At 41.3% G+C, this 64,716-nt stretch overlaps 1 protein-coding gene and 1 long non-coding RNA gene across 3 annotated transcripts; both read right to left on the bottom strand.

Moving 5' to 3' along the window:
- Positions 1 to 21,219: 21,219 nt before the first annotated feature.
- Positions 21,220 to 22,313, bottom strand: LOC131692245 (uncharacterized). Of its 2 annotated transcripts, none has more exons than XR_009305940.1 (5): positions 22,183 to 22,313; positions 22,002 to 22,123; positions 21,716 to 21,932; positions 21,558 to 21,646; positions 21,220 to 21,486 (listed from the first exon to the last, which is right to left on the bottom strand). It is a non-coding gene; the product is annotated as an uncharacterized LOC131692245 (long non-coding RNA). The 2 variants fall into 2 exon arrangements; XR_009305941.1 differs by having other exon boundaries at positions 21,558 to 21,610.
- Positions 22,314 to 54,491: 32,178 nt separating this feature from the next.
- Positions 54,492 to 59,648, bottom strand: LOC131687538 (uncharacterized). The gene is made up of 6 exons (XM_058971631.1): positions 59,562 to 59,648; positions 57,913 to 58,768; positions 56,545 to 57,241; positions 56,035 to 56,472; positions 55,860 to 55,992; positions 54,492 to 54,620 (listed from the first exon to the last, which is right to left on the bottom strand). The coding sequence occupies exons 1-6, from the start codon at positions 59,646 to 59,648 to the stop codon at positions 54,492 to 54,494; spliced, it is 2,340 nt and encodes a 779-aa protein (XP_058827614.1).
- Between the last annotated feature and the right edge of the window lie 5,068 nt (positions 59,649 to 64,716).

Raw genomic sequence — 64,716 nt, 5'->3', positions numbered from 1 at the left:
CCAATCTTTCCCGAGTTCTTGGGCAATTCGCAATCTCTTTAGGATTGAACGGTTCTGTCGCTCTACTTGGCCATTAATTATTTCATCAATAGGTGCCCCAACCCAAAAAATTGCAAAATGGCTAGTGCAAGAATTTCAAAATATGCCAAAGAAGTTTTCCAGCCGGTCCATCTCCAATACACAAGAAATCACTCTCAAACTTCAAAACTCAGGTGAAATCAAAGACGATGAGATTATGGTCTCCTTTGACGTAACCGCACTATTCCCAAGTGTCCCTGTAAAAGATTCAATTAACCTACTAGAGGATTGGTTATTACAACAAAATAACAACAGTCTATGGAAAAGCAAAGTAAGATCTTATATCCAACTTACTCGCCTTTGCATGGAAGAAAATTATTTCACATTCCGGGGTATCTTCTATAAACAAACTACGGGTGCTCCGATGGGTAACCCACTCTCTCCATTTCTTTGAGAAGTTTTTATGGCAAACTTAGAAGAATGTTTAAAAGAAAAAGGTGAGCTACCAGAACGCTGGTGGCGATACGTTGACGATATCTTCTGTATTATCAAACGTAAAAATTTATCCCGGATGTTGAAAACCATTAACAACATCCATAAAAACATCGATTTTACACATGAAGAAGAGAAAGATAACAATTTGCCCTTCTTGGATGTGCTTGTAAAAAGAGAGGGGGGGTCCTTGACTTTCGAAATATATAGGAAACCTACAAATACTGAGAGAATTATACCAAATACTTCAAACCATTCATATCAGCATAAAATGGCCGCTTTTCACCACATGGTCCATAGAATGCTTACTCTACCATTAGGGGAAGAAGCAAAAACTAAAGAAACTGAATTCATTTTCAAAACAGGTAAGCTCAACGGGTATCCAGAGCAAACCATCCAATCAATAATTAATAAAAAATCTAGAATACTCCATAAGCAAAACCTCACAACCTTAACTCCAACAACTGAAAATTTAAAAAGGATAGCAGTAGATTTTAATCAGAATACGGCTTATCCACTTAGGAAAAAATTAAAAAAGTTTGGTGTAGATCTAGTTTTCAGTAGTAAAAATTACCAGCTAAAATCAATACTTGGATCCACAAAGGATCCGATAGAAACACTGAACAAATCGGGGATATACAAAATATCATGTTCACATTGTGATAAACTTCATATTGGACAAACCAGGAGAACATTAGAAATTCGATTCAAAGAGCATATTGCGGAAATAGCAAAAGCTTCTAGAGAATCTGCTAAAGATTTACCATTCCACTTCAAATCCAAGGTAGCGAAACACGCTTTTTCAGAAAAACATAACTTAACTATAGAAAATAATTTAAATTCAGCGTCAAGTCTCTAATCCTTGGAAATTAGACGTAGCTGAAAGCCTGGAAATTTTCAAACATTCGTCTCCTTTCTTATTAAATCGAGACCAAGGTAACGGATATTCATGGCTCTTCGAAATTTTACCTACATGCAAAAAACGGTCAGCTTCATGCACCTAGGTACCCACCGACCACAGCCTACCCGTTTCCCTAGATAAAACGACTTTACAATCCCGTAATTTCCTATAGACAATGATACAAACACTGAAGAAGATTACAAGTAGTAATCGAAATACCGGTATCTGTTAAATAGTGAAGTGCAAGTGCATCTAACTATAAAAACATAGTGGAATTAAATGGAAGAAAATCTTTGAAACATTACGTACATTCCACTAAGACCTCCGTTCGCGTATATTAAATGAAAAGATGTTGACCTTCAGGCAGCGGTCCAAGAAAGTCAACTGCTATATCCTCCCAAGGTCCAGTAGGCAATTCTTTCCGCATCATTGGTTCTGGAGCATCAGGAACAGTCACTAGGGTACACCCAAGGCACTTTTTAACGTATGTTTCAACATTACTGTCGAGCTTGGGCCACCAAGCAGCAGATCGTAGATATGACTTCATCATTCTCATCCCTGGATGCCCATCATGTGCTATATCCAATACCCGCCGAGCAAAGTAGGTATCACTATACGGTCTCCACGAACAAGTACTCCTCCAACGTCGCACAGTTCTGAAGAAATAATTCGGTAAGCAACGGGTAATAAATTTGATGTATCATCCTTCAAATAACTGAGAATATCTTGAATTTCTGCATCGTCTCGCGTTTTATCAAGCAGGTCATCCCAGGAAATTGCAACCACCGCAGCATCTATAACGGAAATATGTTGCACCATAAGTTCTTCAACAAAATCAAACGGTTTGATTTCAGTACATGAAAGACGTGAAAGGGCATCGGCAGCGTTCTCGTCCCCACGAATGTGAACCACAGAATAGTCAAAGCACTGAAGCCTTAGAACCCACCTTTCGATCCTTGGGCAAGGGCGGGACCTAGGAATAAACAAATACAGCAGGGCTTTGCAATCTGTCACAAGTTGAAATTGTGTTCCAAAGAGGTAGAACTGGAACCTTTCAACAGCCCAATGAGAGCTTCTTTTTCTGTCTGACAATAACGTTTTTCAGTCACTGTCAAAGACTTCGATGCAAAGCAAATAATCCAACGTTGGCCATTGTTGTCGGTTTGTACAAGCATTGCCCCGAGGCCCGTTGGGCTAGCATCCGCAATCACTGTAGTCGTGTTGTTAATATCATAAAATCCGAGAATCTTTACTTCTGACATAACTTTATCGCTTGAAACGATTCATCACACCGTGAATCCCAAGAGAATTTCTCGCATTTCTTTGTATGTTCTCGAGGCGGTTCTTCCAGAGATGCTAAATTTGGAATGAATTTGTTGAGATAGTTTGCAAGCCCTAAAAAACTACGAACTTCACTCTCGTTGGAAGGTTGTCGAAAATTTTGAATTGCAGCTACTTTGTTACCGATAAGTCTGTTCGTACTTCCATTAATACATATAGTTCACATGATTTGGCGGACTTACCGGAAGCTCTCTCGTCGTCTCTTAGTTCGTACCTGAAACTACAATTGCCCTAACATACTTTTCTTAAACAAAATAACAACCAATTAGTTTTAATACATTTATTCTTCTCTCACTTCATTGTCTAGCTATCACGTGCACTTCCGTTGGGGCCACCTGCAACAACTGTTATAACGTGCGTGTCGAATCCGGTTATCCGGTACTGGAATCACACTAACAACTTCTAGTGACTTTTAGTGATCCGTACCCACAGCTCACTGTGATGCCTCTCGCTTCGATGGCGTTCGAACAAGAACTCCCGATCGTTCTCTTTTCGGGGATCACTTGAACCTCACACTATGCAGCGATCGGGTTTTATTCGGGATTCAGGTAGATGTGGATTTCTCGATGTCTCCTCTCTCTCTCCTGCGTTGCGATGAGATTCAGCTCCCTTAGTACTAAAACCTGTACGGTGGTGTGTTCGTTTTTGCTGTTGCCACAAGCGTGACGATTAGTGACGGTTTCTTTTCGGTCGCTCACTTTTCTCGCATCTTTTTGGGTCTTTGCCTCTTTTCGCTTTTTTATTGTTGTATTAAACCGATGAACCACCGTACATGTTACTCAATGTTAGTGCCCTGATCGCGTCAAACGCCTAAGCGGACCTGCGATCTTTCTGAATATTGCGTACCAGTATCAACTCTCCCCCACTCCCACTAAAATTGAATGATTATTAGTTAATGATTATTCAATTTGTCTTAATGCTACGCTGAAAATACAATTACATATTCTCTAAGTACGCGTTATATACCTCCCCTTTGATTAAAATTCATTACAAACATGTAGTTATTCAAAGTTAATAATTTCCTATTATGTATCAAATATCTATGTGAGTTACAAACCCTTTGATTTTGTTTAATAACATTTAATCTATATTAATACATATTTTTTCATGTTACAATTATTATTTCCAATCTATCTACTTTACCTAGAACCTATTAATCTCATCTACTGCACAATTGAGAGGCTGAGAGCAAGAGCGGGTTAAAAATTCACTGCGAGCAAAAGTGGTATACGTTTTATTAAGAGCAAAACCGGTTTAAGTAGCAGTCAGAGCAGAAATGGAATAAAAAAACCTTAGCGCAAAAATGGGTTAAAAAGATATACCATTCCAAAATGGCGACTTCCGGTTACCACAAAATAGTAAGAACCAGTATCAATTTGGGTGTCATTTGAAAGGGGGTGGTTAGCGGACACCGAAAATTAATGATTAGCGCCATTTTGAAATCCAAGATGGCGACTTCCGGTTACCACAATATAGCGAGAACCAGTATCAATATGAGTGTCATTTGAAAGGGGGTGGTCAGCAGACACCGAAAATTGACGATTACCGCCATTTTGAAATCCAAGATGGCGACTTCCGGTTGCCACAAAATAGTGAGAACCAGTATCAATATGGGTGTCATTTGTAAGGAGGTGGTCAGCAGGCCCCGTAAATTGACGATTATCGCCATTTTAAAATCCAAGATGGCGACTTCCTATAACCACAAAATAGTGAGAATCAGTATCAATATAGGTGTCATTTGAAATAGGGTGGCCAACAGACACCGAAAATTGACAATTACCGCCATTTTGAAATCCAAGATTTCAACTTCCGGTTACCACAAAATAGTAAGAACCACCATGGATGTCATTTGAAAGGGGGTGGTCAGCAGACACCGAAAATTGACGATTACCGCCATTTTGAAATCCAAGATGGCGACTTCCGGTTGCCACAAAATAGTGAGAACCAGTATCAATATGGGTGTCATTTGTAAGGAGGTGGTCAGCAGGCCCCGTAAATTGACGATTATCGCCATTTTAAAATCCAAGATGGCGACTTCCTATAACCACAAAATAGTGAGAATCAGTATCAATATAGGTGTCAGTTGAAAGAGGGTGGCCAACAGACACCGAAAATTGACAATTACCGCCATTTTGAAATCCAAGATTTCAACTTCCGGTTACCACAAAATAGTAAGAACCACCATGGATGTCATTTGAAAGGGGGTGGTCAGCAGATACCGAAAATTGACGATTACCGCCATTTTGAAATCCAAGATGGCGACCTCCGGTTATCGGAAAATAGTGAGAACCATCATTGGTAGGAATGTCATTTGGAAAGGACTGGTTAGTAGACATAGAAAATTGATAGGACCAGAGTTCAAATTAGTCGAAGCTCTTTTATGTGTACTGAAAATGAACCTGATATGACTCGCGATGAATAGAAAGAATATTCATTCAAAAAGCCATGTTATTCATTTAGTTGAGTATCGTACAATAATATTTATTTCACTTATTCTCCAAGTAAATGTTTTCAAATATTGCTAAAACATAAAATATTAATTATCATCGCTTATATTGTGCCAAGGCCTATTTTGATGCGATTTATTCGTTGTTGCACGTTCGCCTGGTACAATAATCGGAGATGAATGAAATTCTGCATTGAATAAATGAGAAGTTTGACGTTTTCAGTTTCGCCACTGAATATTGAAAATGAATGCGGCTGAATATGATCAATTTTCATTCAATGAATTTGAAAATTTGTAACTCTGCATAGGACGACATGATATGATATGAATAGATAATGTTTCTTGAACAAAGTGGGTTTAGGGCCAAGTTCTCGTTGGTGGTACCCTAGACTTGGCGATGAGCCCAGGTTCTCTTTTAAACTTGGAGTGTCCCATGCCAGAACTGCCGAAGATAACAAAATACCAAAAGATCTATGGAGGCCCTTCGTGATAAATCCCGCATATCTAGGTCTGCGATCTTCCAAACAGGATTACCCTCGGTGTTAAAGTGAACCGTTCAGCACTTTTTAATTTACAAACAAGGAGTGCCGAATGTGAACCTACAAAAGCTCGTGTTCGCGCGATCATCCGGAAGTCTCAAATCTCGGCCCTAGCAACATAGGTCAATGCGTTCAGTTGGACTAATAAAAAATAACGCTCATACCCACTGGACAACACGTTCTATGGCGCCACGACCGAAAACTAGTGATACCAGGGAACTCACTCGCTTCTGGCAACTGAACCGAATACTGAAAATTAAGTATCATTCACGGTCCACGCGATCATTCAAGAACACAGGCGAAAATGCAAATGGGCTCGCAGTTAAAAAATCGAATGTATACAAGCGAAGTTACACGCTAGCACCCGCGAGATACAAAAACCAACATTATACACATAGGTGGACATGTAATCACGTTCATCAACGATCAACTACGCCCATGATTTTAAAAACAGAAAAATGTCTCGATGATTTAGTGAACGCTGTCGCACTTTTTTTTTTCAATTCGTTTATTTGATAAGGCTGGTTTGCGTTAGCTTAAAGGTGCCAATTTTGTTTTGTTTTACATTTTAAATTACTTAAAACTAGGGGATTACATATTGATTTTTGAAATTAAACTAAGGCGCATTTATAGCTATACATATACACAAGGGGGTAATATAATTTTCGTAAGATTAGGGGGTCATTTAGTTTTTATGGCAATATGGTTTGACATTTTTAGCAATGAGATTATTGGAGCAAATAATGTTTAACTAAGGGGGAAAATTTTTACGACTATCTTAAAAGTAGAAATAATTAGAGGGCGCGATTAAATTTTGTAAAGATTCGGAGACATTAATTAGAGTTATTTTATGTGGTAGTAGAGTTGGGCATTTTCAACGAGATCATATAATATAATAGTTAAAACTAGAAAAGGCAAGAAGAGCTAAATGCTTCATGAAGATATTTGGGGGGGGGGGGGGGGGGGAGGGGTGTTACTTCTGTGGACAAACATGGCAGGGGGAGAACATTATTTCAGTTTCAGACTTCGGGAGATCAACGGATGGATTACAGAATCAGGGTGGCCTTCATCAGGAAGAATCATGTACTGGGACGCCGGGTGGTCGTTCTCAAGATGGCAGGGGTTTCTCCAGACGATTTCGTAGTGCGGCTCAGATGTTGATCGACTACATTTCGAGTTGTGCGTGTGATGTTCGTGCTTTAGGTCCCGTGTTTGTTGGCTCATTCGACAGGGATGTTTTGTGTCGCCTTGGAGTCGCATCAAACCATCGTGGGTATGGTACAGGTGGAAGAGAGCGTTTCTGAGAATGATAAGGAAAAAGGGGCAGTTAAAGTTGGATATTGATGGTTTTTATGAAGGTGTATATAAGGGACATATAGAGGACATCGCGACTTGCCAACACATCTCGAACCGGGACGTTGGGTGGTCTTCCTCGGGCCCGGAGGGTGTCCATAAGCCGAGACCTGGCGGAACTGTACTCGGTGCACGCCCAGACTATGTGCTCTATATCGTGATAACCGTCGCCACAAGCGCAGATACCACTATCCACGAGCCCAATACGTCGGAAATGTGCATCCAGCGTGTAATGGTTCGCCATGAGTCGGGACATAACACGAATGAAGTCACGACCCACATTCGTCGATACCTTAGGGACTATCGAATGTAGCCACCTTCCTAGCTCCCCATAGCTCCACGAGGTTTGCCAACTTTCGAGGGTTCTCTGATGAGTAATACTGAAAAATTCGTGGAAGCAAATTGGTCTTTCAAAAACGTCACCTTCAATGGCACCCACCTTAGCTAAGAAGTCCGCCTTCTCATTGCCCGGAATGGAGCAATGAGAAGGGACCCACACCAAGGTAATCTGGAAAGATTTGTCAGATAAAGCACTCAGTAGCTCCCGTATTTTCCCCAAAAAATACGAGGAATGCTTTCATGTTTCATCGAGCGAATAGCGTCAATAGAACTCAGACTATCCGAGACGATGAAGTAATGGTCTGCGGGTAATGTGTCAATGACTCCAAGGGTATACTGAATAGCAGCTAGTTCTGCGGCGTAAACTGAAGCAGGGTCACTGAGTTTGTAGGAGGCGGTGAACTTTTGATTGAAAATACCGAAGCCAGTGGACCCTTCGAGGTTTGATCCGTCAGTATAAAACATCTTAGAACAGTCGACTTCTCGGAATTTATTATAAAAAATATTTGGAACCACTTGTGGGCGTATGTGGTCCAGAATTCCAATAATCTCATCTTTCATGGATGTGGGGAGGAAAACAGTAGATTCAGAAGTATTTATGAAATTCACACGGTTGGGATTGTAAGAAGAAGGATTAATATTTTGCGCCATGTAGTCAAAGTACAGGGACATAAAACGGGTCTGAGAATTGAGCTCAACAAGCCTTTCGAAATTTTCAATCACCAACGGGTTCAAGATATCGCATCGAATGAGCAATCGATATGAGAGTTCCCAAAATCGATTTTTCAGCGGGAGAACGCTTGACAGGACTTCGAGACTCATCGTATGGGTCGACTGCATGCACCCTAAGGCGATACGCAAACAACGATACTGAATTCTTTCGAGTTTGATGAAATGTATGTTCGCGGCGGATCGAAAGCAGAAGCATCCGTATTCCAGTACCGACAGTATCGTTGTTTGATACAACCTAATTAGGTCTCCTGGGTGGGCACCCCACCATGTTCCGGTTATTGTACGAAGAAAGTTGATCCTTTGTTGGCATTTCTGTTTCAGATACCGAATATGGCATCCCCATGTACCTTTCGAGTCGAACCAGACCCCTAGATATTTTACTGTGAAGACCTGAGCTATAGTTTGACCCATTAATAGAAGCTGTAGTTGTGCTGGTTCACACTTCCTAGAAAATACAACTAGCTCAGTTTTCTCCGTGGAGAATTCGATACCCAGCTTGATAGCCCATGCAGACAAATTGTCCAAGGTATTCTGTAATGGTCCTTGTAGATCGACAGCTTTGGGTCCCGTAACAGACACCACGCCATCGTCTGCAAGTTGTCTTTACGTGCAGGAATTGTCAAGACATTCATCAATGTCGTTGACGTAGAAATTGTATAACAGGGGGCCCATGTAGCTAAATCGTGATGTCGATAAGTCACCATGCGAAAAATGCATGTGCTTTTCCGACAACAAGTTTAGTAAAAAGTTATTTAAAATTGGTGAAAGACCATGCTGGTGCAGCTTCTCTGAAAGAATGTTGATAGAAACTGAATCAAAAGCCCCCTTTATATCTAGGAACACTGATGCCATCTGCTCTTTACTAGCATAGGCCATTTGAATTTCGGTTGAGAGTAACGCAAGACAATCGTTCGTCCCTTTGCCTTTGCGAAAGCCAAATTGTGTATCTGACAGTAAGCCATTTGCTTCGACTCAATTGTCGAGGCGGGATATGATCATTTTCTCGAACAACTTCCGGATATCTTGTATCTTGCATTGCGATCGGTCGATACGAATTGTGGTCGGAGGCTGGTTTTCCTGGTTTTTGGATGGCGATGACCTTCACTTGCCTCCAATCGTGTGGGACAATGTTAGCCTCAAGAAACTTATTAAATAAGTTCAACAAGCGTCTCTTGGCAGAATCTGGCAGATTCTTCAACAAGTTGAATTTGATTCTGTCTGGCCCTGGAGCTTTATTGTTACACGACAAGAGAGCAAGTGAGAACTCCACCATCGAAAAAGGTGTTTCGTTCGCGTTATCGTGACGGGACGCGGCGCGGTAGATCTTCTGTGCCGGGGCGGAATCCGGACAAACCTTCTTGGCGAAATCGAATATCCAACGGTTTGAATATTCCACGCTCTCATTAGTACTGTTTCGATTTCGCATACGTCGGGCTGTTCTCCAAAGAGTGCTCATCGATGTTTCTCTCGTTAATCCGTCGACGAACCGGCGCCAATAACCGCGTTTTTTGGCTTTCATCAAACTCTTCATTCGCTTGTCTAACGTCGCGTACTGTCGAAAACTAGCGGGTAACCCGTCATTCCGGAAGGTCTTAAACGCGGCGGCCTTCTTAGCGTACACGTCTGGGCACTCTTTATCCCACCAGGGATTGGGAGAACGTTTTTGTATGTTCGCGCCGGGTACTGGCTTAGTCTGAGCTTGATTCGCGCTATCGAGAATCAAGCCAGCCAAAAAGCTGTACTCTTCCTCCGGAGGAAGTTCTTGAGTAGATTCGATGTTGTCGGATATCGCGGCAGCATAGCTCTTCCAATCGATATTTCGTGTGAGGTCATACGAAATATTGATTGTTTCCAATGGCCTTGAGCCGTTATTGATTGAGATTACGATCGGCTGATGGTCGCTACCGTGGGGATCAGGGATTACCTTCCACGCGCTTTCTAACTTTAGCGAGGTTGAGCAAAGGGATAAATCTAATGCGCTTGGGCGCGCTGGTGGGGGAGGAATCCGTGTCATTTCACCCGTGTTTAGAATTGTCATGTTCAAGTTGTCGCACATATTGTGAATTAAAGAGGAACGGTTATCATCATAAAGGCAACCCCACTCCGCACCGTGAGAGTTAAAATCGCCTAAAACTAGTCGCGGTGCAGGCAGGGATTCTATGATGTCATGTAGCCGGCGATGCCCAATCGCGGTGTTGGGGGGAATATATATGGAAGCTATGCAAAGATCTTTGCCTTTGGTTGTTACTTGACAAGCGACAACTTCAATACCTGTTATCGAGGGAAGGTTAATTCTGTAGAAGGAATAGCGCTTTTTGATCCCCAAAAGCACTCCTCCATAGGGGGTGTCTCGATCCAGGCGAATAATATTAAAGTCGTGGAAGTTGAGATCTATGTCGGAAGTTAACCAAGTTTCACATAATGCAAATGCATCGCAACTCAAATTATTTATTAAAATTTTGAAGGAATCGATTTTCGGGATGATACTTCTGCAATTCCACTGTAGAACAGTGATCAAATCCGTGACCTCGTTCGATGAGTTAGCCATCGAAGGATACAATCGCTGAAAGGAGGGGCCATTTAGCAGTCAACTGCTTCAAAAATGTTCTTACTGTAGGGAGAAAAGCTAACATAAGACTTTTAATAGGATCAGTTATATTCAAAGTTTTTATTATCCAGTCCACAATGTCCGAGAGTTTTATAATTCCAGTGCCGCGATTATTCTCGAACTGAAACAGAGGAACACTTGGGATTTTTGATGTTCCGGGAAGTGCTGGGAACTCCTTCTCTGAGTTTAATCCTCCGAGACCAGGAGCTAATTGCTTCGGTTTGGTTGCAACACTTCCAATAGATGTGACTTTCGGAGTCCCGTCAAGGGACACCTTCTGGCCTTTACAACGAACTTTAGGAGAGGAAATGTTCCTCCTCTTCCTATAACTTCTAGGCGCCCTAGTAGATATTCCCTCTTGTGGGTCATCAGCCTTGCCCTCGTTAGGAGGCAAGTGAGCATAGATGTTTGTTGAGGTTGGTGGTGTAGCTTTCTTTAGCATTTCTGCGAAAGAACGTTCGGATCGTCCCGCAAGGGAACGTTTTAGTTTATCCCCGCGTAGTTTGTACGCGGGACATACCGAGATATCATGCAGATTCTCTGCACAGTAAGGACACAATCATCTAGATGATTCTACCCGCATTTTCCACAGCGGGCCTTATTGCTACAATGGGTGGCTGTGTGACCCAATTGTTTACACTTTGTGCAATTCATGACCCGCGGCACAAACAGACGCACAGGCAGACGAACCTTGTGCAAGAGGACGTAATTTGGCAAAGCGGTACCAGCGAAGGTCAACCGATAAGAGTTTGATTGGGGGTACGTTTTAGAACCATCCCCCGCAACTACTACTGAGTGCAAACGCTTGCACTCGAGTATTTTCACTGGCTGAAGTATGCGGTCTCTAAAACGGCCAACCCCGTACTGCAGCAGATCCTCGCATGTCAAACTGTCATCGGTGACAACGCCTTCAGACTGTACTTTTACAGCTGGAATATACACGTGATAGTCCTTCGTAAAGTGCTCGCAGCAAGCAATATCGTTTGCCTGCTTTGAGTTAGTCAGCACGACCCTCAGCCTGTCTGAGCGGACCTTTTTTATTTCGGTCACAGCCGAGAACCGTTCCGTCAGGTCTTTTGAAATCTGTAATAGATTCGGCGATTTTGTTTTGGGCCGAAAGAAGACCACAAAGGGACCGGTCGAGAGCTCTGGATATTGTTTGGGTCGGGGGAGGGCCTTAGGAGTCGACTCGATCTCCATTTGGCCATCCGGGGAGGAAGCCATCGACACCGTCAACGCACGGGGTCAGCACCTGCGCAGACGGGAAAAAGCCGTAAATGTATCAAAAAGGTAGATTTCACTTATCTGTATACTCGTTTCCCACGACGCACCAGTCCAGCTTAAATAGCTGGTTATTGTTCAATCCTCGCTTTACGAACAAAAGGTTAAGGAATGTAGCCTAACGGTTGACACACGCACAAAAGAAAATAAAAGTCCAAACCTCGAAGAGGCAGAGAATGGCAAAATAACCTTGAACGCGGATTACTGCACTGTTCTTTTTTCCAACAGACCGAAAACAAAACACTTCTATCTCGATCGAGCGATGCGTAGAGACTGCTGTTGCACTTATAATCTTATCTACAACATGGTCTCAACGAACAAATAAACGCTTATTTCCACGCGATCGTAAAGTCCCTACGCCCGCATATTTGAGCCGTACACTCAATATCATAATCAGAAGCTCGGCCCGCTGCAACTGCTCTTTAGCTTCAGTAGGACAATTCTAAAAAAAACAAACCGGTGTCAAAGCCGAACTTATTTTTTCCTACACATACTGAGATTCCCTTCGTTTTTTCACTGCCCCCTTTGTTACTAAATACATAAAAAACAAAGCAATAAAGCCAAAGTACTATCTTGTCACGTCAAATTTTAAGGCCATGAAAATAAAAAAGCCCCATCTTCTTTCGATTCTACAAAAACAAATTGCAAAAATAGCGACTTTCGTTTTGATATCTAATCCTAATAATCCTAATCTCTTTTTATATTTGCACTCAGTAACTATCAGTAACACCAGCTCAACCTGCTGCTGGGGAGAATTGGTTCTAGTATTAAAATTATCAGTTTTACATTATACAGGTTGATTAAAGATAAGGTTTTTTAACATGAAATTTTCTCCTAATTAACGGGTGCTAACAACAAACTACGATACTATTGTTGTTCAGTGTTGTTGGCCATTTCATAATGGAACGACTTACAATGGCTCACCGTCCTCAAATTGTGCAATGGTATTACGAAAAGCAGTGCTTTGTGAGGAATGAGTTTCGTGCTCTCCTATCATACTATGATCGAAAAAAATCGGCCAACTGAGTTCACTTTTCGCCATACAATCGAAAAGTTCACGTTATTGGATGATGCGCGACCAAATCGACCACATGCAGCACGCAGAGAAGAAATCATAGCAGCAGTAGCCGAGAGTACGCGATGATCGCGAAGAATCGATTTGACACCTTTCTCAATACCTTGGCTTGTCGTATGCAACAATATGGCGTATTTTACGGAAGTCTTGGTAAAAAGCATATCAACAGACTGGGTACTGCGCAAACATGATCCAGTAGTCTTGACAAAATTTGGCTCCCATAAGACAGCACCACGTTCCACACAAGTAATAAAACATTGAAAAAATTGCGGGAGAAACGTTTAATTACCCTGGACCTGTCAGTTGATCGCCTAGATCGAGCGATATCACATCTATAGACTTTGTTCTATGGGGCTATGTGAAGTCAAAAGCCTGTGGATAAGCCTGCAACGATTGAAGCATTTGAAGTCAACATTACTCGAGTAATTAGCCAGATACCAGCTGCTCGAACTCGTATTTAAAAATTGAACCACCTCACACGCTGCTATGGTCAAAATTTATTAGAAATTATTTACAAACAATAAATGGCAAAGTATGTTCTTTCGAGCGAAAATAGATTCCCGATTTAATTAATTTTTTAATATTTTTTCCTAGTTGCACAAAAAAACTTCATGTTCATCCCTGCTGAACTTTCAAAATTATGAATCTATAACTGAACCACTACTGAACATGTCCTTAGGTCGTTACATGACCGAAATGTTTTTCCCCCGTCGACCGAACCTGAGTGTATGTGCTGAATATCCTTTTTCAAAGCAAAGTTCTAAACGTGTTTCAAATGAAGCAACAAATAGAAAAACATTGTAATGATACTGAAACATTTGTGCTTTGAAATTTCTACATAAAATATTATGCTACTGAACATGCCCTAAGGAATTTGAGAGGTATTAACGCTTCCAAACCAGTTATATAAATTAATGCTATTCAGTTCTTTCTTTCGGTCAGATGGCATTACTTTTTGCTTGACTACCAAAGATCGCTTCGGATTAGCTTCGCAACTTTTTGAAAACAAATCAAAACTGCAACTGCTCTAACATAACTCAATCTTCTCACCCACTAAAATTTCCAACTCACCCCCGCCGTTCAGTAGGCGCAAACTAAGTGGAGTCTATCCGTTCTTTAAAAATACCTACAGAAGCATGTTGTCAGATGCCTTAGTAATAAAAAACGCATGAGGTACATCCGAAATATGGAGCGCGTGTGCCAATAAAACATAAAAAGCGATATAGGCTTATCACCCTAGGTACATACAAAAATATTTTGACAGGAGACGTGGCTCTAACTTCTGTGGATATCTTTAAATCATTTGTTAAAAACTTTGATAAATCAGAAGCATAGATCCATTACAATATGTTAACCTAAATGCAATTAAATGCAGAGAAAAAACTACAATTCTCACGGTATCATATAGTTACTTAAATAACCTAAAGATATAAAACCGCTTTCCAATGACCACTTCTTTTAAATGACATTCACATTGATGACGTCACTCACCATTTTGTGGAAACCGGAAGTCTCCATCTTGGATTTTGAATGACATCCATATTGATAATGACTCACTATTTTGTGGCAACCAGAACGCCACCTTGAATTTTGAAATGACGGTTAGCATCAATTTTCGATGTCTACTGACCATCCTATTTCAAATGACATCCATATTGATGATACTCACTATTTTGGGATAACCGGAAGTCGCCATCTCTGATTTCAAATTTGTGCTAATCGCCAATTTTTGGTGTCTGCTGACCACTTTCTTTCAAATGATACCCATATCGATGGTGGTTCTTACCACTTTGTGGTAACCGGAAGTCGCCATCTTGGATTTCAAAATAGCGCTAATCGTCAATTTTCGGTGTCTGCTGACCAAGCTCTTTCAAATGACACCCATATTGATGGTGTTTCTCACTATTTTGTAATAACCGGAAGTCGCCATCTTGGATTTTAAAATGGAGGTAATTGTTAATTTTCGGGGTCTACTGACCACCCGCTTTCAAATGACACCCATATTGATAGCGGTTCTTGCTATTTTGTGGTAACCAGAAGTCGCCATCTTGGATTTCAAAATTGCGGTAATCGTCAATTTCGGTGTCTACTGACCACACCCTTTCAAATGACACCCATATTGATACTGGTTGATGGTGTTTCTCTCCATTTTGTGGTAACCGGAAGTCGCCATCTTGGATTTCAAAATGGCGGTAATTGCTAATATTCGGGGTCTGCTGGCCACCCCCTTTCAAATGACACCCATATTGATACTAGTTCTCGCTATTTGGTGGTAACCGGAAGTCGCCATCTTGGATTTCAAAATGGAGGTAATTGTTAATTATCGAGGTCTGCTGACCACCCCCTTTCAAATGACACACATATTGATAGCGGTTCTTGCTATGTTGTGGTGACCGGAAGTCGCCATCTCGGATTTCAAAATGGCGGTAATTGTCAATTTTCGGTGTCTGCTGACCACCCCCTTTCAAATGACACCCATATTGATGGTGTTTCTCCCTATTTTGTGGTAACCGGAAGTCGCCATCTTGGATTTCAAAATGGCAGTAATCGTTAATTGTCGGTGTCCACTGACCACCCCCTTTCAAATGACACCCATATTGATATTGGTTCTTACTATTTTCTGGTAACCGAAAGTCGCCATCTTGGATTTCAAAATGGCGGTAATCGTCAATTTTTGGTGTCCACTGACCACCCCCTTTCAAATGACACTCATATTGATGGTGGTTCTCCCTATTTTGTGGTAACCGGAAGTCGACATCTTGGATTTCAAAATGGCCGATATTGTCCATTTCCGATGTGTGCTAACCTATACGGATACTATATCTCATGATTTCTAAGGCATCGAAATATTGACCAAAATTCCATTATCCACATGGTCTCAACGAACAAATAAACGCTTATTTCCACGCGATCGTAAAGTCCCTACGCCCGCATATTTGAGCCGTACAGTCAATATCACAATCAGAAGCTCGGCCCGCTGCAACTGCTCTTTAGCTTCAGTAGGACAATTCTAAAAAAACAAACCGGTGTCAAAGCCGAACTTATTTTTTCCTACACATACTGAAATTCCCTTCGTCTTTTCACTGCCCCCTTTGTTACTAAATACATAAAAAACAAAGCAATAAAGCCAAAGTACTATCTTGTCACGTCAAATTTTAAGGCCATGAAAATAAAAAAGCCCCACCTTCTTTCGATTCTACAAAAACAAATTGCAAAAATAGCGATTTCGTTTTGATATCTAATCCTAATAATCCTAATCTCTTTTTTTTTTAATTGCACTCAGTAACTATCAGTAACACTAGCTCAACCTGCTGCTGGGGAGAATTGGTTCTAGTATTAAAATTATCAGTTTTACATTATACAGGTTGATTAAAGATAAGGTTTTTTAACATGAAATTTTCTCCTAATTAACGGGTGCTAACAACAAACTACGATGCTATTGTTGTTCAGTGTTGTTGGCCATTTCAAAATGGAACGACTTACAATGGCTCACCGTCCTCAAATTGTGCAATGGTATTACGAAAAGCAGTGCTTTGTGAGGAATGAGTTTCGTGCTCTCCTATCATACTATGATCGAAAAAAATCGGCCAACTGAGTTCACTTTTCGCCATACAATCGAAAAGTTCACGTTATTGGATGATGCGCGATTAAATCGACCACATGCAGTACGCAGAGAAGAAATCATAGCAGCAGCAGCCGAGAGTACGCGATGATCGCGAAGAATCGATTTGACACCTTTCTCAATAACTTGGCTTGTCGTATGCAACAATATGGCGTATTTTACGGAAGTCTTGGTAAAAAGCATATCAACAGACTGGGTACTGCGCAAACATGATCCAGTAGTCTTGACAAAATTTGGCTCCCATAAGACAGCACCACGTTCCACACAAGTAATAAAACCTTGAAAAAATTGCGGGAGAAACGTTTAATTACCCATGGACCTGTCAGTTGATCGCCTAGATCGAGCGATATCACATCTATAGACTTTGTTCTATGGGGCTATGTGAAGTCAAAAGCCCGTGGATAAGCCTGCAACGATTGAAGCATTTGAAGTCAACATTACTCGAGTAATTAGCCAGATACCAGCTGCTCGAACTCGTATTTAAAAATTGAACCACCTCACACGCTGCTATGGTCAAAATTTATTAGAAATTATTTACAAACAATAAATGGCAAAGTATGTTCTTTCGAGCGAAAATAGATTCCCGATTTAATTAATTTTTTAATATTTTTTCCTAGTTGCACAAAAAACTTCATGTTCATCCCTGCTGAACTTTCAAAATTATGAATCTATAACTGAACCACTACTGAACATGTCCTTAGGTCGTTACATGACCGAAATGTTTTTCCCCCGTCGACCGAACCTGAGTGTATGTGCTGAATATCCTTTTTCAAAGCAAAGTTCTAAACGTGTTTCAAATGAAGCAACAAATAGAAAAACATTGTAATGATACTGAAACATTTGTGCTTTGAAATTTCTACATAAAATATTATGCTACTGAACATGCCCTAAGGAATTTGAGAGGTATTAACGCTTCCAAACCAGTTATATAAATTAATGCTATTCAGTTCTTTCTTTCGGTCAGATGGCATTACTTTTTGCTTGACTACCAAAGATCGCTTCGGATTAGCTTCGCAACTTTTTGAAAACAAATCAAAACTGCAACTGCTCTAACATAACTCAATCTTCTCACCCACTAAAATTTCCAACTCACCCCCGCCGTTCAGTAGGCGCAAACTAAGTGGAGTCTATCCGTTCTTTAAAAATACCTACAGAAGCATGTTGTCAGATGCCTTAGTAATAAAAAACGCATGAGGTACATCCGAAATATGGAGCGCGTGTGCCAATAAAACATAAAAAGCGATATAGGCTTATCACCCTAGGTACATACAAAAATATTTTGACAGGAGACGTGGCTCTAACTTCTGTGGATATCTTTAAATCATTTGTTAAAAACTTTGATAAATCAGAAGCACAAATCCATTACAATACGTTAACCTAAATGCAATTAAATGCAGAGAAAAAACTACAATTCTCACGGTATCATATAGTTACTTAAATAACCTAAAGATATAAAACCGCTTTCCAATGACCACTTCTTTTAAATGACATTCACATTGATGACGTCACTCACCATTTTGTGGAAACCGGAAGTCTCCATCTTGGATTTTGAATGACATCCATATTGATAATGACTCACTATTTTGTGGCAACCAGAACGCCACCTTGAATTTTGAAATGACGGTTAGCATCAATTTTCGATGTCTACTGACCATCCTATTTCAAATGACATCCATATTGATGATACTCACTATTTTGGGATAACCGGAAGTCGCCATCTCTGATTTCAAATTTGTGCTAATCGTCAATTTTCGGTGTCTGCTGACCAAGCTCTTTCAAATGACACCCATATTGATGGTGTTTCTCATTATTTTGTAATAACCGGAAGTCGCCATCTTGGATTTTAAAATGGAGGTAATTGTTAATTTTCGGGGTCTACTGACCACCCCCTTTCAAATGACACCCATATTGATAGCGGTTCTTGCTATTTTGTGGTAACCAGAAGTCGCCATCTTGGATTTCAAAATGGCGGTAATTGTAACCACCGGTTACGACAATAGTTTATTGGCTTTGCCAAATTGATAAGTGCCGCTAGACTTTCTCATTCCCGTTCCCATTTCCTAACTCCTACTCTGTGTATAACATCAAAATGTGTGAGTGATGGCCTTCCAAGTCCAGGTTGTCATCTGAGACGGGTGGGTCACTCACGCAGAAGGGTTGCAGGCGCTCACCCAAGGTATCTCATCACAACGGTGTGAGCATAACGTCGCGCAACAAACCATCCATCGCTGTCGCAGCCATTGGAAGGGCTTCCATGGTTTTGACAATTTATTTGTCAGTTCGGATGATATCGCAAAAATTGAGATTTTTCGGTATCATCCGGGCTGAGTCAGGCTCAACGACTGCCAAGAATGTTCTTTCGGTTCCAACATTCGAGGAAGTCAGTAGTGCGCGCGGTTTTTGTCTATATTAAATGTAATTTTTGCTGTTAGTTTTGTAAATGGTGTATTGTGCTAATAATGTTCTTTGTTGTAGATTAAAGGATAGATTGAATAATAACAGTGTAGTAAAATAGAAGGAGAAAATTAATAGTACGGTTAGTAAAATAGTGTTAACGTATTGTCCGAGTAGTTGTATATTCCTAACAGTGTCACAAACGAAGAAAAATACAAAAATCTCGAAACACATACGAGTTAAAAGCAAGTCAAAAAGGTAAAATCGTTAGATAAAACACGTTAAAAGTTGGTGCGGGTTAGGGTTCCAAACATATTGAGTATGTGCTAATTTGCGCTGTGCAGGTCCACAGCGGGCCTTTTTATTTCCGGCTTCAGAATTCATTCTCAGGAAGCACGCTACTGACAGGCTAGACCACGAAACGAACCGATAAAAAGAATCCCTGCGAAGAACCCCAGCTTCGACGCGCTGCAACGCCCACCGCCATTTTAGAACACAGTTTCCTTGGGATATCGTCGCTATTGTTAAGGCTTCAGGCCAGTATAAGGCCGGCAGATGTATCACCGTGATATTTCCGGACCTTTTCCTGCCACCAACGCACCCAGATCTACCGGAATTCGTCTCCACTGTTCACGACGGCTGTCTTCACCGGTCACCAGTATGAAACCTGCACCAACACAAAAACCCGCAAGTAGTAAACCGTGACGTCACGTAGTAGTAAGATAGGGATAGTAATAAATTGTATGTGTAAATTAAATTTCTGTATTAGCTGTATTTTCTCAATTATAACATTGTCCGTACGATAACACCACTATTCTAAATCGGCCTCCGGACTTGAAAGGAGTCATCAGCCCTCGTCCTTGGGTGTTTCCGCTGAACCAGCATTCACGGTTTCCGCTTTTGAGCATATTAAAAGATTGCTTTACCTTTCAGTTGTCCACCTTGGTTGCAGCAGCGATTGATGGTCCGGTTTCCAGCAGTTCCCGAGGTGAATGAGTTCCGTGGTGAGTACAAATAAATCCCTGGATGTAGACCAGTGTAGTGAGCATAATTCCCCTCCAACCATCCACTGAGCTAATCTAGAGGTTACAAATTGGCGCCCAACTACAAATTACCCTCTTAATGTAATTGTTTTTCCCGGTGAGGGAGGTACAAACAGTATCCTGTTTAGCATTGTCGCTTCGTCGTCTGAACGAAGGCAAACGTCCAAAATGGACATAGAATTTTACAGTAATTACACGAATTTACAAGTCCATCATTTAAACCGAGAAGAAATTGAATACGAGCTTGTAATCCGCGGTATTCCTTTCTTGGAAGTAGAAACCAGAGCGATACTTGTTAAACGGTTGCAAGAACGATTGCACAAGGAAAAGGAAAGCAACAAAATAATACACGATAACACAAATTTGGATACGAATGTTAAAACGGAAATTGAGTTTATAAAAAAGAAAGTAGAAGAAATTCGGGAATCGATGGCTTCTCTGAATCCATTTGAACGGCCAAACGAACGACTAGAAACACGTCTCGTCCATTATTTCATGCGCACGAGACGAACATTTGAGTTAACAGAAATGGAACAGGAACTATTTCAAATCGATGAACTGTACATGCGAATTCGAGAAATCTATGCTTTACACTTCTCAGTTTTATCCCTAGTGAATCGATTAAAGCTGATGATTAACCAGATAACCACATTTTTTTCGAACATTTCGTCAATGAACCCTTGCATGACGAACAATATGCAGCCTCTGACATTATCGTGCGACAATGATCAAGCTGAATCCTCACGAAGTATAAGTAACAGAGTAGAACTTCATGAATGTCTACTGAATATGAACGTAACAAACGCGAACAGCATAACCTCAAATTCTTTGGATGTCCCCAACATTAAAATGACAGGCTTAGTTCATTCAGAAAATACACTCGAATCTGAAATTGAATCAGACGCTGAAGTTCCCCCGTTGTTTCAATCTAGAAAAGTAGTGAACTAAATAAGTGAAATACGCTATATGGTATTCGCCTGATTAGCAGCAGACGAACCAGATTCCTTCATGATTAAAATTAGACCCCCCCCCCCTCATTAACGTACTTTAATTAATTGTATATAGTTAAATTAACTCATTCTTGTATATATGTATATAAACAAAACTTTGTCCGGTGAGGTAGTTTCAAAGCTGCTTCGGCATTGCTGGACGGTCTCAAACACGGTTGCCTGGGTTGATGGTAGTTCGACGTAACTTTTTTTTATCTCCCAGATAGCCACCGTTGTGTATTGGACCAACACGCAAAGAAGCGGAGTTTGGTACGCCAATTGAATTGCTTTCATGCAAAAGATAATTTGAACCCTGAAACGAAACGAGCAGCGTCAAAACGGTTGAGTTAGAAGCAGTTCGTGTACCATTGATGGAATACATACATCAATGCGTCGATTTATAACATCAGACAAAAGATTTAGCGATCAGTAACAACCTGCAAACGATAAATTGCGATAGACCCGAGCAATATCTACAAATTTGAAATAGAGCTGTAGGAAGTGGTCTAAGACCGATGATAAAAGAAGAAAGGAAAGCCCACCAGTTAATTTCACGAATGATATTAACAAGCGTTTAGAAATCGAGTAGCTAGCTTTTCACAATGGGCGACGGTTTTTTCTCGAATATTAGTTGGATCGTCACAGCAGCGGATGATAGCTGGTTACAGTATGCATCCCCTGTGAGATCAACACCAGTATTGAAACTAGCTCGCGTAGCCATGGTGCGAGTATTGTAAGTTGGTTAGCGCAGCAGAAATCCTGAAACATCAGAAAATTTTCGTCAAAACGGTAGTTTTGGAAAACACAAATTATTCACTATAGTATTACCATTGATAAATCCGGATATTAATGGGTGCAAATGACCTAATTGCACCGTAGAAGGTGAAACCGAAGTCTGTCGGTCGAATTATTTACAGGGATACCTTGCCAGGTAAAACCATAATAGACTCCTTTGGGAGAAATTTTCATCTCAGCAAATTAACAACCAACCGTCTAATGATATACAAACCGTTCAATGAACCACAGAATTTTGCTGAGCTTGGTACCACGGAAATTTCTCACAAGAGATACAATTATAGTGGCAAACTCCAATTGAACAATTTAGTGAGTTGTAAAGATTGTAAACATTCCGCGCTGACAGTTCTCCACACACGCAGGTGTTGGTGTTATGAGTTCTTTCTCCACTTCGTCGAGTGATGTGGATGTATAGAACACCTTTTAATAAGGACCTATGAAGGCATACCCTAGGTAATTTTACAAAAGATAAAATTATTATGCAATAAAAATTGGACTAAACCGTTTTGCGCGTTAAGGGCACAAGACCTAATTTTAATTAAGTTTTGTTTTTTTGTGTTTCGAATTCATCTCGTCAGTAACTAGCACCATCTGGGTGTCTAGTTAGACGATGTATCTAAACTAGTACCCAAATTAGCACTAGTTAGACACAAAAAAATCCAAACAGTTCACACGACATATGTGAACGCCTAAAGCCACATGTCCCGAGTGATGTCCCGGGAAGCAAACATAGCTCTGGTTTGCTGACGAGAAAGCGAAGACGAACTCTTGTCTTTTGGTTAAAGAAACCAAATGCCTGGTATTATGCAATAAAAATTGGACTAAACCGTTTTGCGCGTTAAGGGCACAAGACCTAATTTAAATTAAGTTTTGTTTTTTTGTGTTTCGAATTCATCTCGTCAGTAACTAGCACCATCTGGGTGTCTAGTTAGACGATGTATCTAAACTAGTACCCAAATTAGCACTAGTTAGACACAAAAAATTCCAAACAGTTCACACGACATATGTGAACGCCTAAAGCCACATGTCCCGAGTGATGTCCCGGGAAGCAAAACTAGTGCTAATTTGGGTACTAGTTTAGATACATCGTCTAACTAGACACCCAGATGGTGCTAGTTACTGACGAGATGAATTCGAAACACAAAAAAACAAAACTTAATTAAAATTAGGTCTTGTGTCCTTAACGCGCAAAACGGTTTAGTCCAATTTTTATTGCATAATACCAGGCGTTTGGTTTCTTTAACCAAAAGACAAGAGTTCGTCTTCGCTTTCTCGTCAGCAAACCAGAGCTATGTTTGCTTCCCGGGACATCACTCGGGACATGTGGCTTTAGGCGTTCACATATGTCGTGTAAACTGTTTGGAATTTTTTGTGTCTAACTAGTGCTAATTTGGGTACTAGTTTAGATACATCGTCTAACTAGACACCCAGATGGTGCTAGTTACTGACGAGATGAATTCGAAACACAAAAAAAAACAAAACCTCATTAAAATTAGGTCTTGTGCCCTTAACGCGCAAAACGGTTTAGTCCAATTTTTATTGCATAATACCAGGCGTTTGGTTTCTTTAACCAAAAGACAAGAGTTCGTCTTCGCTTTCTCGTCAGCAAACCAGAGCTATGTTTGCTTCCCGGGACATCACTCGGGACATGTGGCTTTAGGCGTTCACATATGTCGTGTGAACTGTTTGGAATTTTTTGTGTCTAACTAGTGCTAATTTGGGTACTAGTTTAGATACATCGTCTAACTAGACACCCAGATGGTGCTAGTTACTGACGAGATGAATTCGAAACACAAAAAAACAAAACTTAATTAAAATTAGGTCTTGTGTCCTTAACGCGCAAAACGGTTTAGTCCAATTTTTATTGCATAATACCAGGCGTTTGGTTCCTTTAACCAAAAGACAAGAGTTCGTCTTCGCTTTCTCGTCAGCAAACCAGAGCTATGTTTGCTTCCCGGGACATCACTCGGGACATGTGGCTTTAGGCGTTCACATATGTCGTGTGAACTGTTTGGAATTTTTTGTGTCTAACTAGTGCTAATTTGGGTACTAGTTTAGATACATCGTCTAACTAGACACCCAGATGGTGCTAGTTACTGACGAGATGAATTCGAAACACAAAAAACAAAACTTAATTAAAATTAGGTCTTGTGCCCTTAACGCGCAAAACGGTTTAGTCCAATTTTTATTGCATAATACCAGGCGTTTGGTTTCTTTAACCAAAAGACAAGAGTTCGTCTTCGCTTTCTCGTCAGCAAATCAGAGCTATGTTTGCTTCCCGGGACATCACTCGGGACATGTGGCTTTAGGCGTTCACATATGTCGTGTGAACTGTTTGGAATTTTTTGTGTCTAACTAGTGCTAATTTGGGTACTAGTTTAGATACATCGTCTAACTAGACATCCAGATGGTGCTAGTTACTGACGAGATGAATTCGAAACACAAAAAAACAAAACTTAATAAAATTATTAATTGATAGGGATCGTCAAAAAAAATGGAATAATAAAAATTGTTTGCATAATTTAAACCAATACTTCGTTACTTGGGAGGGGAACGATGGGGTATTGTAACCACCGGTTACTATAGACACTCATAGTAATAGACCAGCGATGGTACTTTTATTGAGCCAAACAAACTGTCAAAATTCGGAGCCAAACGAGCATGACGTCATACAATGCAAATAAGCAGAACAAGTATTGTGATTTTATATAAAAAAAATTATTTTGTTATTCACAGTAGGCTTCACTTTTCATGTTCGTGTTAGTATTTTACAATGTTATTTAGAAAGATATTTATTGTTTTCTATATAAAAGAATAAAAAACACTTTACTTATGCTCTTTTTCATCAAATTTGTTTTTTTAAAGAAACTGGATTTTTTTTGCTTTTCTTAATTTCTTATTGCTCAGTATCAAACGTATAACTTCTCTTTTGATTCACATATTGAACCACTTGAAAAATTATTTTAATAAAAAAAGGTGATCGAATACAGTCGAGCACGTTCGAGCTTGCACATTTTTGGGTGATGCCAGTTTAACGCGCTTGTTTTTCTAGTTGCCAGTTTTGCGGTTTTTACATCCGCGAGTCTATTACTATGAGTGTTTATACCGGTTACGACAATTGTTTATTGGCTTTGCCAAATTGATAAGTGCCGCTAGACTTTCTCATTCCCGTTCCCATTTCCTAACTCCTACTCTGTGTATAACATCAAAATGTGTGAGTGATGGCCTTCCAAGTCCAGGTTGTCATCTGAGACGGGTGGGTCACTCACGCAGAAGGGTTGCAGGCGCTCACCCAAGGTATCTCATCACAACGGTGTGAGCATAACGTCGCGCAACAAACCATCCATCGCTGTCGCAGCCATTGGAAGGGCTTCCATGGTTTTGACAATTTATTTGTCAGTTCGGATGATATCGCAAAAATTGAGATTTTTCGGTATCATCCGGGCTGAGTCAGGCTCAACGACTGCCAAGAATGTTCTTTCGGTTCCAACATTCGAGGAAGTCAGTAGTGCGCGCGGTTTTTGTCTATATTAAATGTAATTTTTGCTGTTAGTTTTGTAAATGGTGTATTGTGCTAATAATGTTCTTTGTTGTAGATTAAAGGATAGATTGAATAATAACAGTGTAGTAAAATAGAAGGAGAAAATTAATAGTACGGTTAGTAAAATAGTGTTAACGTATTGTCCGAGTAGTTAAAATAAATTGTATATTCCTAACAGTGTCACAAACGAAGAAAAATACAAAAATCTCGAAACACATACGAGTTAAAAGCAAGTCAAAAAGGTAAAATCGTTAGATAGAACCGAGGGGCGACTCACTCTAGTATTTTCGATTCAGGCTAACGTATTGAGAGACGTATTTGTGCATTTTTCACGAAATGACATGTATTTTGTGTATTGATGAGTATTCGTTATTTTTTCATAATTCTTACGTATTAGCGCATTAAAAACGTATTTGTGTATTGTTCACGAAATGCAATGTATTATGCGTATTGGTGAATTATTTCATAATTCTTACGGATTAGTGTACTAAAACGTACAATTGTATGCACGCATTGTATTTTTGTTGAATAATCAATTGAAACCGAATGTTACTGAATTTTGACGTTTAAATGTTATTGTAGAATGCAAGTAGAATAATTTCATAAACGCAAATAATAAAATTAGTACAAATGGAATTACTAGTGATTTTTCAAGATTAACGAACAATTAAGCATAATGCCAAATTTTATTATTTAGAGAATTAGAATTTCTAATTAGGCTTACCCAATGGTAATTTTTGAGCAACGCGGTATTAAGGCTAGTTTACAGTTCGGGAAATGGATCGCGGGATTTCACACGGGATTTGCGTCGGGATTTGATCAGGGAAAATTTCCCGCCGAGATCTCTCCAAACTGTCAAACCAAAAACTCTGCTGCTTCTTAAAAATACAAACAGTATCAAACTTGCAGCGAATTGTAAACTTTATAAAAATACTATTTTCCCCGTCGGAAACAATTTGTGTTGAATTGTTCCCGGCCGGATTTTTGTGTGGAGAGTTTTAAAATCCCGTGATGTTTCCCGTGGTTGAGTTTACACTTCAGGAAAACTGTCATTTTTGTGTAGACTCATTTCCCGTCACGGGATTTGAAATCCCGAGCTCCATTTAAAATACACAGGGACCCAAATCCCGTGACACGTTTTCCGAACTGTAAACTAGCCTTTATGGTTAATCACTGCAGTATTATCTAAATTTATTTCAAAAATTGAGATGCATCTCAGTAAAATTGAGATGCTCCTAAGTAAAATCAGCCGAAATTTCTACTGGTTGTACTAGACTCGGATGCGTCACTAGAGCCTGAATTCTGGCAGAATCCAGCCGGAATTCCAACTGGACTTAGAGTTATGGCTGAACTCATTCCTGCAAGTTGATCGGAAGCGACTCGTAATTCGTATTCTTGTGTTTTGTATTATTTTTTATTATTTTAATTATAGAGGTTTTAACCTTAGGGTCATTCGCCTCTTTTCTGTTTAAGTAATTTCTTGTGGAAAAATCTCTAATCCTATGTGCGGGGTTGGGAATCGAACCTAGGTGAGCTGCGTACAATCTTGTGTTTTGCATTCTCAATTCATCGAGCGTTGGTTTCGATTCTATTCCCCCAACAAGTGTTGATTTATAATGCAACCTGTATATTTAAACAAAATGATCCATCGCAATGTAAACTTCGAACTTGCAAGATTTTAGAGCTTCACTATTTAGGGTAAACATTAAACATTGTTTATGTCGATAAAATGAGCGAATTCTTGATCAAAAATTTCCTACTGATGCTGGTAGGAAGTTTCGGATTTATTTATGTTCACGTCCCCTGGGAGTATTTTCAAATGTACGGGATGTTTATTTCCATTAAAGATTATGGGATTGTTCCTCTGAATCAAACTAACAAGAATTCTGATTGATTTCTGCCTACTTGTCATTCTAATGATTCACCGATTCTGAGTCTGTTTGCTGGGATTCCCAATTCCGAGAAAAGTAAACAATCTAGCGTGAAAAAAACATACGCTATGTCATAATAAGAAATATACTGAATTAGTTTCATTTGGCATGAAATTAATGTAATATTTGTATGGCTTGTATCAACAGTGTATTACTTGATGAATTGGATTGTTATCGACGCATTGAAAAATATTTCCGGTAATAACGTATTTTTGTGTATTAGCGTATTTTCGACGTATTGAAAAATTCTTCCAGAAGTAACGTATTTTAGTGCATTAGTGTATTTTCGGCGTATTAAATGTATTAAGGTGTATTGAAGCATTTCTCGTGTATTTTTTCAATTGGGTATTTTCAATTCACTTGGAATGGGGAGTGAATTGCCCCTCGGATAAAACACGTTAAAAGTTGGTGCGGGTTAGGGTTCCAAACATATTGAGTATGTGCTAATTTGCGCTGTGCAGGTCCACAGCGGGCCTTTTTATTTCCGGCTTCAGAATTCATTCTCAGGAAGCACGCTACTGACAGGCTAGACCACGAAACGAACCAATAAAAAGAATCCCTGCGAAGAACCCCAGCTTCGACGCGCTGCAACGCCCACCGCCATTTTGGAACACAGTTTCCTTGGGATATCGTCGCCATTGTTAAGGCTTCAGGCCAGTATAAGGCCGGCAGATGTATCACCGTGATACTTCCGGACCTTTTCCTGCCACCAACGCACCCAGATCTACCGGAATTCGTCTCCACTGTTCACGACGGCTGTCTTCACCGGTCACCAGTATGAAACCTGCACCAACACAAAAACCAGCAAGTAGTAAACCGTGACGTCACGTAGTAGTAAGATAGGGATAGTAATAAATTGTATGTGTAAATTAAATTTCTGTATTAGCTGTATTTTCTCAATTATAACATTGTCCGTACGATAACACCACTATTCTAAATCGGCCTCCGGACTCGAAAGGAGTCATCAGCCCTCGTCCTTGGGTGTTTCCGCTGAACCAGCATTCACGGTTTACGCTTTTGAGCATATTAAAAGATTGCTTTACCTTTCAGTTGTCCACCTTGGTTGCAGCAGCGATTGATGGTCCGGTTTCCAGCAGTTCCCGAGGTGAATGAGTTCCGTGGTGAGTACAAATAAATCCCTGGATGTAGACCAGTGTAGTGAGCATAATTCCCCTCCAACCACCCACTGAGCTAGTCTAGAGGTTACATAATCGTCAATTTTCGGTGTCCACTGACCACACCCTTTCAAATGACACCCATATTGATACTGGTTGATGGTGTTTCTCTCAATTTTGTGGTAACCGGAAGTCGCCATCTTGGATTTCAAAATGGCGGTAATTGCTAATATTCGGGGTCTGCTGGCCACCCCCTTTCAAATGACTCCCATATTGATACTAGTTCTCGCTATTTGGTGGTAACCGGAAGTCGCCATCTTGGATTTCAAAATGGAGGTAATTGTTAATTATCGAGGTCTGCTGACCACCCCCTTTCAAATGACACACATATTGATAGCGGTTCTTGCTATTTTGTGGTAACCGGAAGTCGCCATCTTGGATTTCAAAATGGCGGTAATCGTCAATTTTCGGTCCACTGACCACATCCTTTCAAATGACACCCATATTGATACTGGTTCTCACTTTTGGCGGTAATTGTCAATTTTCGGTGTCTGCTGACCACCCCCTTTCAAATGACACCCATATTGATGGTGTTTCTCCCTATTTTGTGGTAACCGGAAGTCGCCATCTTGGAATTCAAAATGGCGGTAATTGTCAATTTTTGGAGTCCACTGACCACCCCCTTTCAAATGACACCCATATTGATGGTGGTTCTTACTATTTTGTGGTAACCGGAAGTCGCCATCTTGGATTTCAAAATGGCGGTAATTGCTAATATTCGGGGTCTGCTGACCACCCCCTTTTAAATGACACCCATACTGATACTAGTTCTCGCTATTTGGTGGTAACCGGAAGTCGCCATCTTGGATTTCAAAATGGCAGTAATCGTTAATTGTCGGTGTCCACTGACCACCCCCTTTCAAATGACACCCATATTGATATTGGTTCTTACTATTTTCTGGTAACCGAAAGTCGCCATCTTGGATTTCAAAATGGCGGTAACCGTCCATTTTTGGTGTCCACTGACCACCCCCTTCCAAATGACACTCATATTGATGGTGGTTCTCCCTATTTTGTGGTAACCGGAAGTCGACATCTTGGATTTCAAAATGGCCGATATTGTCCATTTCCAATGTGTGCTAACCTATACGGATACTATATCTCATGATTTCTAAGGCATCGAAATATTGACCAAAATTTCATTATCCACAAGTCCGAATAAGAAATATCTGATTCTTTTTCTTAGTGCAAAAGTGGGTTAATATTCTATACTAGTCTTGCCCAGAAAACCACTTTTGCGCGAATTAATATTTGACCCACTTTTGCCTGAGGTTGTGATGAATATACCATTTCTGATCTAACAGAATATTTTAACCCACTTTTGCTCTGAGGAAAATTTTAACCCACTCTTGCTCTCAGACTCTCAATTAACATTTAACGAATATTCCAATTCACTCCCTTTTGATTAATTTACACAAAACGTTAATATTTCCTTATTTTTAGTTTGCCTAAGTAATTGAGTAATTCATTTAGCTATTATAATCTTTGGCAAAAACGGGGTTTCCTACCTGTGAGCTTTATGGCTACCCAACGCAGTTAATTGAACTAATTGTACAGAACCAAAATTTAACATCCGTTTATTCATGGTGATCAACTTCTCCGTCTGCATCGATGACTTTGAATATCTCGCACACACTCACGCGCTTTCGCCAGGGCCCTTGGCTTTTACACACTCTCATGCATGATGTACGACTCATTCACTCCAGGCTGATTTCACTGATTAATTTTACTCGAAAATCAACAGGAACACAGCTGTTTGCTATCAACCGCTTTGTTATATTTATGAAATCCTTTTCTGGATTTCCAAATCCAAACTACTTCGAGCGCTCTCACTGATTCATTACAACCAATGTAGAACCTTTACCAACTGATAGGAACTGTACTTCAATCGATCGTCTCCCATCCTTACTATTTTTAAATTCTGTCTTGATATCTGTTCTAGTACATTTAAATTACTTTCGCTGGATATCAACTGCTTCTCTAAGGTTTCAAGTGGCACGCTGGCCACCAACCCACATTCTTTCCTTTTTCGTCTTGCAATTCGTATGACGAGTTGCCCCTTTTTGCTATGACCTTGCATGGTACATACAAAGGGCCATATTTGGCGTTATAGCGTTCTCCTGCATTGGATACTTTAAAGTTTTTCCGATATACCAATTGTCCAGGATGAAAATTGGCCGGAGATTGCCTAATACGAAGCTAATTATGTTTTGCCTTCCCATAAGCTTTCTCTAAATTATTTTTTACTATTTGAACCGTTATTTTTCTCACATGTTCTGTTCTTTCTATATAAGATTTCAGACTCTCCTCCGCTCTCTGTGCTTCCATTTTGAAGTCCTCCCCCGACAAGCTTATTTCATGGCCATGCAGGATAAAATATGGAGTAAACCCTGTACCCGAGTGCACCGTATTATTTAGAATGAACTGTATTTCCGGCAAACTTGAATCCTAGACTCGCTGGTCTTCTCGCACATATGTGCGTATACAGGCATTTATTATGTGATGGACCCTTTCTACGGGATTGGCCTGGCTATGGTACCTAGTAATCAAGAAATGTTTTATCTGAAAATCATCTAGTAATATTTTTAGTGGGTAACACTGGACCCATTTACTAAAAATGTCTAGTATGACAAGTATATACTGATTTTTTGACTTGCTCATCGTAATTGGACCAATAAAATCCAACGAGATAGTCTGCCAAGGTCAGTTTGCAATTCTAGATTCCCCCATCTTAGGAACAGTTGGCACGGAAGACCCTTTACACTCTTTGCATGTCCTACAACCTCTGATATATTCTTTAACTTCCAGTGCCATCCTAGGCCAATAATAACGAAGCTTGATTTTAGCTAATGTTTTTTTGAGCCCCATATGTAACTCCTCATCGTGTTCCTTTCGTAAAATATCTTTCTTTTTTTCTGGGGGTGGGATTAGCTTCTACTCGAAACGATTGTCACCCGGGATTAATGGGGTTGACACAAATTTCCAAATCTGTTCATTCTCTAATTTGAAGTCGGGATACCTGTCTGGCAGTTTCCTAATCTTGTCCCTAAGATTTATATACCACGAGGAGTCAGTGGTTGTACTGACGATTGAGATACTCCTGGATAATGCATCCAGCACAATGTTTTCCTTGCCTTTGCGATGGACAATGGTAAGGTCATGTTGCTGTAAAGCAAGGTCCCAGCGACTTAGCGTAGACGAAGTTTTCCACTTGGTCGTCATTATATATGATAACGCGGCCGAGTCTGTAATCAATGTGAAGTGACTACCCACTAGATACCCTCGATAATGCTCAATCGCCAGAATCGCCGCTAGTGCTTCTTTTTCGGTAGCGTGATAATGTTGCTGCACTGCTGATAGCTTCTGCGAGTAACACCCGATAACCCTTTCTGTACCGTTCTGTAGTTGGGTCAATATCCCCGCTACCGCGAGATCACAGTCTTTGGGGTTTCGAAATTTACAATGGCTAAAATTCGATCCGGATTTGGTCTAACACCTTCCGAAGAAATTACGTGGCCCAAAAATGGAAGCTCTTTCCTGCAAAACTGGGATTTTTCTAAATTCGCTGTAAGATTTGCAGTGTTTAACCGTCTCGCGACTTCCTCCAAATCGTGAAGATGTTCTTCAAAGCTGTTGCTCATGACTACAATGTCGTCCAAATATATAAATATTCTTGGTTCTAACTCCCCATTCCCTAGAATTCTGTCTACCAATCGAGAGAGCGTTGCTGGGCTATTCGACAAGCCAAATGGAAGTCTGCGATATTGATAGAGACCCTTTCCCGGTATCACGAAAGCCGTGTATTTTCTAGATTTCTTTTGCAATGGGATCTGTAGGGGAGACTGAGGAGACTTGATCCCCGGGGAGACTTGATCCCATCATTGTAACTTAAAGGCGGATCAGAATACATTAATCGAATATACTATAAAGTTGCGTAGTTTTATCTAAACATAAATTTCATTAACACAGAAAAAAGAAATTGGACTTTTATGTAACCGAATTTTTACCGATTTAAAAAAAAGTCTCAGAAGAACTGAAGAAGATTTCTTTTTCAAATTTTCAAACTTTTATAAAATTGATAAAATCACCCACTACATACTCTACTTTTGCATACAGAATTACAGGAGAATGTCAATTATATGAACACGTTATGATTGAGCTGATCCTTTTGTTCAATTATATTTTTGCTAAAGTTTGCTGAAATAGATGCTATGGGTTCTCTTGATCCCTTCAAATTCGTGGAGATTTGATCCCCTTCGCCATACTTCATACACACCACTGAAAATAACCAAATTCACACCAGAACAATTGGAGTCATTGTTGTCATAAAAAAATGTCAAAAATGAACGATTCATCATAAAGAAACATAACTGTAATAGATCATTCTCGTCCGACCTAACCCCGTTTTTTCTTATTTTTATTCAAAAGACTACACATTTTTAAGAATATTGCCGTTGAAATGAGACTATTTGGAGCTATCGTGATTTTTTAATGATTTTTTTTAAATTTGTAAAATGCAAGAATGTTGAGTATTTTTTCACCTTTGCAAGAATGGTGGGACTCAAAATGTGTGTTTGGGCAACACTGTTTTGAATATTTTGCTTGAGTTCCTGGCAACGCGGCAAATTAAGTGGTGAGTCGCGGTACAAAGTTCATTGGTTATGTAAGCAAATTAAAGTGAACCTCTCGGTGGACAACATTGCATGATAATGTTTAACCTCACTTTTTTGAAAGTTCAGAGAGATTGTTTAGATGGTCTTGGAATTTTTGTTGATTCGATCATAGTATGAGAAACTTGGTTTGGTTCGCTGCCAAATGTTAACACTTTCCAAACAAGGTCGCTCAGCTGTAATTTTTTATTTGATGTCGGCATCATACATTGTTCCGTTAAATTTAACATTTTTAATTTTCTTGTACATGATTCATTGTAGAAGTAAGGAATTTCTAGCCAAATTTCTAGCACACTGCCAAATGCAAACAAATCGAATTTTTATGTTCTCTATTAAAATCCTGGGACAAAACCTGTGGATATATGTTTTCGTTTTCTTTTTTTCTGTTCTCTTGTCTTGCATAGCCACACTTTCTTCCTCACATATTTTAAATGGACTGGCTACATTTGACAGTTCCCCCTGACTGCATTTGACGGTTCCCTTTGGCTGCATTTGACAGCTCCTCCTGGCTGCAATTGACATTAGGTTTTTTCGTATCCACACGTCACGTCCCAGTTAAAAACTATCTATCTGGCCATGTGCATAAACATAACGCAACAATGGATTATGAAAAATTTTGATAATGATTTTATAACAAATTATAAAAGGGCCCGGTTGATATAAAAGTCCTAACTAGCAATACGCTTATTATAAAATGATTATAAAGGATTATTGTAACTGTTTCCAAAAGGATTATAAAGGCAGTGAAATACGTACTCAATGAATTAAGGGGAGTGTCTGATATAAACAATATGCGCAATCAAACTAAATAAAACAGTATTAAATTTTTAAATAGAATTATGATGAATTCGACCAAAACTTCTTTTGCCTTTTTCTCAAAGTTTACGTTTGGCAGTTAGACCCTTTTCAAATGTTTCAAATGTTTGGGCCGAATTTAGATTATTTTATCTTTGTTGCGATCAATTTCATTTGGTTTGTTTTGTTCACAATGTTAGTCGCAGAGCATTTTGGTGATCTATGGCAATTGATGACCTTTACACCCCATATTAGGTCCGCTCCTGTTGCAGCTGTTTCGCCCCGTCCGGCACCGAGTCAACCGATGGTCCAGCCTGCGCCGCACTCGTCTGTCGCTATGCCAATGGCAGGGACTTGGATTAAAGGCTAAAAGGTCAGCTACGGCTGGTGGTGTTGCTGCAATCGGTTTGCCTTCGGCCACGTTGGACATTCGGCTAACGGGAATATTCAGCGATTCCGATTCGAAGGAAGCAGCGCCAGTAGCAGACTGCTTCGGTTCAGCAATACGCTCCGATATCATACGAAGCTAACACTCCGGCAGGACGAAGGTTTCAATGAGGGGCTCAGGCATAAGTAGCAGAGTCCTTGCACTTACTGCTTGTCGAGTGAACAATTCCGACGAAACCACTGCCACTCTCGCCAAGTTTGATCACCGCCATAAGTGCGACGTCAGCGGTATAGTGCCAGGAATAGTCGAGAAGAGTGCCAGGACTGACTGCCGAGCGCTACAAGATTAAATAGCAGAGCGTTTTTAAAGTGACCGTAGTATAACGTAGAGGCTTTAGGCAGATGATTTATTCAGCAGAATAAGATAGCAAAATTACCCAAAATATAAGAGCTGGCTACCGAAGTGAATCTACACACATCATCACCAGAGGCAAGCAATATTGGAACGCAGCGAAATTCCTCACAATGAATTGACCTCGTTAGATGAAATTCCATGAAATACAATTTTCATAGCATAATTTAATCGACCGAAATTGTAGTCCTCAACCGAGAGAGAGACTGATAGGGTAGCAGCAGCTAGCAATTTTTTTCGAAAGCTAGCAGTGGTTTCGCGTATCCTGCGCTAAGTAGAGAGCGTTAAGACAGATCTCCGAAGCATGTCAAGTGCTATCAGATGAGAAAAAACGTCGCATCTATGACCAGTACGACAAGGATGGTCTGCTGACCAACGGTTCCGTCCGGTACCACCATAACACACGGCACCGGCGACACATATATTCACAACATACTAATTACTTATCCTTCCGAAAAAGTAAATAAATTGACTATGAAATTTATCATTCGCTGCCTAGTTATTTCGTGCCAATTTGAACAAGACAGCAGATAGCTTTATTGCGGTGCCAAAATGATGGCAACTCGGGATATAATATAAATTTACATATAATTTCTCCTCCCTGATATTCTACCAGAATGTATAATGCTCTGCATTATTATCACTCCAATCAAATCCTTCTTACTCCTTATCGTCAGTGCCGAGCGCTATTTTGCATTTGCCAGCTAAATCAACGACAATGCGATAATCGACGAAACTTTTGCTGTAATGAAACTTGAACACGAGTAATAAATAATTGTTCCATTCGAAAGCGATAACCTTGTTGTCCTCATGTTTGCAGCTATCATACGCTGATAGGCAATTCTGATCAATGGAAACGTTTTTCGATATGGGCATTGAACGATCAAAATCATTTCAACAACTTATCATCGACCGAATTCGTTACCTATAAAGTTCAAGTAAACTTCACCACCTAAAATGAATAATCAATCGGATCATCTTGTTAGGAATTAACCCACGAGCAAACAAACAAATGTGTACAAATCCTTATCCATCATCCAGAAAGCAATCGTTTTATTGCCCAATGCTTGATCTTGCGATTCAGCATATGCCACCGGGTTTTACATTCAGCGCCGATTGGTCAATGTATGAACCAGGTTACCATTGTTCCAATCCTCATCCCTCTTGAGTTGATATTCTTTCAAAGAGCATCGAAAGTATTCAAGTAATGTAAATTTTAAAAGTCCGTGTAAACAAGTCTTAGGTAAACAAGCACACCGAAACTGTCAGAAAAGTGAGGTTATACATTTTCATACAATGCTCTATATTTTTGACAGGTATATAAATGAATCATTTCAGCATCAATGATGCCAGGTCTATTTAATGAAGACTGGTGTATAAATTGGCTGGCATAGGCTTTGTTCTGCTAAATATTTGTAATCTGCAAAAGATCTGCAGTGAAAATGCAAAATCTGCAGATTTACTAATATATATGCAGATCTGGCATCCTTTTAGTATTCCCCACAGGAAATTCATCCAAATAGTGTAAAAATATGGGGAAACAAGGCAAGATAGGTATTCAGAATATGGGGTTAAATAAGCAGCTTGCACTATTTTTGATTTTTTCAATAGTTAGAAGTACCAAATCATCGCGGCAATAGGCAGTAACGAATTGGGGATAAAAAAGGAAGCATCTTATCATATAAAATTTTTTGACGAGAAAGGTCTATTGTTTACTACAGTATACGTAGCAACCATTCATCCCACATTTGACGTTCCTCAACCATAATAAAGACAGCTTTCAAATAATTGCACGGAGATTTGGGGAATTCGTAAAAAAAATCAGGTGAGAGATGCGTAATATGTAGTAACAAAAATAACAATATCTAATCATAACAATTTAATCAATACTACAATCCATTTATAAAATTGAATGGGGTAATATATCCGTTTTTGCCCTATTAAGAAGGGTACCACATTATTACTACAATAATTTTATTATTTCAGCTTCTTTGATTTGTTATTAAGGTCCATTTTTTATTTCGATTATAGAGGTTTTAACGTTAAGGTCATTCGCCTCTTATTAAGAGCCAATATAATAACAAAATTGTCTTGAGAATGGTGAAAATCTTCTGTTTGAGCGCAGCAAAATCTCTAATCGAGTACCCCCATTATCGCAATACCATTTGAGTCAATGCGTTGAGCAAAGATGACAGACGCTGCTCTAACCAAAGGCTTCAGATGGGTAGGATGATAGTAGAAACAGGGCAAAAATAGGCTTATTACCTTACATGCTCTTTTAAACACGTTTTCATAAAGGAATCAAGTGTCCCCAAATTAGGGATCGAGTCTCCACTAATCTAAGAATTTTCCATTTTTTTGTTGTTTTCCAGAAATGCTCATGTCCAGTATAATATTTTTATGTATTTTTTATGATTATTAGTCATCCCTAGAAACAATATAAAACTACAAAAAAAATGCATAGTTTTTTATCATTCCACGGAGTTGGACTGAAAAATAAAAAAGGGATCAAGTCTCCTCAGTCTCCCCTAAATAAGCTTCTTTGAGGTCTATGGTACTAATAAATTTCGCGCTTTCCAACCGACCGAGTATACGGCCAATGTGTGCTTGGGCGTATAGGTCGCGAACTGTCCGCTCATTTAATCGCCTGGCATCTAAACATAACCGTATTGCTCCACTAGCTTTCTTAACCGGAATTACGTTTAAACACCAATCTGATTGTGCAGGTTCTATCACTCCTATTTTATGGAGCCGATCGACTTCCCCGAATAAACTTTTCTGGACCTGCGGGGATACTTGATACGGTTTTAAGTAAACTGGTTGCTTTTTTGAGCACTCTTCTTTAATTTCTATAACGTGTTCCACCAGATGGGTAGCTTCTAATTCGTCACCGCGTTGTATTTTAACTAATCGTTTTATCTTCTCTAGTTTCCGAACTTGCTCAGTATTTAGATCTTCATATTCTACATTGGTTGGTATTTTCTCCTGCTCTACCTCTAAGTCCACCCGAATGGATTGAACGTCTGTTTCATCCAGCTCGCTTTCCGCAGACCTATCCTGTTCTTGAGTACCGTACAAGACCCATCTACCGATTAATTACCAGCGGTTTCTACTTCCAATGCTCTCTAAAAAACAATGCTAAAAGGCATTTCAATTCGATCTTCGTTTTCAACTAGAATATTTAATCAACTATCAAGAAGAAATACACAAATTTGTAAATGAATTGGCAGACAGTGCAAAATAGCCGAAAAGCCCAACAATTCTAGAGTGCCATTCACTGATCACTACAAGTAATAGATATCCATTTGCCGAAAATTCTAGGTTTATAATTTTTTATTACCAACAAATTAGCTCCAAACATGTGTTGCAGACTTTGTTCATATGGTTTGTGTATAATTCACTTAGAAATATTGTCCTTACACAGTTTTATTAACAGTTGGTTTGGGTTAAGAGAAAAAAAGCGGTAAAATGGCAACAGATTTAATGCAGCATTCAAATACAATTATTTGGAAAAATTCGAAAAGATGAATAATGAAAGTGTATATTATATTGATGTTCTACGTACTATTTCCATATTTCACTTTATTTATAATTTCTAAATTCCGTGCAATATTCCAGTCAAAACAATTTCGCCGTCAAATTGATCGGTAAATGGAGGCCTAGCGGTGGATGGGCTCTGCACGGTACATTTCTGATTTATTGATAAATTTGGAAATCTTAGACTTATTCCAAAAGCATTGAAGAATGTCATCCCACATAAGCCAGCACATTTTAAATCTACTGCCCAATATGTTTCCACGAAGGCTGTTCTACCCATATATGTGTAGGGAACACAAAACACTCCTTTTACTAATTTCTCACTAAATTGTAGAATTGTTACTTCACTCCCACTGTCTAGCATACACACCACCTTAATTCGCATAACTGACACCTCGATAAAGTTTCGGCTATCCCCCGGAACATTAACCATTCTTAGTTCATTTGTATCGTCTTCATAATCTTCTACACCTGCTTTCATCATCCCAAATCTAGCAAGTACTTTATCCACACTCTGCTCCCATTCCTCTACTTCTTCTTCTGTATATGGCTCTCCTCTAGATATATCTGATTGGACAGCTGTCCTTTCCCGGTTTTTTAAACAATATCTGTGAGATATAGATGGCGCCAACATCCGAAGTAGGAAAGCTTTGAGAAGAAATCTGTCAAGTGTTGGCAACCCGGAACGAATTGAGAATACAGACACACGATACGAAACTATGTTCATATTCTCCCCATTTGCGAACCGACATTGTACTAGGTAAGTTGCGTGCATCACGTTTGGGGTGATTCCTTTCCAGAAGAAATATAAAGCGTCACATTGGCGATCCTGCCAGACCTTCGCTGAATTGCGGAGAAGGAAACTGCTTCTGATTTATTTATTTGTATGAAAGGAATCACCCCGCATGATGTAAGCAAATTATTTAACGGTGCTGGTGAATTAGGATAATACCATAGTTGCGTGTTGTTTGCCTAGGTAACGCTACTCTGGCAATGTCCGCCATTTTATGAACGCTATAGCAAAGCATTCGGGCTGAAAAAGTGCAATGGTGCTTTTCGCTTGCGAAAAATTTGCGACGAAAGGGCGGTTGTTTGCTGGAAGGCAGAAATCTGCCTCGCAAACTTTGCCGACGGAATGCTTGCGGTGCGTTGTTTGCTGGAAGGCAGAGTTCTGCCTCGCAATGTCCACTGAGGAAAATTATACAGTGAGTTGTTTGCTGGAAGGCAGAGTTCTGCCTCGCAATGCCCACTTATGGAAAATTTTACAGTGAGTTGTTGCTGGAAGGCAGGTTCTGCCTCGCAACGTTCACCGATGGAAAATTTTTGCAGTGAGTTGTTTGCTGGAAGGCAGAGTTCTGCCTCGCAATTCTCACTGATGAAAAAGTTGTTGCTGGAAGGTAGGTTCTGCCTCGCAACGTCCACTGATGGAAAATTTTACAGTGAGCTGTTGCTGGAAGGCAGAGTTCTGCCTCGCAACGTCCACTGATGGAAAATTTTACAGTGAGCTGTTGCTGGAAGGCAGAGTTCTGCCTCGCAACGTCCACTGATGGAAAATTTTACGGTGAGCTGTTGCTGGAAGGCAGGTTCTGCCTCGCAATGCTCACTGATGGAAAATTTTACAGTGAGCTGTTGCTGGAAGGCAGGTTCTGCCTCGCAATGCTCACTAATGGAAAATTTTACAGTGAGCTGTTGCTGGAAGGCAGGTTCTGCCTCGCAACGTCCACCGATGGAAAATTTTACAGTGAGCTGTTGCTGGAAGGCAGGTTCTGCCTCGCAATGCTCACTGATGGAAAATTTTACAATGAGTTGTTGCTGGAAGGTAGGTTCTGCCTAGCAATCCTCACTGATGGAATTTTTTTTTTTTGCAGTGAGTTGTTTGTTGGAAGGCAGAGTTCTGCCTCGCAATTCTCGCTGAGGGAAAATTTTGCTGGAAGGCAGAGTTCTGCCTCGCAATGCTCAGATAGAAAATTTCACAGTGAGTTGCTGCTGGACGGCTAGTTGAGCTTCACAATGTCCACTGATGATGAATGAACTCATTGAGACTAACCTTTGAAAGTTGGGCTGGCACAGCCTAAATTTATGTGGAAGAGTTGTGAATTCATTAGCTTAAACTTCGACTGAAAGGGTTACGATATTCCTACATACATGCCTTCTGGTTTCAGAAAATGGATACTGGAAGATACGTCCGTGCTCCCCGAAACGATGATGACCAACCTCCAGAGGTGGGAGCTGAAGTGGAAGTTGAAGGTGAGACTATCGAACAACCGTGTGACGAAAGCGACGAGACTCACGCTGATCTGTCAGAAAGGTTTAATTGTATTGAGTCGACGGTGCGTCGACTGGAGGGAACATCATTTGATAACCGAAAGGGGGAGACCTCAAAGTCCTCGACAAACAGTTGGATTAGAGGCAAACCGACGCCTAGAACCGAATCAGTAAACATACGCTGGGAGCATCTCAAACCGTTTCCCCGTGATGTACCATCATCCAAATTATGGGAAACTTGGAATCGCTATTTGGAAACGTTTGAGATCGGCGCGGAATTCAGCAACGCTAATACGCCAGCAGACAGATGCAGACTGTTGTATTTGACGATGGGTGAGGAAATGCAGTCGATAGTCCGCGCTGCGGAGCTGCGTCCGGCTCTTGACGACGACGACTGTTACTGCAAGTTCGTGGGTAACATGGATAGCTACATGAAGTCAATGGCAGATCCCGCTGTGGAGCACGAAGCATTCCTAAACATGCGACAACTTGAGGGCGAGTCTATCGTTCGGTTTCATGCACGATTGGTGGAGAAAGTTCGTTTGTGTGAATACAGTCCAACCGATCAGACTAGTTTTGTACAACTCCAGCTTCTTAAGGGTATGCGCAACCAAGAACTGGCCAGACAAGCAAGAACATATGGCCATGATACACTTTATGTCGTGCAAGCAGCCACTCGTAATGAAGCTTACGAGGTAGGTTCTCAGCCAGGTACTTCCTCTGGACCGCCAGCTGCTCTGGCGATGAAAAGCACATTTAAAAGTCCTGGGCAATCAGCCAATTCGAACTCCAGATTCAAGCGAAAGAGAAACCGCAAATTTAATCCAGATGAAATGACGAGGAAACGCTTTAAGTCGTCGGAAACGTGCAAGCAGTGTGGGCGTCTAGCTCACAAGGTCCTCGCCACGTGTCCTGCTACAGATCGCTCGTGTAACAGTTGCAAGAAACGTGGGCATTTTGCTGCCGTGTGTCCTATGAAGCACATCAACAGTATTGATGAAGACCAGCACGCCACATTGATCGACTCTAGCAAGCAAAAACATGAGGTATAATATTTATTTATTTTGAGGCACGATCTTCTTTGTTAAACAAATCATAAGAATAAAGCGTTTTCGTAATTGCATGCTGGAGATAAACAATTGTACTTTTTTCACTCTTACAGTCCTTGCACCTAATTTCCTACAAGGATGCCTTGGTAAGATGTCGAATAGGGGCCACAACGATAGAGTTTTTAATTGACTCAGGATCTGACGTGAATGTCATCGGTGGTAGAGATTGGGAACAATTGAGGTTCGATTTCGAAACAGGTCAAGCAAACATAAAATTTTCGGAGAATGAATCGATATTTAAAGTGCACGCTTACGCCACTAGTGAGCCTATAAACGTTCAACACTCATTCAGAGCAAAGGTCGAAGCCTTGGAAATTCCTAAACCCAGTGTTTGGGCCGACTTTGTGGTAGTACAAAATGGGCGCCGTTCATTGCTAGGCAGAAGAACAGCAGGTGAAATGGGAATGCTGAAAGTTGGAGCATTCGTCAGCGCTTGCGAAGAATCAACAATGCAGTCACCTTTCCCGAAGATGCCGGGGGTTAAGGTAAAGTTTAGTGTCGACAAGACAATCCCGCCAGTAAGGAATGCCTATTATAACGTTCCGGCAGCATTTAGAGAAGCAGCAAGGGAAAGATTGCGAGATATGGAAGCAAAGGACATTATCGAAAAAGTTATAAGCGCGCCCGAATGGATTAGCGGAATGTCTGCGGTAGCAAAGGGAAAAGGAGACTTCCGTTTAGTGGTTAATATGCGTGCTGCAAACAAAGCTATCAAACGGGAGTACTTTCGACTGCCTCCAATTAATGAGATGAAATCTAAACTACACGGTGCGAGATTTTTTTCCAAATTAGATTTGTCGAACGCATACTACCACCTAGAATTAGACAAAAGTTCTCGAGACCTAACCACGTTCTTGTCGGAAAATGGCATGTACCGTTTTAAAAGGTTGATGTTCGGAGTTAACTGTGCTCCGGAAATTTTCCAGCGCGAAATGACGAGACTGCTAAAAGATTTCCCGAACGTTATTGTTTACATTGACGACATCCTCATTTTTGCCAAATCTTTGGAAGAGTTGAGGAAAACTGTAGCACAGGTAGTACAGATTTTAAGAAAGAACAACTTGACACTGAACCCAGACAAATGCGAGTTTGATAAGAGTTGTGTGACATTTCTCGGACACAAACTGGACGAGCAAGGATTTCATATCGACGAAGCAAAAGCGAAACTAATTCGCGAGTTCAGACGACCAGCAACAGTATCGGAACTACGCAGTTTCCTAGGTCTGGCTTCATTTCTGAGTCCTCACATCAAAAGCTTTGCTGACTTGACAAGACCCTTGTGGGCAGTTGCAGCTAAGAACAGTTGGGAATGGGGTCCCCATCAGACCGCAGCTTTTGAAGCTGTCAAGGAAACTATCGCGAAGTGCACGGTAACTCTGGGATACTTCTGCGAAACCGACAAAACCATTCTCTATACGGATGCTTCTCCGATCGCACTAGGAGCGGTGCTTGTTCAGGTAATCTTAATAAAGGATATGTTAATATTTAGAATGTTTGTATCTGGTGTTACATATTACAGGTCAACAGTAGCGGAGCTCATCGCATTATCAGTTTTGCCTCTAAGGCACTAACCCCAACGGAGAAACGATACGCCCAAAATCAGCGAGAGGCGTTAGGCGCCGTTTGGGCCGTTGAACATTTTGCCTATTTTCTTTTGGGAAGGCACTTTACCTTGCGGGTCGATTCGAAGGGTATATCATTCATACTCAATCGTTCACGCGAAGACTCGAAGAGAGTACTCACAAGGGCTGATGGGTGGGCATTGCGACTTAGCCCTTACAGTTACGAGGTCGAGCATATTAAGGGCAGCGATAACATAGCTGATTCTCCCTCTCGACTCTATACTGGGAGTGATGAACCATTCGATGAAGACACCAGTCCGTGGGAAATAGCTAGACTGGAAGTAAATGTAACTGGGTTTCTTACGGAAAAAGAAATCCACGATGAAACTGCTCGCGACGAAACACTTACCAATGTCGCGTCGGCTTTGAATTCGGGAGAATGGCCGAAACAGTTGAGGAGATTTCAGCAGGTGGCATCAGATCTTTATGTCTCGGGTGGTTTGGTGGTGAAAAACGGTTGTATCGTTATCCCGAGCTCATTGCGCAACAAGACACTAGCAGTAGCACACAGTGGGCATCCCCTTTCCGCTAAATTCAAAAGTATCCTTAGAGAACGTGTGTGGTGGCCTGGTATGCCTGGAGATGCTGAGAACTGGGTCAAAGCTTGTCGTATATGTGCAGCTAATGGGAAACCAGAGAAGCCTACACCAATGCTGCGCACCTTTGCACCTGATGCGGTCTGGGAAACCATTGCGGTAGACTTCAATGGCCCATACTCACGATTTGGGGGCATCTATATTTTATTACTCGTAGATTATAGATCAAGGTACGTGATAGCTCGACCGGTCAAATCAACCAGTTTCGAGCACACGAAGGCTGTTCTGGAAGAGATCTTCGATAAAGAGGGGTTTCCAAAAACCATAAAGAGTGATAATGGACCACCTTTTAATGGCGAGGATTACAGATTATACTGCTCTGAACGTGACATCGTAAATCAGTTTTCTACACCATTGTTTCCACAGCAGAACGGTCTGGCCGAAACCTATATGAAAATGGTAAACAAAGCTATGGCAGCTGCTGTGACTTCGGGAAACAACTACAACGAGGAGTTGCAGGCAGCAGTGAGGGCTCATAATGCGTCCACCCATGCTGTTACTCAGGTACCACCGGAAGAGGTGATGTTCGGAAGGAAAATTAAAAGGGGTCTCCCACTCCTAAATAGAGCTAGAACCCATCACGACGAGAACCTGCTGAATGAACGAGATCGCAAAGCTAAACTTCGAGGTAAATCTCTGGAGGACAGTCGTCGTTCCGCTCGAGAATGTCGGGTTAAACCCGGCGATGTGGTCATTGTCGAACGTCAGATTCGGGCAAAAGGTGATTCTAGGTTCAACCTAAAGCGGTACACGGTACTCGAGGAGAAAAACGGGAGCTTGTTGGTTGACGATGGAGGAGCAACGTTGAAACGTCATGTAACTCAGACAAAAAAGGTCTACAAGTGGGCGGAAAATCCGAAGTTATCATCTGACGAAAGTGCCGGTCACGGCCACAAGCGACCTAAACGAGAGAAAAAGACTCCCTCACACCTGCGGGATTTTGTACAAATGGTCGATAGCGATAAATAAAACCGATTTTTGTTTATATCCTTAACCTAAAATTTGTTTTTTGTTTCACCTAAAATAGAAGAAAGGCAGATTAATGTTTATACCAATGCTACTTACCTGAAATCTCGTTGCCACAGTGTAAGGCGCCATTTGAGGGCCCTCCCCGTTTCTTGATGGGCGGCGAATCAATCGCGGGATTGTGCATCGACGAGAGCCTGCCCACGGGGGATGACTTTAGTCTGTTTGCACGATATTTCGGCAAATTATTGCAAATTTAACCTAGACTTCTAGGTTAATCACGGTGACCCGAAGTGCTCCTACCTCGTGCATCTGCTTTGCAAAAAATGAAATGACAAATAAATCGTCTCTTCCAGCTGTCAATTAATAAAGCGCCGCCTAGCGGTCGGTGGGAAAACTACTTCCTTACTACCACAGATATCATACGAAGAAGATAGTCAGCTTTCAGATTTTACATGCATTCATGTATATCAATTTGGCGAATTGTAAATTTGTGTATGGGATCATGGGAAAAAGTCTAGTTTACACACAGTAGTTTTGCTGACATCCTTTCAATATATATATTTTTTATAACCATTTGTTTTAAAAAGAATTTTGTTTCCCTGTGAGAAGAGGGAAGATGTGAGATATAGATGGCGCCAACATCCGAAGTAGGAAAGCTTTGAGAAGAAATCTGTCAAGTGTTGGCAACCCGGAACGAATTGAGAATACAGACACACGATACGAAACTATGTTCATATTCTCCCCATTTGCGAACCGACATTGTACTAGGTAAGTTGCGTGCATCACGTTTGGGGTGATTCCTTTCCAGAAGAAATATAAAGCGTCACAATATCGACACTCTTTTGTTGGCTCTCCGTCTAGCCCACATTTCCAGCAATACCGCGTTTTTGGGTGCTTACAGTTTTTAGCTATGTGCCCTGTACCTCGACAATTGAAACACACATTCCAATTTGGTGGTTTATATTGATCCACGTATCCCTGACTTGTTTGTTGGACCGGTTTATCAAATTTTTTAAGTAATTTTTTGTTTCTTCTGAAGTTCGCATTTTATCCCCGTATGCTTTCGCCTCCCTTTCTTTGATTCTAGTACCTGAATGGTCGTGGTTTCTTGTTTTCCCCAGATTAAATTGATTTCCTTCTTCACTCGACACCGTATTTGTTTGCTCTGTATGCCAAAGGATGGGTGCTAACGCATCTAATCTGTTTCCCCATGATTCCAGGTCCCTGAATGAGGAAATCTGCACCAAAATCAACGACGTTCTGAAATCAGCTCGCGCATTTCTACAAACCGTTGCAATAATTTCATCATCTGACATAGGGTCAGCGAGTCCCCGACTTTTCTTTAAAACATCTGCATAAAATGCCTTGAATGTTTCATTTTTTTGTTGAGTCTTTTGTAAATTTGCATTCGAATTGCATGGTCTAAGTCTGGGTGTTGAAATTCCCGTTTCAGACCTGAAATAACATCTACCCAGGACGCGAAAGTGTGATAATTTCTTGCGCACCAGTCTTTCGCCAGTCCTGTAAACAAATGATATGCTGATCTTCATAGTTCCTGTTCTGTGGTTTGTTCCGCCATCACGTGATGATGAACCTCCCACAAAAAGTCGTTTAAATTCAATCCCTGATCGTCTCCGGTATAAATTATTTTCCTAGATACTGGTACTCGTTTCACAAAGTACGAAGGGCCATCAGCGAGTCTGGGATCCGAGAAGGTGGGGTTTTCCAACTGGGGACGCGGGAACGGGGCTTGTTGGTCTGGTGCTGTTGGTGAATTCAAAAATGGGTTTGATTCAAATGTCACACGACGCGCATTTTCACTAACGCCTACAAACGGATTTCTAGAATAGGATTGCAAATGACGGTTATTTTCTCCTATATGTTGTTGTGTATATTGCCCCATTATATCCCGAATGTTACTATGAGTTGTAGAGTTTGAACGCAAAACCTCTCCGGGATTATCTTTCTCCGTTGAAGCAGATTGCTTTGTAATTTCGGCACCGCCTCTCTTTCCCTCTGATTGATATCGTTATTTTCGGTCCTTTCAAAGGGATTTCGAGATTCACGACGTCTTCGCCCTGAGATAGCTGGATTATTCTGCTGGTCGTAACTCAACCTAAACTGTATCAATTTGTCAATCGCATCTGCTAAAAACGGATCTGTCGCTTCGTCTTCGCGTAGTTGTGTGCTGGGATTTCTTACTAACGAAGGTGAATTTGCTGTTTTTCTTATCTGCCCAACCATGTCCTCTTTAAATGTGGATTCTGCTAATCGCCCCTGTTTGGGAGTAGCACTACATCTCTGGAGCCGCACTCACACGTCGAGTAACCAACCCGCTTGTGTTGGTATCAATGATCCCATTTGGCGGGAAACACGATCGTTTGGCGTCGGTCACTGATAAGAGTGTATCGATCATTGCTCTCTTTCCGATCGGTACCATGCTGATAGCGAGAGGTTTTGTCGGTTTATTACCCCGAGAGTCTAAAGCGACTAGCCAGTCCGGTCCAGATCACAAAGGAGGACGGTCAGGATGCTGTCAGGCGCATCTCAGTATTTTAATATGTTGTGTATTGTTCGTTTGCATGTATTAAATTAAATTAAGATTAAAATAAATTGTTAATTCCGTTATGTGGTGTGTAAATCGCGTGTGTTTGTTTTACCGGAGGTCTTTAACTCCTCGTATCGATCCCGATAATCTCGGGCAACAAATTAAACAGAATAAGACACATGTTGCAAAACACATGCCGTTCTGCCCGTGTGGATCTTCTCAATCCTAATCGATGTCGGGAGCCTAGCAACTCCAAAAGAGCTATCGAAGAAGGCTAGGCTGGTCCCCGACATTATGGTCCTTCGAACTGGTTCAAGGCCGGAAAATTTGCACTGCATGCTGTTCCATCATCGAGGATCGAACGCGACGCCACCTTTCAAGGGACGCCATTGCATTCGTACAATAGGCCTAATAAACTCCAACGAACAATTTTCGGAGCAATAGAAGCCAATATGCACGTTATACACACCATTATTCATTATTGGTGGCAGTTGTCGGTGATTATGTTCTCAACTATAACCATTCGGAACGACTTTTATTCGGAAAGGTGGCAATACATTCAATACAAAGGCCCCTGTTTGGCAAACAAAATTATTGGAATTTTGGCATCGGAATATAATCGGGAATTTATAGTTGTGGAACAAGGAGTGCCATCCGCATTGACCAAACAACAGCCCACGCTACAGAACACCAGCATCGGATTTTGCGTAACAAATCAGCTACCACTTATAATTGTAAAAGGGCATACAACACGTTTTCGAGGAACTGGAGCTTCTTCTAGTCCATATTCTCATCGTACACGATTTGAAGTATCATGGTATCGCAAAACCTATCATCAAGGTACATCGACGAAACTGGAAATCGTTCTGGTGTATAACTCCATTCGGAGACGCCATTGCAACGAACAATACCAAAGCCTGCAAACAAAAGCTGTATTCACACTAAAATCGCCATCGCGAATCTTGGCTTGGCTTGGCTATACATCGTATGGAAGATATTCAACGGTGGTATGCTTAAGATATTCAATTAATTTGCTGTGGAGAGGATTTGTATTTATTCACCTATCGGAGATGCAACCAGCCAATAGGACCATATTCACATGTGGATGTAATGCATCAATTCAAAGCACCAACATGCACACTGGGTTTTTTGGGAAAACCTTTTGGTATAGGAGACAATATCAAGCGTGACTGGAACACAATTGTGGCATTAATCATCGAAAGTTGAACCAAACGGTTGGAAAAAAGGATCGACTACGCGCGCTGAACCACAACAAGCAAAGGCATTATTTGTATTATTATGCACTACACCAACAACGGGGCAGTATTCCGAATGTTCGACTACTATTAATGATCAGCAGTCTATTACGGTCATTGGGTTACACTCGCAGACACAACTAAATAATTCACAAAAACTTCGCTGGAGCAGTAATCAACTATGGACGAAGTCGTTTTCTCCAGCTTCTGTTACTGAACGGGCAAGGTCGCCTGTTTTGCCAGATAAATATTCACATGTACAGTATATGCCTGACTGAAGCCAGTATTGCATCCCACTAACACCACATTTCAACATTCTATGGACGCTGACATCGGTGCAATTTGGAGAAAAACAACACATTCGATGTCTGTACATTAGGATCCAGGCTAATCAACGATGTCAAGGTGCACTCATCCTCGGGGGATTTCTGTCGTTCAATCTTCGGCTGAAATGGAGTCGACGTTAAGGACAATTTACCTATCACACCGATGAAGCTACTGCGGAACACGGAGAGGGGATAGTATCGTTCATCACTTCAGCATAGACCATCCTCTAGGACTAACTAGCAATCGTTGATATTCTGGCTGCGCAATCCAGAGGATACGCAAAGTTACACAGTGGCGCAGAACTGGAATTGAATGGAACAACTTATCGATTGTAGCTGAAAAGATCAGCTGATCAAAGACAAGCTACTCTATCCAATACGGTACTCTACGGATTCAACACGGCGACCGACGGTGTAGAGCATCGTCTACCATTCATTAAAGCTGGTGGTCGTTCATTGGCCCGTATCTGTTCTCTCAAACCACCAACGGTAAATGGACACTAGGAGTGTTCACGAAGCTACAACGGAAATCGTATTCAAGGAACATGTTGGCGGAGACCGATATATCCAATTCCAAATTCTGTTGGATGGAAAGGTTATCGTACAGGATGTCGATAACTACCCGGTTTATATGCTCTTTGGTGGGCCAAGGAGAAATGATTGTTACTCATGGAGGCGGCTGTGATTCGGAACAAAGGCAACGTTTCGAATTATCTACTCGAAAATTATGCAGGATTCTTGCGATGGTTGGATATCGCGAGAACAGGTAAATCCAATTCAAATTCCACTGGCTAGGATAGCTAGTTCAATAATCGAAGGCGTTTTCCACCGGTTGTGTATATCATGGGATTTTACAACAAGACGTCTTCAAACGCGCAAGGTCGGCAATGGAAGCTGGCTTACTGGATTGGTTCTTGGGGAACCAGAAGCAGGATAAGAGGAATCACGATGGAAACGGTCCATTGTGCGACACCTTGCAACACCCGGTGATCAAGGAGGCCATCATCATACGGAGATTCCACGCCTACTAAAAAGAAATGTATAATCAAAGGTTATTCAGTTTCCGTGCCATGGGATATACGGGTATATGCTATTTGTCACTGGTAGGGCCAGAGATTTTGGAACATGCACACCAACTGTATGTTTCACAATCCATCCAAAACTTGGAAGTCGAGGCAGGGTTTCGACGACCAGTACACGAGCAAGCAAAATCATCAATAGGGAGATGGTAAGATTTTCGCATGAACGACGTTTCCCGATGTCACGACAAGATGGATGTTCAGCTTTCCGACGTTGGGTGAGACTCCATTTATATCACACAATGGATTTCGGGAACAAGCACAATCTGGAGTGAAATACATCAGATATTTACTTCGCTCCACCATAGTACGGTTTCGGTTATAGCTGGTCTTGCTCAACACGCGGAGTAATGCTATGATTTATGAAGTAATGGGCAAGGAATGTTCAACTATCAACAAGCATCAATCCGGTTGGAACGCGGCTTCTCAGCAACTTTACTCACTCCGTCAGGTTAGTGAAAAATGGGTATATGTCTAGCGAAGCTAGACTTTGTTTGCTACACCTAATTCAAAACTACATTACCGGTACGCTACGAGGTCTATGGAAACATCTATGGTATGGATTGGCAAAAACTCGGTTTGTATCGTTGAACAATGGAGCAACGTGATATACTACGCAGAGACAGATTGACAATTATTCAACTGGAGAAGTATCAGCAGGAGTTTTTCGGCTACGAGTAAGACATTATAACTCACATTGAAGGAAGGCGAGAAAGGCATCAATGTATTGCAAAAGAACGAGGATCCTACTCATGAGACCGTAAACGTGGAAGTAGACATTCTCCAAGAACAAGAATGACAGAGAGCGGATTTTACAACAACGGTAACTGAAGAGAATTACAGCGGATCAGACACCTAAGACACCACAAACAATCTAAGGCGTAACAATGGATGGATGTCATTTTCATTCGAGAGTCTTCAGAAATTCGGTGCATTTCTGGGTGGGTGAGGATGTTTGGGAGTAGCACTACATCCCTGGAGCCGCATTCACACGTCGAGTAACCAACCCGCTTGTGTTGGTATCAACGATCCCATTTGGCGGGAAACACGATCGTTTGGCGTCGGTCACTGATAAGAGTGTATCGATCATTGCTCTCTTTCCGATCAGTACCATGCTGATAGCGAGAGGTTTTGTCGGTTTATTACCCCGAGAGGCTAAAGCGACTAGCCAGTCCGGTCCAGATCACAAAGGAGGACGGTCAGGATGCTGTCAGGCGCATCTCAGTATTTTAATATGTTGTATATTGTTCGTTTGCATGTATTAAATTAAATTAAGATTAAAATAAATTGTTAATTCCGTTATGTGGTGTGTAAATCGCGTGTGTTTGTTTTACCGGAGGTCTTTAATTCCCCGTATCGATCCCGATAATCCCAGGCAACAAATTAAACAGAATAAGATCGTCGCAAAACACATGCCGTTCTGCCCGTGTGGATCTTCTTAATCCTAATCGATGTCGGGAGCCCAGCAACTCCAAAAGAGCTATCGAAAAAGGCTAGGCTGGTCCCCGACATTATGTGGTCCTTCGTTAACCAGTTTGGGCCATCCCACCAGAAATTATTGCGAATTATTTCTTCTAGAGAGATTCCCCTCGAGATAAGATCGGCTGGATTGTGAATTCCTGGAACATGCCTCCCTTCATGCCCTTCTGTTATAGTTTGGATTGCTGCCACTTTATTTGCGACGAATATAGTCCATGTGGCCGGACAAGCTTGCAACCATCGAAGCACACACGTTGAATCTGTCCAAAAATATGCACGTGCGACCGAACGAGTTGGAATTGCACCTTTTGGAATAGTTGAGCGGCTAAGACCGCTCCGCAAAGCTCAAACCTCGGGATCGTCATACATTTAACCGGAGCCACCTTTGACTGCGATGTGAGCAATTGAACCTTCACCCTTCCTGCTGTATCGATGCTTCGAACATATAGGCACGCACCGTAGGCCTTCAGTGACGCATCTGAGAAGCAATGGAATTCCATCACCACTGCTCTCGGGATGATTACACAGCGATCCACGTGTATTTGATTAAGTAGATGAAGCTGCTGATGGTACTTCCGCCACGTCTCACCCACCATCGAAGGTAACGGCTGATCCCAGCCAAATCTCTGGTCGTGTTCGTCACGCAAGATTGCTGCATGAAAAGCTTGGCCATTGTAATGGTTGCACCTACTAGGCCCAGAGGATCGAACAGAGTTGCAATGATCGACAAAAGTGACCTTCTAGTAATAAGCAGATTGTTGGCAATGGAAGGTATGCTGAATTGAAATTGGAAGACGTCTGTTTTAGGCTGCCACACTAATCCTAGAGTCTTAATCGATGGGTCTGCCTTGGCAGCGAGCGGATATCGTTGCTCCTCATCCATCGCTAGTTGTTTCAGTGTCCTTGTGGCCAAAAATGGAGCAGGCTTGGTTCCGTAAGTAACGGTGTTCAGCTCATAGGTAACTGCTTCATCCCTTGGTGATGAGCGCCATAGAATTGATTGAAGATGTCGTTCGTCGGGGTTCACATTAATCTGACGAAACATTTTCTCGACATCAGCAACCAGCATTATCTGCCTTGTTCGGCAACGGAGAATAATCGACCTCAAGTCCTCTTGTATTACTGGCCCTACCAGCAATGTATCGTTCAGCGACACTCCTGAGGGCGTTTTGCAGGAGACGTCGAATATTACCCTAACCTTGGTGGTGGTACTCGCCTCTTTAACCACCGGATGATGTGGTAAATAACACCGTTTATCCGTGTTGCAAATGGTAGTATCGACTCGCTGCTTATGACCCAAGCGCACATATTCGGTCATGAATGCCTTGTACTGCTCCCGTAATGCAGCATCCCTTTACAATCTCCGCTCCGTGCCTTGGAGACGTCGGAATGCGATCCCTCTAGAATCGCCCAATTGTTTTAGTTTGTCCTCATCCTTTGGCAACGATACAGTGTAGCGGCCGCTTTCCCCACGCTGAATCGAACGCACAAACAGCTCTTCACAGCATGCTTCTTTCGGTGAATTATTCCTGGTTGATCCCATATCTTCGCAGGTCCAAAATCGAGACATCAACTCCTCCAAGCCTTCCGTAGTAGAAACATTGCAGCTAATATTCAATATCCTATCGGACACAGATGAACCGCCACACACAACCCATCCAAATACAGATTCATTTAATGAGAGTAGTTGTTCTCCTAAAGTAATTTTGCGTCCGGTTTGGAAGAACTCGAAGAATGATTCGATTCCTAGCACGAGGTCAATACTCTGAGAAACTCAGAAAGCAGGATCTGCCAACTCAATATCTCGTGGAATCGGCCAACCGATTGTGTCCATATTAACCGTTGGTAAATTTGCCGTCACCTTAGGGAGCACCAAAAAACTCATCGCCCGAGAGAAATCAGTGACTCGTGACAACACTGTGGCCTGTAATCGCTGCTTCACCTTGTTAGTCCGTTGGCCTATCACCAATATCGAGATGTCCACCTTATCTCGAACCACCTTTAGCCGTTGACTCAATCGCTCCGAAATGAAATTACTCTCCGATCCTGAATCGAGTAGAGCCCGTGCTGGGTACTGAGTGCCACCATCATCCTCAATGATGACCACCGCTGTAGCCAACAAAATCTGCGACGAGTATCGATGTGCTGATCCAACTAACGAAATTTCAGTGGCTGCCATGTTAGCCACTTGTGAGGAGGAGGAGGAGGGTGTAGCGATAGAGCTACTTGCATTGTCTTGTGAAACGGAAGCATTGGAACCTTTACTACCAGCTGTATCCTTGGGCTTCGCATTCCTCCCAGCTCAGAAGCAAAACAATGTATGATGACGTCCTTTACAATGGCAACAGGAATATTTTGATTGGCAATCCTTCGCATGATGCCCTTGGCGGAAACAGTTGCGACAGAGTGAGTTGTTGCGCAACAACACATCTCTCTCTGAAACCGGCATTTCTTGGAATTTACCGCACTGATATAGTGGATGGCTACTCTTGTACGCTACGCAGTTACTGTTGTTTGCTTGAACCGTGTTGAAACTATTTTTAACTGCAAAGGGCTTCGGCTTCAACGGAGGTTGCTGGACACCCCTAGTGCCCGCGGCCCTTGATAGTAACGCTTCCAAAATTTGAATCCTCCGATGAAGAAAATCCGTCATTTAGCATATCTTGATCCTTGTTCGATGAGTGCTCCTCCCAGCCTCTTCGCGTGATCGGGTCGAGACGTGCAGAAAGTAAATTTACCAATAGAAGATCCTTATAATCATGCGGCTGCACAATTTGATCCAGAGTTTGAACTACCCTTTGGAAGCCTTCCAATAGGGAGTGGAGATCAGCAACGGATTCCCTTGTTAGTGCTGGTAGTTGTAGAGTCCTCCGTAGGTTCTTGCTGATCGTCTTGGGAGTCACTTTTAGTTTCGTTCTGATTGTCCGTCCGTTCCCGGTAACTGTTCAAACTCCACTGCTCGTCTCAGATCAAGCTCCCTCAATTCTGTATCCCGTTCTATTGTATGTTCTCTCTCTCTCTCTCTCTCTCTCTCACTAAATTTCTCTTTATGATTCTCACGAGGGATAAGACACTTCATTTTATTGCAATGATTAATAGGTTTATTAATACCGACTCTACATCCCTTACCTACCCCAAGAATAACATGATCTGATTATAAGAAAATATATTAAAAAAAATATTAGCACTATTCATATCGAGCTGGCTTTGTTATGATACGCTTAAGACGTTTAGCGACTGTTGAATCTTCGAAGCTCAAATTTAAATCGTCTTTGTCACATATAACTTCTGAACGACAGCTCTTTGTATCAGACTTGTTTTGAACTGTAGTTTCGCAATGTGGAACTGGCCACATCTTAAAGTGAGCTACAGGGCGTCTATACTGTACACCATTTTCGTTTGCTACTATGACATCACTACCACTTCTTTGTACCACCGTGTACTTCTCAGCTCGATATGTTGGCTCCAACTTCCCTATTTCGTAGTTTTTAATCATTACGGTATCTCCTGCTCCAATATCCGACGGTTTAGCATGTCGATCTATTCTCAGCGCTCTTAATATCCCTTGGTTCTGTCGTTCAATCAGACCGTTCATTTGTGGCCAATATGGGATAGTGCGTACAAGCCAAATATTTCTCTCGACGCAGTAATTTCCGAACTCTTCACTGGCGATTGGGGCCCATTATCAGCTCTGATTGTTTCTGGGTATGTGTGTTGCTTAAAAATGCATTCCAATGCATCTATAGTTTTCCTCGCGTTCGTTGCATTCATCTCAATAACGGTCAGGAATCGGCTGTAGTAATCGACTACAACTAAAAACGTTGCACATTCTTTCGCAGAAAAGAAGTCGATCGCTAGTTCCTGCCACGCGCGATCGGGCATTTCTTTACGAAGCATTGTTTCCGGTGGACCCTGCAAGCTGACTGCAGCACAACCTGCACACTCCTGAGCTCGATTCGCCACGTCACGATTCTTATATGGCCACCAAACCTTTTCCCTGAGATTTCGTTTCATTGCTACTACTCCAGGGTGCCCACGATGTGCAATATCTAAAGCTCTTCTACGCAGATTTGATGGGAGAATGATTCTGTCATCTCTTACCACAACACCATCAATCAATCCTAACTCTTTTGAAAATGCTTGATAAGCGAACAAACTTGGTGGCCAGATTTGGGTTTCAACTGATTTTATTACATCCTTAAGCACTTCGTCCCGATTAGTCTCCTGCTTGATCTCGTGTAGCGTAATGGCCAACGGTCCTTCTCCTACTCCGCAAACGTAATGTTCAGAAGCTTCGTCGAAAGGTGTATCTGTCTGTGGGCATAACCTTGAAAAGATATCAAAGATGTTATTAGATCCAGGAACGTACTTCACACAAAAATCAAAGGGCTGCAGCCGCAGAGCCCATGCTTCGACTCTCGAACAAGCGCGCTTTCCTTCTTGATGTTTTCCACCGAATATATATTCCAGGGTTTTGTGATCGGTGAAAACCGTGAAGCGTATTCCGAACAAATAGGGGTAAAATTTTTCCACGGCCCAGACGACGGCCAAAGCCTCACGTTGAGTTTGTGGATATACTCGTTCCGTCTTCGTGAGACCCTTTGACGCGAAGCTTATGATCCTTGGTGGTTTGGAGCTGTCTCGTTGGGTTAAAACTGCTCCAAGACCAACTGAAGGCGCATCTACGTATAATTCTGTTTCATCTTTCGGATCGAAAAATCCCAGCCGACGCACTGTGTTCGTTAATTCGGTTCGTAAGTCATCGAATGCTCTACGCTGTTCTTCACCAAACGATTCGACATCACCTCTGATGAAAAGTCGTAAAGCTTCGGTTCTTGTCGAAAGGTGGGGAATAAACTAACCAACGAAGTTAATTAACCCGAGAAAACTTCGTACTTCCTCCTTTGTTTCAGGCATTCTAAAATTACGGATCGCTTCAATTTTACCATCCGTTAGGCAAATTCCATTGCCGCTTATTTTGAAGCCCAAAATCTCAAGCTCAGCTACTCCAATTAAACATTTTTCTTGATTCAGCAACGCACGGTTCTCTTTGAGGACAGCCAGAACTTTCTCCAGCCGGTCGTTATGCTTTTTCTGCGTTTTACCCCATACAACGATGTCATCTATATAAACCACAACACCATCGATTCCCACTAGCATTTCACACATTATGCACTGGAATATCTCGGGCGCACAATTGATGCCGAACATAAGTCTCTTGAATCGCATTAGTCCTTTACTCGTCATGAAGGTGGTGATTCCGCGCGAATCTGGGTGTAGTTCTACGTGGTGAAATGCGGAAGTTATAACCAGCCTGGAAAATATGACAGCTCCTTTTAGTTTGTTCAGCAGTGTGTCGATTAGTGGAAGTGAGTAATGCTCTCGGTGGATCGCTTGATTGGGGTATCGCATATTAATGCATAATCTGATATCATCCGTGCCCACCATTGGTGAGATCCACTCTGCTGGGCCATGAACCGGTTCGATAATGTCAGTGTCAAACATATGCTGAATTTTCCGGTTAACTTTATTCTCCATCGCAGCAGGAATTCGTAGATAAGCGATCTTTCGTGGAACTACGGTGCGGTCAATTGATAATTTGATTTGCTGATTTGGGAACTTGGGGAAGGCAACTTGATTCTGTTCAATGCTCTGTACTTCCAACCCAACTTTTAAGACTTTTAGATCCTCAGCCGTTCTCTTACTAAGCAACGATCTATGCGCACCTTGTACTACAAAAAATTCGACATAACTTTTTGGTTTAGTTTCGTTTATGGAAATCCATGCTTCAAAAATAGCAATTACTTGCAACGGCTCTTGGGAAGCGTATGCTGTAAATTGTCGTTCACATTGAAACTTCCTTTTATAAATTTTAGCGTTGCTATTTACGAGTTGAGCCCAGGTCTGTTCGGTAACCGTGTTGATAACTGCACCAGAGTCTATCAAAAACTGTACTGGAACATGATCAATACAGCACACGATGGTTCCATCGTTTGTGATGTTTACCTGGTAAAACAAATAATATCAATAGGATTTTTTTTAATTCTTTTTTATTTGAGTTGAGTCAAAGTTTCACAAGATGACAATTACATATTACCTTTGATTTATAGCAAATTATGTTAAAAAAGTGTAATTAAAGAAAACTTATTCTACCTTTGCGGATGGCTCATTCTCAACGTAGCAGCTTGCCTGATGTGAACTTTCATCCTGCAACGTATTGACTTTATCAGTTTTCTTCCAGGTATACCGGGGCTGCGTTGATGCATATCGTCCTCCTCTGCACTTTCTGGCAAAGTGCTCGCGACTGCCACACTTGTTGCAAGTACAATTTCGCGCGATACACTCTCTTGAATCCCGATTGTGTTTCCACGAACCACAACGGTCGCATTCGGTTCCAGTACGAACGTTATTATATCGTTTTTCTCACGCGCAAAGGGTTGTCCACGATTTGAACTTTTCGGCTCTGATTTTGTGATCCAATCCTGCTTCACCGATGCTACGACGCCTGCTTCTGGTCTAAATGGATACGATTTCTCCTTTTGTTTCTGCAATACTTCCTGATTGACAGCATAGTTGACCAGCTCGTCAAGGTTCATGATGCTCTCGAGACCTTTATCTCCAACTCTTTCATCACTAGCACCAACCGTGATTTGCTGCAACAATTCATTTTCCACTCGATCCCGAAAATCGCAACGTGCTGCTTGCGTCCGCAACTTAAGTATGTAGCGATTAAATGACTCGCCAGCCGACTGTCTGAGTGAACGAAAAACCTCCAGTTCAACAACGTTCCGTTTTCCTATGAAGAAGGCATTGAGTCGCTTGATAGCGTTGTCGTATTCAGGAATTTCTTTTGGGGCAAGTGGAATTTTAACTGGACCTGATTGGATTTCCCCAGCAACCGGTGCAAGGTTATAATAAATCCTTTGCAGACCTCTGCCGCCTCGAGCCAACATAAAGAGTAATTTTTGATGCTGCGAATCGATATTACTTAATTCAAGAACAAGTTCGCAGGCTCTGTGCCACTCTTCCCACTCCAACCGCAAATTAGATGCATCAGCGGCATCATTGAACGGATCCAAATGAAACTGTTTATACGAATCCATCTGTCAATAAAAAAATTAATTACTGGATTATTTATCAACGTCGACAATGCTGTTTTCATAAAATAGTCCAATTATCCCACACCATTATTTTTGAATTAATGTAAACGAATAAAAGCACCCTCACAAATAAACGATTTGAGCTTCCCTATCGAGACGGAAAGAAATTAAATACTTAACCCTCGAGCGTAAACTAGATGAAGACATCTAATACTTTTGCTCGCTTCTAACTTCTAACTAAACAAAAGTATAATTTTCTAGTTATGTGGATGTATGCATCATCACAACTGATTTTTTTGCGCGCACACAGACTAATTCAGCATGTAGCCTATTCTCCGTCTGCCACAGACTCTGAATATTTTGTTTTCCATTCTGACACGCATTTGTTCTCTCGTTTCGTGTGGCGTCCTTTGGTCTTCGCCCGTTCTCGTACCACTTTTCTCGTGGGTTCGCGTTTTTTCGGCAAATCGTATGTCGATTAGCAAATCAGCTCTTGCAGTTAGATGTGTGCGTGCATCATCGCAACCTGGATTTCGCGTTCGCAAACAAACACAATCTGCGAACAAACTTATCTGTCTCTACCGTAGACTCGAAGAAAAAAAAAGTGTTAACGCTCTTTCTCCCATTCGTTCTCCTGCTACGTGCAACGTCTTGTGGTCGTCAACCAATTCCGCATCTCCCCTATCCCGAGGGTTCGTATATTATTTGCGCACATAACCATCACTTCGGCTAGCAGAGAAAGCTCGTTTTTTTCGGCTATGGTTCGGCAGAACTCGCATTTTTTTCCTTTCTAAACTTTTTCCATCGTGGCTTCGATTGGAGGTTGCTTCTTCTTCTTCTTCTTCTTATTTTTTGGCGCTACGGTCTTCAACCGGACTCGCATCTTTTCACTCTAAACTTTTTTCATCATCGCTTCTTTTTTTTTTGCGCTACGGTCTTCAACCGGACTCGCATTTTTTCACTCAAAACTTTTTTCCATCATCGCTTCTTTTTTGGCGCTACGGTCTTCAACCGGACTCGCATCTTTTTCCACTTTGTCTTATTTTTTTGCGTCGTTATTTAAGCTAATAAATGCAGATTGCCTTCTAGCACTACGGTATCGCTTTTTTTGTTGTGCATCGAATTTAATCTTTCGGAATTGGGCGGATGCCATCTTTTCTATATTCAATACTCGCGATTTTGGAAGCCATTTTGTACCCATGAGCTTCTATTATCCGATAGAGTTCGATTATATTTCAGGAAAAAATATTTCCCCTTCGTTCTTTTTTAATTAGATACTCACATTAATCGTACCGACTGCGCCAAATTGTAGAGTCCTCCGTAGGTTCTTGCTGATCGTCTTGGGAGTCACTTTTAGTTTCGTTCTGATTGTCCGTCCGTTCCCGGTAACTGTTCAAACTCCACTGCTCGTCTCAGATCAAGCTCCCTCAATTCTGTATATTATCCCGTTCTATTGTATGTTCTCTCTCTCTCTCTCACTAAATTTCTCTTTATGATTCTCACGAGGGATAAGACACTTCATTTTATTGCAATGATTAATAGGTTTATTAATACCGACTCTACAGTAGTTTGAAGAGTGATTGGACTTGACGCTTCTTTAACTGTTTGCTGTTATTATAGCGTTTTAACAGCATTTCCTAAGCTACCAGGTAATTGGCCCGAGTGATTTGGAGCGGCTCGATCAAGCTTTTAGGTTCACCCTGAAGGCATCCTTTTAGGTAGTGGAATTTCTCCACCTCTGGCAAATCCGCCTTCCAGTGTATCAGTGAGGTGAAGAGATCCCGAAATCCTAACCATTCGTCAATGTCGCCGTTGAATGTATGCAGCTTTATTTGAGGCAGCCGCACATGGTCCATTGTGCTATGAGCCGACGTATCATCGACCCGTATCGATTGTTCCATGGCTGGTGCCTCTTGTCTTTCTTTGGCCATATCCACAAGAAACGATTTTGCCCTGTAGTATCGATCGCTGAAGTCCAACCTTTCATCCTCGTAGTCATCACCCTTTGCTGCATAGTCGTCGTGAGATTTCAACTCTATAAGGGTGTCGCTGAAATTTTCCCACAGTTCGTCGAGTTTTTCCAGTCGCACTTCAATCTGGGTAGTAGTTGTATTTTCTTTGAAGTCTTCGACGAAACGATAAATATCGCCAAAGGAAGATTGGACATCCTTCAGCTTGGTAACGAGCAACTTCAACGATGGAGACTTCTTCGTGCTGGATGCGGCAGGAGGCATGGTGCTTATTTCACTCAGGAAACCGGTAAATGAGGGGTGATTTCAGTGCAACACCCTGTGAACGGCCCAAGCTTCGCTAGGCATATACTATCTGCAGCACTGACCTTACAGGAACTGTAGATGCACCCCAGAGCGTTAAAATGCCAAACTACAAGCAATGCAATGACGACACACTAACTCCATGCAGATGTAACACTAAATACAAATACAAATATACGAGGGCAGAGGAGAGGAAGCGAGTATGTAGTATCAAAGAGAATGCCAGCAACAGCTGGACATATACTGTGGTCACTCACCACGAAAAACAATAGAAGATTCGAAGTTCCAAAATATTCCGATGAAAGATGACAACCAATAATTGTGAATGCACAACCGTGCCGCAGTTATGCTCAGGGATCAGTATGGTACAGTCGAAAGGACGAAAAATTCAATCACCAAATGTGTATTTATCTGATGCCTAGACAACGGTGGGCATATACTGTGCATTTACTAACCTGTAGAAAAATATGTTGGGGCTCCCAGGTCTTAGCATGCATAAACGTCTTCAGGATACCGATGAAACCAGCAACAATACTCTCAGCTTATGTCGACGAACCGATATGGGACACGCGCCCATCAAACTCCAGATGTAGTAATAAAGTTGTAATCCGCATGCAGTCTTCCTTCCGTTGTTGCAGACCGGAGTATCCTCCGTGATGAGATTAGATTGCAGTGGTCCAGATATCGAAAGATGGCATTAGTTTTGTAACAAGAAAGCTTCGACCGGACATACACCTGAACATGTAATATTTACCTGGAAGAACAGGTTGCTTCTCCTGTTCAGGGTCCAATCAGCGTAGAAAATCCAATCGAGTATCCGAAATCCACCGCAACGAAGGAGTTTTCACTAGAAGCTATCGTCCGTCATTGCCTTCCAAATTTTAATGTTCACCGACGTCAAATTGCAGCAGCACTGTGATGTGTTGATCCTCCAAAATTGATCATGCACTATCTCCATCCAGTAGACGCCAAGCCGTAAAAGGACGCCAAGCCACAAAATGACGCCAAGCGCGGTGTAATTGAAGTCCAATTGTCCGAAGGTACAATGTCCGTAATAATGGGCGCTATTTAATTGTTCGGCGTGTCGATGGCACCATATACCCGGATACAATAGCGGTACGAGTTGAATAGGACAAAAGTATCCAAGCGTCCAATGCCCCTAGCATCGACGGCGTCCTTCCAAGGTCCGACCGAATTGGATCCGGTTCGAAGGACCAGAATGATGGGTTCCTGAGTATAAGGCTTACCAGAAGGTCTTCGATAGCTAGAGTGTGGACCAGCTCAGGCCTCCCAACATCGAATCAAGTATGTCTCCCGACACAATAGGATCCAGCAGGCTAAACAATTCCACCAGCGCCGACCAAAACCAAATTGATCGAGGACTTCTCCAATTGCATGCTCAATATATCACTCGGTAGTAACAATCCAATTTATTATAGTTTATTACACTGAACACATTTTATTATCTGCAACACACAATTTAATCTACCATAAAACATTTATTGCCTAACACATATTTTTTAACTTAATTATAATAATTTTGGCTTGCGGGCCTTATCGGTGGCACTCCGGCGCGATCGAGATGAATACTAAGGGGCCGTACACTAATTACGTAAGGCTTTTTTATAGCTTTTCAACCTCCCCCTCCCCTCAGATAAGAGTTCGTAAGATTTTGGTGAACTCCCCCTCCCCCTACATAAGATCTTATCATTATTAAAAAAACGAATTGTTAATTCATCAAATAATAAGATAGCGAAAACGATATGTATAGAATTATTACAAGAAAACTCATGACAAAATTTAACTATAATCATCTGCAGAATTTTAATCGCATGCCAATCTCTCCCAGTAGAAAGAATAACTGTTGTCAGATATTCAGTAACTCCAATTTGGTCCACATGATCTGCTTTGCAATATTCCACTTTTTTTGTTGGAGACGAACCACTGCGACCAGTATTTTGATCTATGCCTTCCTTTGAATATATTTTCTTGAGATGTAGAATTTAACAGAGTTTATAACCTCTTCTGGCATGAATTTATTCTGAGTTCCAGCTGTGACGCTTATCGTACGCATAGCTCCGAGTTAACCATCTTAGAATTTTCTAGAATTAAAATACAGTTCACACTGTGGAAATCTTCGACATTCAAGATCTTTGACAATCGCATTTTAGAACATTTTCCAGATACTTTGCGGGTTTAAATCGAACGTTTGAAAAGGACAAAGTCGGTCTAACAACACGAAGGGTATCAACACTTCTGAACTTGTAAGGCATATAGTGACTCCAGTTCCCGAACAGAACAATGTACAACCAAGAGCCAAAAAATTACTCTTATTGTTTGATATACAAGGATTATATGGTATAAATGAAAATAGTTCCCTTTTCTTATTAAAAAGAATATTTTCCTTATGGATTTAATTTTTTAAACTTGTTTTATGATATTACGTAAGAAAGGACAAACCCTCCCTCCCCCTCAGATAAGAATTTGTAAGATATTTTGAAACTCCCCCTCCCCCCATATGTACTTACGTAATTAGTGTATAGCCCCTAACTCACAAGACCGATCTTTATCAGTCCGTTCGGGATTGAAGCGGCAGCATGTGGTAGTGTAATCAGCAGAATTCTCCTTCCCTGGCTAATGTCTCGGAGATCCGACAGATTATTGATGACATCACCGCTTCTCATCACTGGCTCGTTCTTTATCAAGGGCACCGGACGATCGATGCCGTATTGTTTTGGATGTCTAGACGGGTAAGGCGATCCAACAGCAGAACAATGCGCTGTTTTCAAACTGTCTGCACCAGGGATGTAGTTGAAGGCAGGTCGCAGACAGCCCCTCTAGAAAAAAACGATTCCTCCCTAGTGACATCTTACGTTCCCCCTGCCGCTTTCTGATCCATTATTTCTGACATAATTATTGAATATCGGTTCTCTAAGGCTATAACTCGCGCATGGTCTGCCGGTGGAACCAGTCTGGTGTTTCGTAAATTAATTAATCTATACCATAAATGGACCAAACGATAAGCTATAATTGCTGCCACTCCTGTATTCGATTGGAGCTTCTCCCAATGTTCGTTCAACTTCGATTCACGTGTTAATATTTCTGACGCGAAGTCACCCTTTACCATTCTCGAAAGAAAAACTAAGTTCTCTCTTTCCGTTTTCAATGCGTATCGCAATCGTAGTAATTTTTGCTCCATCGACATGGTACTGACGTTAGACACCGATCTCACTTCTAATTCGTAATTCAATTCTTCTAGGTCTAAGTGATCGGGTACCATATCCCAATACAAATACTTAAATTGGTCTATGTCCATGACGATCATTTCAAGTTAATTAAATCAGGTATCGATTTCTAAATACGTGTGACCTATATTTTATAACAATTAATGTTGACCGCAAACGTCTCCCCCTCTACATATAAAATTTCCTAATCTCTCTCCGAGAGTATAATATTACCCTAAGGTACATCGAATTGTAGTGGCGTAAGTGAGTTATACTTATCTAACAGGTTCTCTTGCTCCCACTCTGATCTTCAAAATTCTCTCGATTGAACTAGATAATCACCAATCCCAATAGGATCAATCATTCTAATACCAAGACTATTGCATAATATAACCACGTTGGATCGCCAATTGTTACCGATAAGTCTGTTCGTACTTACATTAATACATATAGT

This window comes from Topomyia yanbarensis, chromosome 3 (genome assembly GCF_030247195.1).
Source record: "Topomyia yanbarensis strain Yona2022 chromosome 3, ASM3024719v1, whole genome shotgun sequence".
In the NCBI taxonomy this organism is placed as follows: Eukaryota; Metazoa; Arthropoda; class Insecta; order Diptera; family Culicidae; genus Topomyia; species Topomyia yanbarensis.
This window is presented reverse-complemented; position numbering and strand designations above follow the sequence as displayed.

What these genes read in the sequence shown, in the direction of transcription:
- LOC131687538 (XM_058971631.1), bottom strand. Translation starts at nt 59,648, where the DNA reads ATGCGAGTCCGGTTGAAGACCGTAGCGCCAAAAAATAAGAAGAAGAAG. An exon ending in TCGAAGCCACGATGGAAAAA is followed by an intron (nt 58,769 to 59,561) that starts GTTTAGAAAGGA and finishes TTTTATTGACAG; the next exon opens with ATGGATTCGTATAAACAGTT. An exon ending in TATGCATCAACGCAGCCCCG is followed by an intron (nt 57,242 to 57,912) that starts GTATACCTGGAA and finishes ACCGCACCGTAG; the next exon opens with TTCCACGAAAGATCGCTTAT.